General features: G+C 38.1%; 6 protein-coding genes across 6 annotated transcripts; 3 read left to right on the top strand and 3 right to left on the bottom strand.

The window, feature by feature from the left end:
* Nucleotides 1–18,656: 18,656 nt before the first annotated feature.
* LOC129753348 (uncharacterized protein K02A2.6-like) lies at nucleotides 18,657–22,646 on the top strand. The gene has a single exon (XM_055749161.1). The coding sequence runs from the start codon at nucleotides 18,657–18,659 to the stop codon at nucleotides 22,644–22,646; it is 3,990 nt and encodes a 1,329-aa protein (XP_055605136.1).
* Nucleotides 22,647–22,955: 309 nt separating this feature from the next.
* On the bottom strand, nucleotides 22,956–24,125 carry LOC129757905 (uncharacterized). Its single transcript, XM_055755289.1, has 4 exons — nucleotides 23,954–24,125; nucleotides 23,649–23,852; nucleotides 23,336–23,585; nucleotides 22,956–23,187 (listed from the first exon to the last, which is right to left on the bottom strand). The coding sequence occupies exons 1-4, from the start codon at nucleotides 23,966–23,968 to the stop codon at nucleotides 23,114–23,116; spliced, it is 543 nt and encodes a 180-aa protein (XP_055611264.1). The 5' UTR covers nucleotides 23,969–24,125; the 3' UTR covers nucleotides 22,956–23,113.
* A 1,889-nt stretch (nucleotides 24,126–26,014) lies between these two features.
* Nucleotides 26,015–27,153, top strand: LOC129756883 (26S proteasome non-ATPase regulatory subunit 8). The gene is made up of 3 exons (XM_055753928.1): nucleotides 26,015–26,246; nucleotides 26,304–26,479; nucleotides 26,539–27,153. Exons 1-3 carry the CDS (start codon nucleotides 26,148–26,150, stop codon nucleotides 27,050–27,052), a joined length of 789 nt encoding a protein of 262 aa, XP_055609903.1. The 5' UTR covers nucleotides 26,015–26,147; the 3' UTR covers nucleotides 27,053–27,153.
* LOC129751555 (DNA repair protein XRCC1) lies at nucleotides 27,101–30,474 on the bottom strand. The gene is made up of 6 exons (XM_055747133.1): nucleotides 30,070–30,474; nucleotides 29,681–30,010; nucleotides 28,604–29,623; nucleotides 28,462–28,550; nucleotides 27,414–27,977; nucleotides 27,101–27,349 (listed from the first exon to the last, which is right to left on the bottom strand). Exons 1-6 carry the CDS (start codon nucleotides 30,115–30,117, stop codon nucleotides 27,193–27,195), a joined length of 2,208 nt encoding a protein of 735 aa, XP_055603108.1. The 5' UTR covers nucleotides 30,118–30,474; the 3' UTR covers nucleotides 27,101–27,192.
* A 14,302-nt stretch (nucleotides 30,475–44,776) lies between these two features.
* LOC129755253 (splicing factor U2AF 50 kDa subunit) lies at nucleotides 44,777–49,368 on the top strand. The gene is made up of 6 exons (XM_055751641.1): nucleotides 44,777–44,960; nucleotides 45,050–45,664; nucleotides 45,732–45,823; nucleotides 48,500–48,622; nucleotides 48,699–48,812; nucleotides 48,890–49,368. Exons 1-6 carry the CDS (start codon nucleotides 44,957–44,959, stop codon nucleotides 49,229–49,231), a joined length of 1,290 nt encoding a protein of 429 aa, XP_055607616.1. The 5' UTR covers nucleotides 44,777–44,956; the 3' UTR covers nucleotides 49,232–49,368.
* A 1,166-nt stretch (nucleotides 49,369–50,534) lies between these two features.
* LOC129753347 (uncharacterized) lies at nucleotides 50,535–60,765 on the bottom strand. The gene is made up of 4 exons (XM_055749160.1): nucleotides 60,698–60,765; nucleotides 58,336–59,297; nucleotides 57,918–58,028; nucleotides 50,535–53,761 (listed from the first exon to the last, which is right to left on the bottom strand). Exons 1-4 carry the CDS (start codon nucleotides 60,763–60,765, stop codon nucleotides 50,535–50,537), a joined length of 4,368 nt encoding a protein of 1,455 aa, XP_055605135.1.
* Between the last annotated feature and the right edge of the window lie 10,371 nt (nucleotides 60,766–71,136).

Genomic DNA, 71,136 nt, shown 5'->3' with positions numbered 1-71,136 from the left:
GGTAGAAGCAAATGGTCTCCTTTCAGATACTCAATTTGGGTTTCGAAGGGGCAAAGGGACAAACGATTGTCTTGCTTTGCTGTCTTCAGAGATACAAATGGCGTACGCAAAACGTGAGCAAATGGCTTCAGTGTTTCTAGACATAAAGGGAGCTTTTGATGCAGTCTCAATAGAGGTGTTGTCAGACAAATTGCACTCTCGAGGTCTGCCTCCTCTATTGAACAACATCTTATACAGCTTGCTTTGTGAGAAACATCTGAACTTTGCTCACGGAGATATTGCAATTAGAAGAACCTCCTATATGGGCCTTCCGCAGGGTTCATGTTTAAGCCCACTTTTGTACAACTTTTACGTAAGTGACATCGACAGTTGTCTCTCTGAAGGCTGCACTCTCAGACAACTTGCAGATGACGGCGTGGTGTCTGTCACAGGATCTTCCGAGTCTCATCTGCACAGACCTTTACAAGATACTTTAGACAGATTGTCTTCCTGGGCTTTGGGGCTTGGAATCGAGTTCTCTCCAGAGAAAACGGAGTTGGTGGTTTTCTCTAAAAAGCATAGACCAGCTCAACCACAGCTCCAACTTCTTGGCAGGACGATCACTCAATCGAGGTGTTTTAAGTATCTTGGGGTTTGGTTTGATTCCAAATGTACCTGGAGAGCACACATTGAGTATCTGAAAGGAAAATGCCAACAGAGAATCAATTTTCTCCGATCAATCACTGGCACCTGGTGGGGAGCCCATCCAGAAGATCTTTTAAAATTGTATCGAACAACTATCCTTTCAGTGATGGAATATGGTAGCTTCTGTTTCCAGTCAGCTGCTAAAACTCACCTCATAAAACTCGAGCGTATCCAATACCGTTGTCTTCGCATCGCTTTGGGCTGTATGCCCTCAACGCACAACATGAGTCTTGAAGTTTTGGCAGGAATACTCCCTTTGAAAGATCGATTCAATCTACTATCACTTCGGTTCCTCATCAGGTGTGAGGTCATGAACCCATTGGTGATCGTTAATTTTGAAAGGTTACTTGAGCAAAATTTTCACACAAGTTTTATGTCTATATACCATGTCCTCATGTCAATGCAGGTAAACCCTTCTTCGTACTCTCCAACTCGTGTTTTCAGCCCAGACTTCGATAATTCTTCTGTCCAGTTTGATTTGTCTATGCAGCAGGAAATTCGTGGGATCTCTAATCCGCATCGTCCACTTCTGATTCCAAGAATTTTCGAAGCTAAATATAGACACGTCGATGCTGATAAAATGTACTTTACCGATGGATCACTTATAGAGGAATCAACAGGATTTGGAGTGTTCAACGAAATATCTAGCGCCTCTTACAGCCTGCAGTCACCATGTTCTGTTTATGTAGCGGAGTTAGCAGCAATTCATTGGGCTTTGGACAGTATCGCTTCAAGGCCAGTTGGGCACTACTATATTGTAACGGATAGTCGGAGTTCTGTTGAAGCAATCCGCTCAATAAAACCGGGAAAGCACTCGCCATACTTCTTCGAGAAGATACGGAATAGTTTGAGTGCTTTATCAAAACGTCGCTTTTACATCACCTTTGTCTGGGTTCCCTCGCATTGCTCGATAGAGGGTAATGAGAAGGCTGACTCTCTGGCAAAGGTGGGGGCGATGGAAGGCGACACGTATCAGCGTGAAATCGCTTTCAACGAATTTTACTTTTTAGTTCGAAAAAACTCTCTTGTCAACTGGCAGCGCAAATGGGACGAGGATGACAAGGGTCGGTGGTTCCACTCGATTATCCCAAAGGTAAGCCTTAAACCATGGTTCAATAGATTGAACTTGAGTCGGGATTTTATTCGTATATTTTCCCGTCTCATGTCCAATCATTGTTCCTTAGACGCGATACTCTATCGTTTTAATATTGCTGGCAGCAATTTGTGTAGTTGCGGCCAAGGTTACCACGACATCGAGCATATTGTTTGGTCGTGCGAGGTCCATCTTGTCGCCAGAACGAATTTCATAGATTCCCTTAGGGCCCGAGGAAAACCACCCTATGTTCCAGTGAGAGATGTGTTGGCAGTGATAGACTTGGACTACATGTTCGAAATATATCTTTTCCTTAAAGCTATTGATCTTCGTCTATAATTCTTTTTATTTTCATATTTCCCTATCTATTTTCTTATCTTAAAAAAAAAGTGAACTAGAAGTAAGCAAACTACTGTAAACAAACAAAAAGAGTTTGGCTCCTTATAGCCTAAAGGTATGAGCCGTTTCAAATAAAGAATTTATAAAAAAAAAAAAAAAAGTAAGTAGCCGTAATTTTTAATTATTTTTAATGAGAATGGGAAAAAATCTAGCGTAACATTTCATAAGGGCGAAACTAACAGTTAGCCAAATACGAGACAAACGCGTTTAAAATTGCGCAACATCTAATCTCGAATAGAATTGCACCATGAAAAAACCATGAATTCTATGTTCACGGACCATAAATTATACGATTTACACAATGATCGGTATCGTCCGTGTAATTCATAGTTGTTGACCATACATTTTGACTAAAATAACCATGAAAAAAGGGTATTGTTATGCTGTGACCATAAAAAAATGGCGTATTTCAATGCATTCGGAAGCACAAAAGTATAAAGTTCATGGAACAAAAAGTTGACCATTTTATGGCAAATTTTTGTCAAATTTTGCAGGTTCGCAATACCGACGGTAGGTGACGAACCTGCAAAGATTGACAAAAAAATGCGCTGTAGGAAAAATGTATCTGTTTAGCTCGATTTTATCGTATAGAAATTGCCTATTTTTTTAAAGTTGGTTTCACTTTCTAACTGGAATAGCATTTCTCCAAATAGATCGATGCGCACTCTTGAATCGATATTGCGTACTGTTGGAAAAATTATCCAACAAACGAAATCGAGTGTCCAGTCAATATGATCAGTGGTAAAACTATGAAAAACAGAAAATTTGCATTGTTTACCCTCTGAAATAAAAATCTTTCCTCGTGGTGGAACTTTTATTGCTATTTTTGGTTGTCATCATTTTCATAAAATGGTTTAATCAAAAGTTATGTTATTCAATTAATTATTAACACTTGACTTATCCCGTTTCATGATCCGGCGTTAAGACAAATAAAACAAAATATTTAATGCACTGTGATACACTCATTACACTTATTAAATCTCTTTTGCACCTCCTGCCCAACCATTCTGGAAGACAGCTCCGGCGCTTCTTGTCCCATGCAGGCTCCGGATGTGCGAGTATTCTAGCACGGGTTGTGTTGTGGATCTCTATCTGAAGCGGGCCACAGACTACACAACATTTGTACAAATGCGATGAAATTCGATGACATTTTGTCGCTGTAAACACGATTTGCATAGTGTATGGCACTGCTCGAATGAGCGCCCAAACGGTTGGAGTAAAATCGGTCGGGATCGAAATATTTTGTACAAACCATCCTCCCAGCCGGGGTGGAGATGTTTTTTTTTTGCTGTTGCTGTTTTCGCCAGCAATCGTTTGTGTTCGCGTGAAAAATGTTTGTATAGTGTGTGGGCGAGCATAGATCAAACAATCGTCGTGGAATCATCGAATTTGTACAGGCCATTTGTGTAGTCTATGGCCCGCTTGATCCAAGTGTGGCATTGCATGCACCCACATCTGAAGCTGCGGAGCTCTGCCTCTGGAAGAAAATAATTTACAAATTATGTAGATGCTTATATAAAATAAAATTACTTACCGCTACCATCGGATGGAAATTTTTCTCCACACGTAAAAATATGAATGTGTGATATCCATTTATTTATATATAGAGGAAATATTTCTATTGTTCCGAAGTTCCTTTTGAGATTTTTAAGTAATAAAAGAAGAATATGCATCTAAAATTCATTTTTATTCACAAACACTGGTCCACTATAATTTTATCATCCGGTCCTAATTGTTGTTGACAAGGTTTGCCATTACGGCCTAACGGCATTCTTCGTGGGCCGCTCAATAGACTTCTGGAAGCGACTCCTTAGTCACCATCCAACTGGTAAGTACCGCTTAAAATCGGGCCAAAGATAATATCAGGCCGCTGGATTTAGGGTGGAATCGGCCGTCGTCTTATAACAATGCAAGCGATTGAAATAGGCCTTTGTGGGTGTTAATAGTTAGCAGTGGTTGACTATCCTCTTCCACCAACACCTGAAGGCATCGGATAAGTCGATATGACTGTAGAATCTGTAGTGATTAAATACGACAATCAATGTCGTACTTGAAGCTTTAATTTTCGGATAGCTTCCAGAACACAAACACGACATCACTGTTCCTCGTAAAATTCGTTAACAGAATGACGCGCAACACGACCTTCTTTTCTTTCGTGTGCACTTTTTGTTTCCGCTCTCTTTCTTTCAAATGTCTTCCAAATGGAATCGTTAAAGCTCTTTCGTTAAGTTCTCTTAAATGCTACACGTCAAATTATGTCTAACGTTTTTGTCATAGAATATATCCACCAATATCATTTGTGATTTATATATTTTAATTTTTATTTTATATATCTCAATATCTTTCAATATCCACCACAATACCACCCGCCTCTACTCTGAGAGTTTTTCTTAATCATTCTAACAATAATCTTATGAAATAAGATTTTTTTAGCGTTCTTGTTCTTCTTTTTTCAAATATGATACGAATCTTGAATCAATTTCATCCATTTTCTGAGTCTTTCAATGGTATTCATGTTTTTTTAACTATTCTTTCAGTATGTAATAGCTTACTTCATAATTCTTTTTACATAACCAATATGTAATAGCTTGAATTTCAAAATTTTAATCAAACCAAGAATAAATATCATTTAGCTTCTCGTCGAACTTCAGTCTTTCAATCTCGAAATCTTTCATCAAAGTTGATTATTTCATTGAATCATTAAATCTATATGCTTATTAAGTCAGATTCTTGTGTCCCAATATGCAAAATTTTTAAAATCTTCCATCAATGATTTTTTTACCCATTCTAATATCATTATTCGTTAAGATTCTTAATTTTTTTTTATTTGGTAATCAAATTGATTCTCAAATATTAACTAACGACTCTATTTCATATTTATGATTATTTTTTTTTTTCATTTGGTTCTATCTTTTCTTTCTTTTTATCTTTTTTTAAATATGTTTTTTTTTACCTTTTTTTTATCTTTCTTCATTCTCACTCAAGTGTAAGCCAAATTGGTTATCGTTGGTACTAAATAATTGAGGGTCTTTTTTTCGAATCATTCGACTTTCTTTTTCAGGATGACCGGAAGATCCAAATCTTTCATAGGAGTTACAATATTCATCGAAATTTTTCATCTAACCATTCAATTAGTAAATTTATTCTGTATTCATAAGTTGAATATTTTTTCTAATCAATATTAATTTTGTTTTCTCTTCTTTCTATTTATTTTCTCCTTTTGTTTATTTGTTATTTTCTCTTTTTTTTTCATTTATACCTTCTCATTCCTTCAGTATTTTCGTTGATTCTCTTTTCCGATTTTCTTATGTTTCACTATTGTTTCCTTTTTCCATCCTCTACTATAATTCTATTCCCTTTTATGTTCTCCGTCTTTCCTCTTAACTATTAAATCTCATTCGTATCTGATTTTTTTTTTATTTAAACTTTTGTAGCTCAGTTATAAAACTATTATTCTCTGGATCCTAATTTTTTCTATCTCCACTTACTTTTGTTTATATTCCTTTTTTTTATTCTGTCCGCATTTCTGCACCACTTCTCTCTCCATGATTCCGCAAGGCATTTCCTTTTTTGGCAAATTTTTCTTATCTTTCTGTTTTCCATCTAAAACCTACTATCAGGTCTAATTTGATATTTTTAGAATAGTCCTTATCCTCACTTCTCTTGTGACTTTCTCTTTTCCTTTTGTTTTTCCTCTCCTTTTTTATCTGTTGAATTATTTAACTGTTTCTTCTATCTTTTTTCATCCTCTATTATTACATATATTCTCTTATATGATCTCCACCTTTCCTCTAAACTACTTCCACAGAATGAATATCATTTCATGATATGATTTTATGATGATAATCTGTAAGTAACAAACTACCTACTATAATTCAGACTCTTTCATCTGAAAAAAAGTCGTTCGTTGGTTGATCTTAATTCATTCCTGGTCTTTCATAGGATCATCCATGAAACATCATTAGTCTCAGTCCGAGACTTTGATTAATCAAAAAATCCACAGAATCAGAAATCAATTTCCATAAGTCAGTAAATGTTCCGAATCTTTCATCAGACAGCCTCTAAATATCTCCTTAATTAGTTGATCAACTGATCAATTAAAAAAAAATTCTGCCTAACGAGATTGTGAAATTTCCAAGTCTTTCATTGGAAAATTCATTGGAGAAATTTCTTTCGAGTCTTTCATCGAATCATCAGTTTATCAGCCCGAGTCTTTCATCGGAAAAATTCCTTCCGAGTCTTTCATCGGAAAAATTACTTTCGAGTCTTTCATCGAGTCAATAGTTTATCAGCCCGAGTCTTTCATCGGCAGAATTCGTCTGTATTAATTCCGAGTCTTCCATCGGATGGCCGCTTCTTCTTGATTCAATACAACAAATAAATCAAAAGTACTGCCCGAGTCTTTCATCGGTTTAATTCTAATATCCATATAACTATTCCGAGTCTTTCATCGAAATTATCACACGCCATTTAACTCGAGTCTTTCATCGAATCATAAGCAAATTACCCCGAGTCTTTCATCGGTATCATTCATTCAACTAGCGCGAGTCTTTCATCGGCATTCAAATTGCACTCGTTACGATTGTTCCGAATCTGTAATCGAATTGGTGCTGCGGGAAATCTTTTTTTTTTATGCAGGATCTTTGTACAATACATTTACTCAACTAACTTACCAAACGTAGGTTTGACCAGCTGCGCCATTGTCGTACTTGAAGCTTTAATTTTCGGATAGCTTCCAGAACACAAACACGACATCACTGTTCCTCGTAAAATTCGTTAACAGAATGACGCGCAACACGACCTTCTTTTCTTTCGTGTGCACTTTTTGTTTCCGCTCTCTTTCTTTCAAATGTCTTCCAAATGGAATCGTTAAAGCTCTTTCGTTAAGTTCTCTTAAATGCTACACGTCAAATTATGTCTAACGTTTTTGTCATAGAATATATCCACCAATATCATTTGTGATTTATATATTTTAATTTTTATTTTATATATCTCAATATCTTTCAATATCCACCACATCTCTTCATGTTTTCTGTTTTATATTACCAATTCTTATGCCCTATTTTTCTTCATTTTTTCTTTTATTATTTTTCAATCCGAGTTTTCATCAAATCATGCCTTTTATTTTCAAGTTTTTCATCGAAAAACACAAAATTATCCGAGGTTTTCATCGATTCGAATAAGAAGCTGATCGAGCCTTTTATCGAAAACTAATTAATATATAAATTTTTCATCTCGTAGCAGAACTGAGTCTTCACCAAAAACATATAATCTTGCTCTGAATTCAATTCGAGACTTTCGTCGAATCATGTTTATTTTTTTACCAAAAAGAAACATACATATAAAAATCCGAGTCTTTCATCGGAAAATCGATCAAGCAGTTAATCGAGTCTTTCATCGACAACCAATAATTCCGAATCTTTCATCGGGTTTAACACTGAGTCTTTCATCAGTACCTAATTTTGCATAGAGCTCAATTTGAGTCTTTCATCAAAACCTGTAGATTTTATTCATCTGACAGCATTACGCTTGTTCATTTGTAACCATCATCATGTATTCACCACATTATCACCCGCCTCTACTCTATCTTTTCAAATGTTCAGTTTCAACAAAATTCTAATAATTATTTTTATATCTTGTTCTTTAGCCTTTTAAGTTAATAAGTCTTTCTACACTTTCTGTTTTCCGTTTTCCCTTTTTCATTGCTTCTCTCTCTTTCTCATTCTATTCATTACCAGTTATTATTCCTATACAGTTCTTTCACAAGATTGTAAATTTCGTTATCTTTTAAATGACGGCTTAGTAAATCAATTCCAAATTAGTGAAGTGCAATGCACTCCGCAATATGGAGTCTTTCAATCATTAATTAATCAAGTTTTTATTCGAAATATTTTATTTTACACTAATCCCTCATTGATAGTTATCATATAAAATAATTTTTCCATTATTGATCATCTTCTCTTCATAATTTAACTTTATGTCATTCTCTTCATGTTTTCTGTTTTATATTACCAATTCTTATGCCCTATTTTTCTTCATTTTTTCTTTTATTATTTTTCAATCCGAGTTTTCATCAAATCATGCCTTTTATTTTCAAGTTTTTCATCGAAAAACACAAAATTATCCGAGGTTTTCATCGATTCGAATAAGAAGCTGATCGAGCCTTTTATCGAAAACTAATTAATATATAAATTTTTCATCTCGTAGCAGAACTGAGTCTTCACCAAAAACATATAATCTTGCTCTGAATTCAATTCGAGACTTTCGTCGAATCATGTTTATTTTTTTACCAAAAAGAAACATACATATAAAAATCCGAGTCTTTCATCGGAAAATCGATCAAGCAGTTAATCGAGTCTTTCATCGACAACCAATAATTCCGAATCTTTCATCGGGTTTAAGGGCAGAAACACAGTGCACGCGAGCGAGCGAGCGAGCGATTCGCGCGAAGAATCGCGCCTCATTTGAACACGTTGAAAACTGTGAGACCGTTCACAGTGCAAGCGACGCGATTCGTACTACTCGCGCGAAATACCATTCGGAAAATTATCCGTCGCAGCAGTCGCGTGAATACTTTGTTTTGGTTCACCCAAACTTCATATGAACCTGCACTGAGATTATTTATTGGCAGTTTTATTTGAAAATATATCGCGTTATTTTTAAATAATAAAAAAAAAAAAAACGATTTTCCTCGACTAACTTTTTAAATAAATTCGAAGCAGAGGTCAATTTCAATTATGACAAAGTTTTTCCAGCAAATACCTGTCGTTTGTCCAGTATATGGACGAAATGGTGACCAGCAAATTCTGAAGAGAAATTCGTATTATTCTGCGGCACGGTGAATTTGAAATTTTTTTTTGTTTCGATTATAGTCGTTTTACCATCTTTATGGCATTCGCGACTTTATCAACGTTACAGTTGGCGGATCGTTATTGAAAAACTTATCCGGTACAACTGTGTTCGATGTTTACTCTTGGGCTCGAACTCGCGGACATCGGCTCAGGAGACAACAGACTTGCCAACTGAGCTATATCACAAGGCCGTGTAGGTGAATTTGAAATGATGAATGCTATTTGTGCTGTAAAAAACACATGACTTCGGAGGAAAATTTAAACATTGTGAATTTATTTTTTTCGCCAAGCTGCATAAGATGCATATTCCATATACCGGCGCGCGTTTTTTTTTCTCTAATTATTTGAAACCTTTGGAGATTCCGATGACAAATTGCGTGGTCATCAGGTCTCGCACGATCCAAATTTTTTTCATTCCATTTTTAATTGCTTGAATAATTTAAGAACGTTAAGTTTTGATGCCAAAATAAATAAGATGGTTTATAAAAAATAATTTTCTTCGAAAAACAATACTTCTTTTCTTTAAGAACAAATAAAATAACTTCTCCTAGAGAAATTGATATATGGATATTGTTTTAAATTTTTAAAATAAGAGTAGATTAGCTGAAAAATATTTGGAGTACTAGCAGCAAAAATGGTTATTTATCATTTCCCTTCATCTTAAATTACTATTATCATTATTATACAGTTCAAAATATGTCGACTGGAAAAGAAACGCAGCTGCCAGATCAAAATCAGTTGCTTGGACTCACAATGAAAACTCCTAGAAAAATTTGTAGCATCCTAACATCTGTAACCAAAGAAAACACTCAACTGCTGAGCATAGAACGTTTACATATATCCAGAAAAAAGTAAATTTTACTTGTTCAATCTGTAACATGAGCAAGGACAACGATAAAATTAAATAATAAATATGACTCTAGAACATATTTATCTTACATTAAAGTGCTTCTGAAATAAAATCTTTGGTGCTTATTCTGCGAGTCACGTGACGTGGATTTGTCGGGTCAACATGATTTGACGTCAGTGAAAGTCGCCGGCGCTGATAGCGATGAAAACTCCGGTTTGTGGATTCGGCAATAAAAATAATTGAATTGTTTTATGACGCTGTTAAAAATTTTAATTGAATGTCACATACGAATTATTTCATAATGATTTAAACAAAAAATAACCTCTAAAAATTATTCTTTCAATTCCCTATAAATTGATTTACATAAATATTATTTTCTTTTCTATCCATAAAGTTTTTTCTCAGTGTAAATCGCATCCCGTTCGTCGCGTGCACTGTGAACGATCCTGAAAAATGTTCGCGCGAAATTCATTTCAGGTTCATTCAAAAATCGCTCGCTCGCTCGCTCGCGTGCACTGTGTTTCTGCCCTAACACTGAGTCTTTCATCAGTACCTAATTTTGCATAGAGCTCAATTTGAGTCTTTCATCGAATCCTGTTGATTTCTTTGCCAAAAAGAAACATACGTATAAAAATCCGAGTCTTTCGTCGGAAAATCGATCAAGCAGTTAATCGAGTCTTTCATCGACAACCAATAATTCCGAATCTTTCATCGGGTAAAACACTGAGTCTTTCATCAGTACCTTATTTTGCATAGAGCTCAATTCGAGTCTTTCATCGAATCATGCTAAAACATGCTACGAGTCTTTCATCGTGAAAGTTACATAATTATCGGAGTCTTTCATCCGTGAATCGATTAAAAGCCGATCGAGTCTTTCATCGAAATAATAGCTTTTAAAAGCACACATCTGATCCTTTCATCAGAAACACATCAATTTTCACAACACTTTGATAACAACGAAACCATTCACTTTTTTTCTCGCGATTTTCTTCCGTTCCTTTTTCGGTGAGCCTACTGACTGCGCCATTGTCGTACTTGATGTCGAATTTTCGCGTTTTCGCACAATTTCATCCACAGACATGACACACAACTTACTTACGCAAAACTCGTCAAATGAGTGACCGTTTTTTCAATCCACACGCTCAACTTGTTTTGAGTACAAAACCTGTAGATTTTATTCATCTGACAGCATTACGCTTGTTCATTTGTAACCATCATCATGTATTCACCACATTATCACCCGCCTCTACTCTATCTTTTCAAATGTTCAGTTTCAACAAAATTCTAATAATTATTTCTTTCAACCAAATCAGATGTACGTTCATGTATCGATTTAGTTGAGAGAATGAAAAATTTGAAAGAGAAAAGCGTATCACGATGACGAGTTGAGTCAGTCTATTAACTAATCTTGGGATTAACGGTCGTGCATTTAGAAGATAAAAAAAATCGTTAGTTTCAGAAATCAATTGTAATTTTTAGTGACAATTTGATTGCAAGTACGACATGTATGTATGTATGTATTGTATCCACCTTGGGTTTACGGCAGCGCCGCGGTTGTGGCAAAAAAATAACCCACACGTCTATCTTGGCTACCACACAACACAATCATAACCACTCAATGAGACTTCTAAAGGAATGGAATCGTAAGCAGAGGCACTAACGGTATCCAGGGTAAAAATGGGGAAAGTCTCGAGAAGCTATAACCATATTGTTGACTAACCACTAGGTCACTAGGAACCCACACTTTTTTTTATACACCAATTACCGCCCATCACTAAACGCTTCAACAAAATAAACAGTAAACAGAAAGTTCATCATACAGCAGAGAATCGATCCTACGCCATCTATCATGAGAGTGTAGTAGGCTAACCCCTTGACCACTAGTGAGCGTCATGACTCAGAATATGTGTGAACGTACCCGAGAAAATAAATTGAAAGAATGAGAGCGAAAATATTAAATTATGAAAGAAAAAATGAGAAAGCGTATCGCGATAAAGTGTCGAGTCAGTCTATCAACAAAATTTGGATCGCATGGTCGCGTATTGGAAGTTAAACAAAAACGGGAATTCATTGAATGTCCGAATACTTGACTTGTTTGGTGAGACATGAGTTAAAGTACGACAATGGCGCAGAAGGTAGGTTTACCATAAAAAAAAGACAACAAGATAATCAGGAGGTTTAGTGGTTTTTTTTTTTCTTCTAAAGGATAAATGTGGTTCTGGAAAGTTTTCATGTGCAAAACTGTCAATGAAAATTGACACACTTCTGATGAAAGACTCAGATTTTCCGATGAAAGATTCGGCTATGTGTTTCTTCACCGATGAAAGATTCGGCATATTATTTTTTTCTCGATGAAAGACTCGGAAAAAAATGTTTTGTTTGCGTGATTCGATGAAAGACTCGGAATAGCATTCAATGAAAAAGTATTTCTGATGAAAGACTCAGATTTTCCGATGAAAGATTCGGCTATGTGTTTCTTTACCGATGAAAGATTCGGCATATTATTTTTTCTCGATGAAAGACTCGAAAAAAAAAATGTTTTGTTTGCGTGATTCGATGAAAGACTCGGAAAAGCATTCAGTGAAAATTAGTATATTTCTGATGAAAGACTCAGAATTTGGTTTTTCCGATGAATGATGCGGATAAGAATTAGTTATCGATGAAAGACTCGATTGGCTATCTTGATCGAGTTTCCGATGAAAGACTCGGAAACAACACAAGAGAGAGGTAAGATGCAATGAAAGAATGGTAATAATTCTGCTGAAAATCCGATGAAATATTCGAGAGAAAATATTGAATACTATTTCGATGAAAACTCGGATTGGTAGAATTAAAACTGCGAATTTGCTCAGCTAGAAACATCTACGATGAAAGACTCGTACAGGAAGTGTATTGCAAAATCCGATGAAAGACTCGGATGGAATGTTTAGAATGTTCGATGAAAGATTCGAATATATTGAGAAGCTATTTTTCCTCTGATTATAAGATAAGATAAGCTGATGAAAGATTTAGAAAACTGAGTGTAAGTATTAAGATTCGATGAAAAATTCGAAAAATATAAGAAACAAAAAATTCTAATAAAGGCTAGGAGGGATGAAAATTCCTAGTATTATAATTCGATGAAAGACTCGAAATATGGTTCAATATGGTGATAGTCGACGAGGGACTAGATAAGTACAAACGCTTGGACTGGATAGTTTTTCAGATGAAATACTTTTGAGCAAAATCTCAGATACCATAGTCGTCTTTAAGAGAATCGTTATTCGTTATTGATTCGATGATATCGTCAAAATGATAATGGTAATTAATGAACGAAAGGTTCCAAATTGTTATGTGTATACTCCGCCTTCAATTTGGAATATTTACTTGAGTAAATAAATAACAGCATTTTAGATTTACAATCCGGTCAAAGAAATAAATAATATCAAGATCCGGCAATCAAGATAATGAGGAAGAGCGAGGATCAACGAAATGAGGGTCACAGAAAACAAAGAAAAGCGAAGATAAAATGATGGAGAGGGAAGAGCAATGTAAGAAAACCAAATAAAAATGAAGAAATCAGAAGAAAGGTTAAAAAATAGAAAATAAGGAATAGATAATAGCGGATGGAATGAAGTGGAGAAGAGATAAACATTAAAAATAAAGATAATAAGAAAGAAAAAAAAACGGTTGATCAAAACAAGAAAATAACAAAGAAAAACGAAAGACCTTAAAGATCATATGGGGAAGTGATAAAAAGACGGTTGAAGTTATAATAACGTTAAAAAAAAGGCAACTGATGGAAAATTGGATTTCAGATAGAACCAAGACTAGAGGAAAAAGAAAGAGAGAAGAAAAGGATATAGAATGTGATAGACATCAGTTCCGATAATAACGAGAAGAAAGAAAAAGGACGATAATTAAAAAAATGTTTTCAAATATAAAAAGACTGTGAAGAAAAGTAAGCAGAAACAAGTTACAGAGAAAAGATGAGGAAGACGATATTAATAATACTCGTTTTGTTCAACTATCAGATTGCAACGATATTTTGAAATTTGGCTACAAAAATGAGGAGGCTTAATAAAAAGGAAGAGTAAAGACAGAAAAGATAAACAGTACCGAAAAGAGTGGAGCTGAAAAAAAAGAAACAAAGAAAACAAAACGAAGCAAAAAGGAAGCAGATCGATTATTTTTTTTTGCATAAGAGCGAAAATAAAAAAAAAACGATCATTCAGAAGAATTTGAAAACATAAACAGGAGAGGAATGGAAAGAAAGGTAGATCAAGAAATGAAGTACAGTGAACAAGAAAAATTGAAAGACAACTATCCGAAAGAAATTATGAGGATCAATGTCATCAAAGATTCAGTACGTGGATTTCCAATCATCGTGTATATAAAATTTGGCACATATAATTTAGAAAGTGTAGTACAAGAATCGTCTGGAATTGATTTTTTTTTATCCAATAACTAGTCATTTCCGGATATACCTAACCTTGGTTGGTAAGTTTACATAATATTTTATCATGTATTAAGGCAGATAGTGGCAAAGCAGCAATGATAGTGGTCGTATGCATTGCAGTTTAAGTTACTCGAGAATTTTGGTGTGTTACATTTATGTATATGTTACGAATAAAAAAAAACAACCATATACACTGTCAAAGAGTAGAGGCGGGTAGTAATGTAGTGATTAAAGTAGTAAACAGAAAGTTCAAGAATAAAATATGGACTGGATGTAGTGATTAAAGTAGTAAACAGAAAATTCAAGAACAAAATATGAATTTGTTGTAAACTTTATTTATGAGCATATATTATGAAATATGCAATAAACACATTTAAGCGTGTATAACTCAGAATATGTGTGAACGTACCCGAGAAAATAAATTGAAAGAATGAGAGCGAAAATATTAAATTATGAAAGTAAAAATGAGAAAGCGTATCGCGATAAAGTGTCGAGTCAGTCTATCAACAAAATTTGGATCGCATGGTCGCGTATTGGAAGTTAAACAAAAACGGGAATTCATTGAATGTCCGAATACTTGACTTGTTTGGTGAGACATGAGTTAAAGTACGACAGAATCGACATCCGGATATCCGCGCGAAAATAACCTCGGGGAAGGGCAGTGGATATTGGTTTGGCTCAAGAACATCGTACATCGTACAGATCAGTTCGGCTTCCGGGCCGTCACGATAGGAGCGGCCCGATCCAAAAAGTTTACCGGCTTGATGATTTCTAGCTCCTGCAGACGATGGAGCTCGTCTTCCACCAATGTCTCTTTGCTGTACGGAACTGGTCGTTTCGGGCGAAAGATAGGTTTGGATTTGCCTTTGAGTACCAACCGAACAGACGATTTGTTGCAAAGGCCCATTACGGAGGTAAACACTTCGGGGAACCGTGCTTGCAAAGCCGACACACTCGGCGTATATGTAGCGTCATCTTTGTATCATAAGGCAGTGATTGGGCGGTCCCACAAATTAAACGACTCCAACTCCAACTTTAGGATATGCTATAAAGCACTTACCGCTTTTTGTGCAGCCGTTGATGGTGATTTGGCACTGCAGTTCCGCCGTGAGATCTAGTGGTTCGACATCTTGCTGAATTCAGTTTGGGTTTTCTAAGTTTCACCCAAGATCGATGCGATATGACCGGAATATCCCCGGTGTTTAGTTGCAGTCGAAGAGGGACGTTGTTTATATTTACATCCACAAATTTTATTCCTGCCCCAACTTTGTGTGCCAGTGTTTTTGTTGAAATTGTGCGCCTTTTCTCTTTTCTTGTGTTCTTCGCACCGCTGTTGTCTTGAGGTGTTGCGTGGGCTTAGAGAAACAAGCGCAATAGCCTTCACGGTGACCAACTCTGCCGCAAGACTGGCACTTGCTCATGGAACCGACGGTCTTTATTGAAGTGCATCCCACCGCACGACCAACAGGGAGTTTTTGGTTGCGGTGTGGATTGCTGCTTCTGGATTGATGAAACGGTTGCTTAACCTTTAGCGGTCTGGTCACCATATTTACCACCGAGGATGTCGACTTCACCTGTACCGTATCCTGCTTCAGGTTCACCAAACTGTTGCACTGCTCTACGACCTGCTTCAGGGTGAGGTCGGCAGATTCGTTGAGCTTGTTGATCAACCCCATCCTGATTTGATTTTAGACCACAAACGAAGTAAAACATTTGAAATGCTCCTCGGTTAGCTCGGAGTGTTCAAACTCGACGCAAGCCTTGTTGACCCTGCATGAATAGGCCAGGCAATCTTCTCTAGGATCTTTCGTTGTCTGAAAACAGTTGTAACTTCGATGGAAAGTTGAGACAGTAACAGAAAAGTGCTTTGAGTTCGCTTACTGTCTCATCGAACGTCGAGTCCCATATGACGTCCTAGGAAGAATGGAGCTATGGTAGCGTTCGTGGTCTGGTGGGCTCAATTAGGAGGAGCCGCACTTTCGCCGGATCGATCAGCTTTGTTGCGTCGCGTTCTAACATGTCACTGTAGCGGAAAAATCAAGCGTCAAAGGTGTGTCCATTGACCTTATCGTAGGCGAACTCCGCCATGTTGCTCGCCATGTGTCCCGCGAGACCCTTTTGTGCTGCCCGCGAAGCTTTTTTCAAATTTTCATGCCTTTTCAACAATGGATTGTTAGGAAAATTTGAATGACTTGATCAAAATATGCTCTTATTTATCTGCATTTGCCCACAATCATTGAGATTGTTAACTTTTTCTGGCTTTTAAGCATTTATTATGTTCTGCTCAAGGCATAAATGCAATATTTGTTATTAGCATAACCTAATTTAGGGTTTTTTTTTAAATTCAGGATACATTTTTCCTTATAATTTAACCCTTACCACCTTGAAAAGCAAAATCCATTAAAGTGAGGAAGAGCAGCTAAAGCTACACATGATCAAAGGAATTTCGCAATCCGTTAGTGAAGTCATTATTTTCGTCTTAAGCAAAAATAAAGGTGAATGATAAAAATATGCTCAGCAGATAATTTTCTATCTAATTTGGTAAAAAGGCTTGTTTTGTTACCATTCAAATACTGGCAAAAAAATTCAAACCAAAACCTTATTAAATATTATTTGTTTCTGAATATTGACGAAAAAACGAAAGTTTAATAATAAAGTGGGTGAACGATTTTAGATCTTGTATTAACATGAATCAGCCGGCATTAAAGTTACCGACAAAAATTATTATTTTTTGATAAAAACCATAGATATCGGAAATTCTGTGATTTGACCCAAAAGTTATTTGACGATAATCTGTGATGCTTTTTTCAGAAATTTGATAGAAAATTTATAACAAACATCGATAAATTGAGTTGTTTCACTCATAATATAGCTTTTGAAATCCTATCCCAATGATATCTAAATAAGATAAAAAATAATGAAAATCTGGATAAAAATTCTAGAATCAAGCATGTAGTTTTGAAGATAGTTGCTTAAAAATATGTGACATTGAAAATTTTTCTGTGATTTCTATACAACCTTGCTCAACGTCTCAATGCAATGATCCAATATAGAACTTCGATTTTAAAAACGAGGTTCTTTTCGTTAGTTGGAAAAAAATCTAGGCTTTGAGGACAAGTTTTAATTATGGAAAAACAAAATACAGAAAGTCAATTAGCAATTCAACGTCCAACGCTAAGAAGACGGTGATTGACTATTGAAAAATTGAGAGAGAGTTAAAAATGACAAAGATTTAGTGATGTACCTTTTCAATATCGGGTATTTAAAAAGTCGTGTTGAATTTCTGTTATTAAACTCGTGAATTCGGTTTATCTGTCCTATTTAAAATTTGTCTTCGCCAAAAATTTGTAGTTATAAAAACTGACGTGAAGTTCTGCTAATTATAAAAAAAAAAAAGTTATTTTAAGTGCGGCCCGCCGACAAGATTTCAAATTTAAATTGGCCCGTTAGTTCAAAAGGTTGCTCACCCCTGGTCTGGCACGATTTCGTCCCTGGGCAACTCTTGATGGCCTGCTGTTTAGAGGCCAACTGCTCGGACATCCGTGTCTTGAGGGCTGCTGATTGGTCAAGAGTCGCAGAAATGCTTCCGAAAAGTTGCTGCAGCCGCATCTTTGTTGGTGTCCGGCATAACGTGGTTTTTTGCTAACCAAATTTGGCTAACTGTTTTTGATAAAAACGGCCGCTTTATGTACGTACTAGCTCCGGCCTCGTCACCACTGTTGCGTGACCGGTTGTGCGATTCAACGACCCGGAATCACAGTTTAAAATAAGGTTGTATATTGAGTTTAAAATGGACTTGTACAATAACGTGTAAACTGAATCTCACATGAATATAATAAGAATGGTAGTTCTGATAGATTCTGATGACGTTTCCTGGTTGCCGTTCGTCACCGTTACGAAACTGCGGCATCTGTCAGGCTGACGGTTAGGTTGGATTGGATGGGTGATGGGAGGTGTGGGTGGAGATGATAGGTGTTTAATGGGTGGTAATGGGAGGCGTGTTTGAATGTTGGGTGAAGTAGTGTGATAGGTGGTGTTGTAGTATTACGTAGTCTATTACCTCTCTATTTGACGGCCTTTATGGCCACACCTTTGTATGACACACACCATGTAAAAAGAGAAAAAGGTATCAATAAAGTCAGTTGTTCTTTGTATTTCCACCAAGTAAAACATGGTGTCAGAAGCTACGTGAGCTTCATTTGTTTTTTCCGGCGTCATTTTGAAAATCGCGGAAGTTTTGATTCGGGAAGTACCGGTTCCAAATAAACGTTTTTAAGAAAAGTTTTACTTCGGTCGTTTATTATTCCGGAAGAGTTCCCGTGTTGTGATTATTATCACATGATGGAGATGCAGGAGTTTTTTGAAAGCCAGACAGCGATGTTCCGTTCGCTCATTGAACAAATGCAACGGATGAACACTGGCGCTACAGCTGCAGCAGCAGGCGGATCATCTCCAGGATTTGTTCCATTGCCCCCACCGTTATCTGTGGAAGGAGACATGGAACGAAATTTTGACTTTTTCATGTCAAATTGGCAGAACTATGCCAAGAGTATCGGAGTGGATAGATGGCCCCAGCAAGACGAAGAAAGAAAAGTTAGTTTGTTAATGTCTGTCATTGGAGAAGCTGCTCTTAAAAAGTACAGCAACTTTGAGCTTACTCAAGAGGAGAGACATAACCTCGAACTCGCGGTGGCAGCAATCAAAGCGAAGGTAGTGGTTGAACGCAACAAAAACATCGACAGGTTGGATTTTTTCGAAGCCCAACAACACCCATTAGAATGTACCGAGGACTTCCTACTTCGTTTAAAACATCTGAGCCGGCTGGCCAAACTCGGAGATCTCCGTGATGAATTAGTCGTGTTCAAACTAGCTACATCTAACAAGTGGCCCCACCTCCGACAAAAAATGCTGACAAAACCAGACATCACTGAAGCGGACGCAGTAGCTATGTGCCGCAACCAGGAACTCGGAGAAGCGCGCTCACAACAAGCTGAGGTCAACAAACTTAAAAAGTCTGCCAAGTTAATGAAGTGCAAATTTTGTGGCGACCGCCACGAATTTAAAAAAGGAGCTTGTCCAGCGATCGGCAAGAAGTGCACTGCTTGTGGTGGAAAAAACCACTACGAGCGTGTTTGTAAATCGGAAGGAAAGATCCATAAGAAGAAGCGTCGAGTTAACGTGCTTGAAGAAGAACCGAATAGTGATTATTATGCTGAGTCATCCACGGAAAGTGAAAAAGAAACAGAAAATAGTGAAGATGAAGCAGAAATTCGGAAAATTTACGACAACTCCGCTTCCGGAGGGCAAGTTTTGGCAGATTTAGAAGTTAACGTCACCGGCTATTGGAAAACGATCAAATGTGAATTGGACACCGGAGCAAATACAAGTATCATTGGGAAGAATTGGCTGAACAAAATTGTTGGATCAACAGAAACCAAAATCACCCCGTCAAATCTTCGTCTATTTAGTTTCGGTGGAAATCCGATTCCAGTATTGGGCGAAACGAAAATTAGCTGCAGACGAAATGGAAAAAGATATAAATTAGTTTTCCAAGTGGTTGAGGTAGACCATATTCCACTGTTGTCAGCGAACGCCAGCAAGACTTTGGGTTATGTGAAGTTTTGTAACTCAGTGTCTTTTGCGACAGCCACAGATTCCACGAGTTTGCTGAATATCCATCGTTTGGAAGCAATGAAGATAGTCGATCAGTACAAAAGCGTTTTTGAAGGATATGGTCGTTTTGCCGGTGAAGTGTCGTTGGAGGTTGATCAGTCTGTACAACCATGTATCCAACCTCCAAGAAGAATCCCTTTAGCGTTTCGTGGCCCTCTGAAAGAAGAATTGGACAAACTCGAAAGAGATGGCATTGTGATTAAAGAGTTTGCGCACACGGAATGGGTGAGCAATGTGGTTCTCGTGAAACGTGAAAAAGATAAAACCAGCTCGATTCGCATATGTCTCGATCCAGTTCATCTCAATCAAGCTCTGAAAAGACCAAACTTGCAATTCCCGACCATAGATGAAATCCTCCCAGAACTTGGTAGAGCCAAAATATTCACAATGGTAGATGCTCGAAAAGGGTTTTGGCACGTCGTCCTGGATGAAAAGAGCAGTCGCCTGACTACCTTTTGGACACCCTTTGGCAGGTGTGGAGAATCTATGGAGCAAGCACTTGTCGATCACAATCGGAATCTGCGGAACCTGTTGGAGCGCCTCGAGAAAAGTGATGTTAAATTGAATCGTGAAAAATTAAAAGTGTGTGAACGATCTGTGAAGTTTTACGGTCATATATTGAGTGATAGCGGTCTCAGACCGGATGATTCAAAAGTGTCTACTATAAAAAACTATCCAGTGCCTACAAATAAAAAAGAATTACACCGATTCGTTGGATTGGTGACCTACCTGGGAAGATTTTTGCCGAATCTAAGTGCCAACATTACGATGTTAAGAAGATTGATCTCGGAAAAAGAAGAGTGGAATTGGTCCTCAGCACACGAAGAAGAATTCAATCGATTAAAGTTTATGGTGTCTGATGTAAAGACGTTGTGCTACTATGATCAGTCTCAACCTCTAGTGATAGAATGCGATGCTAGTTGTTATGGTTTGGGCGTAGCGGTTTTTCAGCGCAATGGTGTGGTAGGATACGCTTCTAGAACACTCACGACAACCGAAAAAAATTATGCCCAAATTGAAAAAGAACTTTTGGCAATACTTTTTGCGTGTGTTCGGTTCGACCAGTTAGTAGTCGGTAATCGAAAAGTTACGGTGAAAACAGACCACAAACCATTAGTTAACGTATTTAGAAAGCCGTTAATTTCAGCCCCTCGCAGATTACAACGAATGTTGTTGAATCTCCAGCGATATCAGTTGAACATTGAGTATGCTACGGGTAAAGACAATGTGGTCGCGGACGCCTTGTCTCGTGCACCATTACCTGTTTCTTTAGAAGAAGATGATAACAAAAAGTTTACCGTATATCAAGTGTTCAGTGAATTACATAACCTACAACTAGCATCTTTCTTCAAAGTGTCTGAGGACTGCTTGAATGAAGTTGTTGAGGAGACCAAAAAAGATTCCACGATGCAGCAGATCATCTCGTACATACATTGTGGTTGGCCAGCAGCTGTGACCAGTCTACCGGAAGGCGTCAAAGTGTACTTTAAGTACAAACATGAATTGGCTACTCAGGAAGGATTGGTGTATAGAAATGACCGCATACTTGTACCATACGCTTTGAGGAAGCGAATGGTTTCGAAAGCGCATGTGAGTCATAATGGAGTGGAAGCGACATTGAAGTTAGCTCGTGCTAACTTGTTTTGGCCAGGAATGAGTGCACAAATCCGAGATTCAGTTGCAGCGTGTTCTATCTGTGCCAAGTTTGCCTCATCTCAAGTAGCTCCTCCAATGCAAACTCATCCGTTTCAACTTATATCCCTCGACGTATTTTTCGCTGATTATCAAGGACAAAAACGAAAATTCCTTGTGACCGTCGATCACTATTCCGACTTTTTTGAGGTCAACCTTTTGAAAGATTTAACTCCGGGATCGACTATAACTGCCTGTAAATCTAATTTTGCTCGCCATGGTCGTCCTCAGGTCGTACTGTCTGACAATGGTACGAATTTCTACAGTCGAGAGTGGGGGGCTTTCACTAAAGAATGGGACTTTAAGCACACGACATCGGCTCCAAACCATCAGCAGGCAAACGGAAAGGCGGAGGCCGCTGTCAAAATCGCTAAACATCTTTTAAAAAAAGCCGAATCTTCTGGAACGGATTTCTGGTACGCACTCCTTCATTGGCGGAATATCCCCAATAAGATCGGGTCGAGTCCAGTGCAGAGGTTGTTTTCTAGAAACACAAAATGTGGCCTACCAACATCAGCTAGCAAGTTAACACCGAAAGTTGTGGAAAATGTTGCTGAGGCAATCGAGACTAATAGAAAAAAAGCCAAGCAACAGTATGATAAAAAAACGAGAGAGCTGCCGGATTTGGAAGTTGGATCACCGGTCTATGTTCAACTTAATCCAGAATCTTCTAAGCACTGGACCCCAGCGGTAATACACCAACGTCAAAACGAGCGCTCCTTTGTAGTAGATGTTCAAGGGTCAAGCTACAGACGTGATCGCAAACATCTGAAGCCGCGTAAAGAGCCGATTACGCCCTCATCTGTTCAAAACCATCCAAGTTTGCCAACAACGTTCACCAACGAGCAGGTCCTGGTACCCGATCACACATCGTCTGTCAGTCTGAATGATCAAGCTGCAGATACTGCAACACCGGAGAAGAATGACAACACGATGGGCACCCGCATAATCAATTACAATATATAGAGAATATTCTATATTGTCTGTAAACGTTATCGTTTATTGTAAAGTGAACAGTATATGTACAATAACACAGACCATATTAACAATCTGTATTATGATTATCTGTTAAAGTACCATATGGGGAAAGGGCTGTTAAGCATGTTTACCATTCAAAAAGAGCGATTTTTTCGAACAAATATTTCATGCTACATTATTGGATACGGTTAAAATATCATCCACTTTTGGCGAGCAAAACAATCTACCTGAATGTTCTAGCTACGTTGGAATACAAAATCATAGATTTCATCAACTTCAATGGATATAGTTTGCTTATAGTAGTTTGTAGTAAAAATAACGCTCAATCATACGTTCCGCATATTGTAAAATATTTTTAAAAAGAGCTTCCCTGTACCATAACCAATATAGTTCCAATTCTTTCCCACAAAAAATAAAATAAAATTAAAAAATTAAAATGTTGATGTTTTTATTTTTTATTTCTGATATTGCCGAATTGTAAGTACGTTTTGTAAACCAACACGGATGGCAGTACGTTCTGCGATTTTGTCTGAAAATAGAAAGGTTGAATACATGTAAGAACTTTATCTATTGGATTTTAGGTTAGACCCACGAATGCATCGGTTAATCCCCCGGGTACATAAAATGCATCGGTTAATCCCCCGGGTACATAAATTTAATAAAGTAATCAAACTTACTACAGATAAACTGCAACACGTTGGGGTCCAGTTTTTTTGGGGTTGGGTACAAACGAGTTCCGTCTTCTTTTTTCATATTGGCGTACCGATGGCACGCCTGACCGGTTACGCTCATCTTTATCAGGTTATCTGCACCCACCAAGCGAACAGCGAGCAACCCAGCAAACATGCTGTCTGTTGTCGCGCGGCCATTCAGTTCATCCAAATCTGCTACGGTCATCGGAATTCCTTCTTGCTCGGAAAAAGAAGCCTGAAAATAGATTCAAAAATAATGTAAGAAATATGTTTGCAAGGATGTATGAAATTGTTTTACCTCAGTAAACTTATTTTTGTCCTTCATCAATTGGAGTTCTTTCGACAATCGTAGTGCGTGCTCGTCCGAGGACAATTTTTCCCCCTGCACCCTCTGCAGCTTCCGCTTACTGATCTTTAATTGCTCCTTAAGCTTCTTATTTTCAGCCTCCAGAGTGAAACAATTAGTGCAGCTCACTCGATTGGTGTTTCCGACATCTTTAAGCTATAAGGAAACTTTGTCGTACACTGTTAGAGTCCTGGATAAGGTCCAGAGACAATATTCAAAGGTTGCAAATTTTTATTCTCTTATTATACTATACTTACTAAATCATATATCATATTGTCACTGTCACTGATACGATCCTGTCATAATTTATTGAGGTAATAAAATTTTGAACATGTATAATGAAATGATACTTGGAAGATATTTCATACTGGTACTGCTACCAATATATTAAGTTAATAGTTAGTACTATATCCCCAACTGTTTTTAATTATGCGGGCAGTAGAATGGAAACTGCAAACATACATCAGCCGTTAGCCGAAACTCCACGACGTCCGAAGAGAGATATTAAAGTCCCGATAAAATTCAAAGACTATCTTCTTGATTTCGAGTAATCAGTTAAATGCTAGGGAAGGGAAGATGTTGTAGTATTACGTAGTCTATTACCTCTCTATTTGACGGCCTTTATGGCCACACCTTTGTATGACACACACCATGTAAAAAGAGAAAAAGGTATCAATAAAGTCAGTTTGTTCTTTGTATTTCCACCAAGTAAAACAGGTGGGATGTGTTGGATGATGGGTTTTGGCTGGCGAGTGTCGGGTTGTGTGAGACAAGTGGTGCAGGTGCAAAAGGTGACTCTAAAAATCAAGTCATTTTACGTCACTTGGCTCGCAGAATATATGCCCCTATTCAATTCTACAAGTGCTTGCGTTTTTACAGGACCTCGATGATATCGCTCCAAATTCATATTTTTCCAATTGGCGTACACGGAAAACGGTTCGATGAATAAATGCTTTTAAATCTAAATCTTAATTATATTGTAGTAATGTTTTTTCGTCTGTGTTTTTAATAAGTTGGTTTTATTTTTTCAAAAAGTGTGAATATAAATATTGCTGCTTTGGTTATTAGCGATCATATTTTGGATTTTATCTGCAATACTCGCTGGAAACCCTGCTCAACTTGACACATACACGCTAGAAATTATTAAACCATTTAGGTTTCAAAAATAACCATTTTTGACCTTTTCCCGGGAAATGTCATTTTATGAGTTCTGCATGAGAAGTCATAAAATGACTTCTAGGGGAGAAGTTCGAATATGGTTATTTTTCAACCGAATGGGATTCTGGAGGTGAAGTTGAAAAATGGTTATTTTACAACCGAAATTGAAATGAGCTACTTTTTTAGATCCATGAGGATTTCTCATCAAATTTTTAATAAAAATCAGAGTTTTTCAATTAAATATTCTTATTTATTACATGATTCACAAATAAAAATAAGTATAATGGCATTTTTGCAAAGCCTTATACTTCTCCGGTCACGATAGTCATTCTTCCGATGATTAACTGCACCACCTCCTCCTCTTCCTGCCCGATTCGGGTCATTTCGTCATCGATCCCTCAAGAATCCTTCGTCACCTGCGTTACGATTCCCCCGGAATGCTGATGGCCCTGTGACAACAATTGACCTCTCTTCTGATTCAGCTGCAAGCTGCCGTTGTATCATCCGGAAATCTGTAGCTGCTCCTGCTGTTGATTTGGAAATTGATTGTGTTGTTGATGAGGGCCTCGCCCAGACATTTCGAGCTACCGACAGCAAAGAAGCTCCTGCACGGCCGGTGTTTTATGGACAGTTCGATCGGATTCTGCTTTCCGGAGGGTAAGGAAAATGACCCGGAAGACCCGCAATTTCAGCATCCTATTGGGGATCAAATAATTCGCATTAATTTCGAGTATCTCGCATATTATTCATTAAGGACTTACCTTCAGCAAGAAACGTTTGCCGTATAATTTTCACTTCTAGCAATACAAAATGGATTAATTCCTAAATTCGTTTATTTTTTTCTTCCGAAAAACGCACCCGGCTGCAAAAGCAATAATTTCCAAAATGGCGATAAAGAAATACCATTTTTTCAACCATTTTGTGGTTAATGCTTGAGAACTATCAAAATGGTTAAATTTCTTCCCAGAAAAATTCTTAAAAAATAACCATATTGAAAGTTTGTCATCAAAAACAATAAAATGGTTATTCTATAAACATAAATGGTTAGATAAAAATGAGCGTGTAGAAAATTTTCCAAGCGCTCTGTTTATGCGTAGCGGCTGGCCGTCATTTATACAAAATTTTATACCAGCGGCATTACACGAGCGGCAGCGCCGTGACATTTCGTTGAGTTTATTTTGCATTCTCATCACCGTCATCCGCCGTGCTCTGTGCAAATCTGTTTTCTAATTTGTATCCATCGCTAGTCTTTTTCGGAAATTTCAGCCATTCAATTTGAAATATCGGCGCAACATGGATAACGTCGCCAGCCTGTACAAGCAGCTGAAGGCCGAGTGGGCCAAGGGTCCGTCCAACCTGAAGCAATGCGGAACTTTGCTGGATAAACTTAAGGTTCGAGGTTTAGACATATTTGTAAAGATATTCTTATTTTTTATTCAATTTCTGTAGATTGCATTAATCGAATTGTCCTATCTGCCGACGGGAACAGGTCCCACTAACAAACAGGAACTGATCATGACCCGTGATGTTCTGGAGCTTGGAGTCGAATATAGCGTAGCCACCAAGAATATTCCTGCCTTCGAGCGATACATCTCACAACTCAAGTGTTACTACTACGATTACAAGTAAGCTGTTCGGATGTTATTTCAAAATTGAAAATTAACAGTAACGTTATCATTTCCAGAAATGAAATCGGTGAATCAAAGAACAAATACCAATTGTTGGGTTTGAATCTATTGTTCCTTTTGTCTCAAAACCGAGTGGCCGAATTCCACACCGAATTGGAGCTGCTGCCAGCTGACATAATCCAAGAAAACGAGTTCATTCGACACCCGTTAGCGCTGGAACAATATCTCATGGAGGGACGCTATAATAAAATTTTCCAGGCCAAGGGTAACGCTCCGGCTGAAAGTTACAACTTTTTCATCGATATTCTGCTGCAAACGGTCCGCGATGAGATCGGGGCCTGTTTGGAGAGTTCGTACGAAAAAGTTTCTGTTCAGGAAGCAGCTAAACGATTGAATTTAAAGTCTAAGGATGAGGTCAAACAATTTGGAGAGAAAAAAGCCTGGAAACTGAATCCGGACGGATTTTACTACTTCGTTAGCGAGCTGGTGAAGCCAAAGGAACCGATCCCATCTCGGGAACTGGCAGAGCAGGCTATCTTCTATGCACGTGAACTGGAGATGATTGTTTAGAGAAGTAAGATAGAAGGACATTTCTTTCGATTTGTCTACACCACGAGCGGCTCTTGGACGTTACGTGTATAATATTAATAAATAAAACTGTAAACAAAGAACGGAAAGATGGACTTAAAACAGTAATTTGAAGGTTTCTATCAGGGTTTATACCTCTGAGTAGGTATGAGGCATTCCATATCGTGGCATTCGTAGATCCAAAGTGGCTTGATAAGTTCTCCTTTAAAGCTATCGGGCATAGGTTTTTTGTTTCTGGTTACAACATAGTCTGCCTCAGCTATTGTTTTCGTAACAAATCTGGAAATAGTGAGGAAAAAATTTGAACTCTTTTTTTATTCGAATATTTAGTTTTAAAACCAACCCTTTGTAAAGCGAAACATACTGCTCCAGTTTTATCAAATCGACTGCCCCAACTGCATCGTCCAGGTAAAACGTTTTCCCTTGGAAGAATTGCTTCGAATCTCCGTTTTCTGCTTTACCTGAAGAATCTGGCTCTTCCTCGGTGCTTTTATCGTACATGCCATAATTATCTTGCGGTTTGCTAGGATCATGTTTTTGGTTCTGTCTAATCCTTTCGATTTCTTCCTCCGTATCGGAGCCTGACACTTCATACGTTTCCGGTTTATCTCCTTCGATCATAATCACATCGTCCAAATCGTAATGAGCGAGAGCTTCTTCATCGGTTTCCTTCTGAGATGATTGTTTCGGCGATGGCTTAGTTGATTGAACACCGTTGCTTGGTTTGCTATCGATATCCAGGATTTCCTCCTCCGAGTCGGATTTTTCGGCTTCCTTAGAGTCGAGTGCAAACTTGCGCCATGAAATGCGCTTTCGAAGCGCGTGGCACCGTTCTATCCATTCTTTCTTTACAATTTTGCCGTGACCACGAACTTGGTTGTACTTCGGGGTGTTCTTGAAGGCACAACTGAAGGATAACACAGATAAATTATATTCTGTTTAAAATATATCTTAGATGATGATGATATTTATTTAAGACCTTTTAACCTTAGAGGTCATTCGGGTCTGATTCCAAGTACAATATATCTTAGAGTAAATACATATTTTCAATAACATATATTTTGTTAGTGTAAATAAGTAATTATATACATTTAAAATTTCGGTCTGAAAGCATTGAAGAACATTGCGTTTTTTTTTTAATTTCAAGTTTTAAAAAAATCGCTATATTTCTGGATTGGCTGACCTTTTTTCCAGTGCTGCGGAAACAAAACTTAAGATCAGAAAGAAAGGGTTTCCTTAGTTTCAAACCTGAGGTTTAAATTTTAAAAATTTCCATCATTTTAAATGTAAATAAACTTTGACTTTTTTGAGATATTCAAAATATCTCTGCCTGTAGATGTCAGATAAGATATAAAAGTTACTAGTTCTATTGCAAATTCATTGATACCTACATCAAATGGGTGCAACTGGAATCCCAATCCGATTTATATTTTGCCCCTAGTGCAAGAGCTTGGGTCCGCAGGTTTGCTCTATCGGGATTCTAGAATAAAAAAAATCCTAGTCATCAGTTTTTTTTAAACTTGTAAAACTAACCTGAATCCCACTTATGACCAAAATCACGTTTTCCAGCAACTTGTTGAAAGGTTTGTATTGTGCCGGCTTTTTCTGTTTACTACTTTCGTCATCCGATGAAAGTTGTAACCGTTGTTTTTTACTAACACTACTACCTTGAGGGTTCCTCTCCGAGGAGCTCGTGTTGGCACTCGAATGACGTTTCCGAATTTCGGGTGTGGCCTCTAAATTGCTAGTCTTTTTCGTCGAATTAAGTTCTCTGGAAGTTCGTTGTTCAGATTTATTCGACACCACATGCTTATCTTTAAGGGCCTTCTCAGATTGCGCTTCCTTATTCGGCGTCGAAGGAGGAGAATCGTCGAAGAGGAAGTTTTTAAACTTGGAGGAAGACGTGTCGTGTGATTTTTCTTTTTTCTCAGTAAGAGATCGATCTTTGCGGTCCTTATCTTTTCTGGCGTCTTTCTCGCGCTGCAGTCGCATTCGATCTTGAGCCAGCTTCTTCTCCAGTTTTTCGTTCGATTCATCGTCCTCTTTGTTGTAAAGGATACTATCGCTGTTACGATTTTTCGGTTTGATAATTTCTGCGTCATCATCATCATCGAAAAGCCGTGGCTTCGCCTTAGGGGTGTTTATGATCGCTCTTTTGGCCACTGGAGTGGACTGTTTCTGTTTGAGTGCCGCAGGAGTGGACGCATTACGAATGGCCGCAGCAGTCGAAATTGAAGCTCCACTGGTCTTGTTTATCACTGGACTTTGTGCGCTCGGTTCCAGCCCGTTTCGAGATTGCTTCCAGCGAGCAAAAAGTGTTGTGGACGAACTAGCCCCATCAGAATCAGGCGATTCTTCTCTTATTGTGAAACGGCCCAATTGTAAAACTTTTGGTGGTTCCTTTTTAACAGTTTCTTCATCAATCTTTTTTTGAAATTTTTCCGGGACCAAGGATTTGTTGTTGCTTGGTTTGATTTCGGCACTTGGTGAGTGAAGCTTCACAAAAGACACTCCATATTGCACCCGACTGTTGAATGGCTGGGTACAAATTATCTAAAACAAAACATTAATTTTAAAATCTAACATGTAAATTCAAGAAAAACAGCTCACCTTAACTAAATCCCACCGATCTTTGGCCACCGATTCAATAAGAGCGGACATCGAAAAGCATCGGACCCGGTTTGGGTTCTCTGAGTTGCGACTTTCAATCGGGGACATGAAAGAGGAAGTGAGCATAATTTCCCGGAACTCCGGCTGACTGGGTCCACTTCGAGCGACCAGCACTTCGATGAACGCCGAATGTTCGTTACCGATGTCAATCCCATTAATGTTAATGGGTTTCTCCAGCCGCAACACGACGTATGCACTTTTTTCTCCAGGCTCTCGACACTTCCATTTGCGAACGTCTTTGGCCTGCAGCAGATTATTGGCCGGGAAATTCTGGGATTGGAGAAGTTTTAAATGATTGCAAAAAAAAAGTTCTCAAAAAATAAACTTACTGGATCTTCGCTACTGAAGTTTTCCACTGCTTGGATGGCGATAGGCATTTTCACAGTTCGTTATATCGCTGATAGGTTTATTTTAACGATAAACAGTAATGTAGTTGAATTTTTAAATAAACCCACTTTTTTAATTTAAAACGTGATTACAACAAATTTATAGTATTTTTGAGCCAGTTTGATACACGGAGAAAATTCGCACTTTAAAATTTTGTTTTACATACACGCAAAATCATCTGCACGTCGTGGCTTCGTGAAAAACAACATAATTTTTATCCAAATCATTTTCACGTATAGATGCCAATGAGGTTATTTGAAACACGATAGAGGTTCTCCGACTTCCACAGTAAGGAGGCGAGGAGTGAGCGGGAATCTCAATGAGTTTGTTTACAAACATAAAATTATTTGCACAGCTTTTCTGTGGTTTGTAGGTAAACAAACTCCATGAGTTCCGCAGTTGTATAGACTAAACAGCCAAAATGCCGGAATCAGGAATTTGATACACTGAACCTCGAAAATACCCAAACTTGAGAACTTTCCCCGCCAACCCGAATGAAACTCCCTCCCTACAGGTTTGGCTATTGGTGGCATAACCCAAAGCTAAGCTCTCAAAGGAGAACTGATCATCCCCCAAAATCTGATACCGCAATAAAATGGAAATCAAAATAAAAAAAATTACTGCAGGTACGGGAATCACACCCATACCTGCAATGGCTCTGCGATTACCATCTCAGGATTTTTTTTTTTTTTTTAAATCTTTATTTGAAACGGCTCATACCTTTAGGCTTTAAGGAGCCAAACTCGTTTTGTTTGATTACAATTGTGTGCTTATATCTAGTTCACTTTTAAAGAAAAAAGAAGATAGATAGGGAAATATGAAAATAAAAAGAAATTATAGACGAAGATCAATAGCTTTTAGGAAAAGATATATTTCGAACATGTAGTCCAAGTCCATCACACCCAGCACATCTCTCACTGGAACATAGGGTGGTTTTCGTCGGGCCCGAAGGGAGTCTATCAAATTCGTTCTAGCGACAAGATGGACCTCGCACGACCAAACAATATGCTCGATGTCGTGGTAACCTTGGCCGCAACTACACAAATTGCTGCTAGCAATATTCAAACGATAGAGTACCGCGTCTAAGGAATAATGATTAGACATGAGACGGGAAAATATACGAATAAAATCTCGACTCAGGTCCAATCTATTAAACCATGGTTTAAGGCTTACCCTTGGGATAATCGAGTGCAGCCACCGACCCTTGTCATCCTCGTCCCATTTGCGCTGCCAGTTGACAAGAGAGTTTCTTCGAACTAAAAAGTAAAATTCGTTGAAGGCAATTTCACGCTGGTACGTGTCGCCTTCCATCGCCCCCACCTTTGCCAGAGAGTCTGCCTTCTCATTACCCTCTATCGAGCAATGAGAGGGAACCCAAACAAAGGTGATAATAAAGCGACGTTTTGATAAAGCACTCAAACTATCCCGTATCTTCTCGAAGAAGTATGGCGAGTGCTTTCCCGGTTTTATTGAGTGGATTGCTTGAACAGAACTCAGACTATCCGTTACAATAAAGTAGTGCCCAACTGGCCTTGAAGCTATACTGTCCAAAGCACAATGAATAGCTGCTAACTCTGCTATATACACAGAGCATGGTGACTCGAGGCTGTAAGAGGCGCTAGATATTTCGTTGAACACTCCAAATCCTGTTGATTCCTCTATAAGTGATCCATCAGTAAAGTACATTTTATCAGCATCGACGTGTCTATATTTAGCTTCGAAAATTCTTGGAATCAGAAGGGAGCGATGAGGGACCGGGATTCCACAAATTTCCTGCTGCATAGACAAATCAAACTGGACAGAAGAATGATCGTAGTCTGGGCTACAAACACGAGTTGGAGAGAATGAAGAAGGGTTTACCTGCATTGACATGAGGACATGGTATATAGACATAAACCTGGTTTGAAAATTTTGCTCAAGTAGCCTGTCAAAATTTACAATCACCAGTGGGTTCATGACCTCACACCTGATGAGGAACCGAAGTGATAGTAGATTGAATCGATCTTTCAAAGGGAGTATTCCTGCCAAAACTTCAAGACTCATGTTGTGCGTTGAGGGCATACAGCCCAAAGCGATGCGAAGACAACGGTATTGGATACGCTCGAGTTTGAGGAGGTGAGTTTTGGCAGCTGACTGGAAACAGAAGCTACCATATTCCATCACTGAGAGAATAGTTGTTCGATACAATTTTAAAAGATCTTCTGGATGGGCTCCCCACCAGGTGCCAGTGATTGATCGGAGAAAATTCATTCTTTGTTGGCATTTTCCTTTCAGGTACTCAATGTGGGCTCTCCAAGTACACTTGGAATCAAACCAAACCCCAAGATACTTAGGGCATCCGCAGCAATCGCGAGTATAGTAAAAATGCTCACGAGTTTAATCACTTCCATACCGCACCGGGGGTTAGTATGAAGGTGAGCAAAATAGGGCCGTTGCCGTCGGGACCGACCAAATCACCAAATTTGCTCACTAGAAAGGGGCGAGATCAAACATGCACTGAAAAAATTCTACCGTTTTAAGCAGAATTAAACAAACGAACGGAAAGCGGAAACTTTTTTAATTGCGCAAAAACTAATTCCATGAAATATTTCCGAAAAGCCCTTCAAGTTCGACGATTGCTTTCTGAATTTTTTTTTAAAAGACATACACCGTCTTAGCCGATTTAGGCTCACAGACTGAATAAACGTGGACAACATTTTACTGACTCCCACTACCTTGAGTGAAGCTTCGAGGATTTTTCTCGGAGTAATAATAATCGAGACCAGTGTGCTGTGCAGGATTTTTGTATCCAACCGTATGGGTGGCATTCCATAACTGTCCCTACCGAATTCGGCTTTCGAAACGAGATCTCTCAATAAATTTGGAACTAATGGGACCCAGTTTTTCGGAGCAGCAACTATTTCAGTCAGCACGTTGGATAGAAAAAGGAGTTGAAGATTTAAGCAGAATTAAACAAACGACGTCGCAGCGTGTGGATGTTTGTTGATATTCATTTTAAAAAAAAAATCGTATGAGAAAAAAATTGTGGAAGGATTTTTTTTTTTTGAATAACCAGTTGAATTCGCAATTTCGTTACATTTTTCGGGTTTATCCAGGAATTGAACGAGAAAGTGCAATTGCTGGTTCTGATGGTGAGTTATTTATTTTGTATTTTATATTGTTTATGACTTTTTTCTACCTATAAATTTTGATAACATTTTTTCCTTTCTCACTCAATTTCAGATAAACAAACTCGAAGCATCGTATTTTATGACAAAAAATGATCATGTAAAGCCCGGTTTACAGTTCTTGTGAACTCGAACTCGAACGTGAACGTGAACTCACCACAGTGAAAAAATATTCCGCAGTGAAATGTCAAATCGGTCAAATCTTCAAAATTAGTAAGAGGTTTGTTCAACTGCGGGTAAAAATTGGTTTCGATCGGAAAATGACAGATCATTCAACCAATGTTTTGATCGATACTTGTCGAACCAATGCTCAAATTTAAATTCAAATTTCTCAAAAAAACATATTGTTCTTCTTCAAAACATATTCAGCTTTGAAAACGATTGATTTAATCAAATAATCCCAAAGTTCTTATCTTTGAATACAATGAATTTAAATTAAATTTTATGAATTTAAAGTACTCCTAAAAAGTATTTATCGATCAAGGAGTAACGAGCTTTAGCGATTCGTTTCTTTTGAAAAACTTATTGAAAGGACGTTATGAATATAACTTCTACAAGATAGCCATTTTTTGTTCTTGATTAAAAATTGACAAACAAAAATTTCAAAATTACTTTTAATTAGTGAAACAATTGAAAAGGTTTTTATTTGATTAAAATGCATCAGTACTCTTTTGTTTGTTAATTTTTCTGCTTTTCAGTTCTCCTTAAAACACATTATTTTTGAATGATTTCATAAATTTTCATAATTATTTCCATACCTTTTCTGAAACACACATTTGAACAAAGCGGAATCTATTTTTTTATTTCAATGGAATCTGGCCATTCGATGATCTTCATTTACATTTATTCGTTGAGAAGCTCTTCCAACAGGTACATTTATTCGTCGAGACACTCTTCCAACAGGTGCAATTAAATGATGCCCAAGCGGGTTTTAAAGTCAAAAAAAAATATCGTATGCGTTTCATTTCAAACTCGTAGTATTTTAAGCCTTTAATTGCCTTCAAATGTGCTTAAAAATTAAAAAAACTAATTTTTTATGAAGCAAAAATTTTTCCGTCATCGGTGAAATTTTTTTCAGAATGCACATTGCCATTCGGACGTGAAAATGAACGCGGAATTTATATTCACCACTCTTGTTCGTTTTCCGTTTTCACGTTCGCTCAGTGCGTTTACACTTCGAGCGGAATGTCAGTGAACGCGGAAAAAATATTCCGCAGTGAAAATCGGGGGAATTGAAATAAAATTAAGATTAAAGGGCTTTGAACAAGGAAATCAGTTCAAAAATAATCGTTCAACCATTCCGCATCTATTCCACCTAGTTTCGCAGCCATGAAATGCAGCATAGTCGAGTTTTTGAAGAATATAAGTTTTTTCATTTTCACGTTCGAAAGAACTGTAAATGCACCTTAACTAAGAAGGGCCGTTTGGTGGACGACTCCGAAAATTTACTCGGTCCGTATTAATTTAAGATTAAGATTTTCTTCAAAAGTTTTCTCAGTGCAATGCTAAATTTAAAAATAATTATGCTACCGCCCGGTGCGCGAAAGAGTGTGTATCCCAAAACCGGTCCGCTGAAATGAGCAAAACCGGGCCGCGTATACTCACTTATTGGTGCGTTTGCTCTTAAAACACCTCGATTGAGTGATCGTTCGGCCTAGAAGTTGAAGCTTAGGTTGAGCAGGTCTACGTTTCTTAGAGAAAACAACCATCTCCGTTTTCTGAGGAGAAAACTCAATCCCAAGCCCCAAAGCCCAGGAAGACAATCTGTCTAAAGTATCTTGTAAAGGTCTGAGCAGATGAGACTCAGTAGAACCTGTGACAGACACCACGCCGTCATCTGCAAGTTGTCTTAGAGTGCAGCCTTCAGCGAGACAACTATCGATGTCATTTACGTAAAAGTTGTACAAAAGTGGACTCAAACATGAACCCTGTGGGAGGCCCATGTAAGAGGTCCTTTTAATTGCAATATCTCCGTGAGCAAAGTTCAGATGTTTCTCACAAAGCAAGCTGTATAAGATGTTGTTCAAAAGCGGAGGCAGGCCCCGGGAGTGCAATTTGTCTGACAACACCTCTATTGAGACTGCATCAAAAGCTCCCTTTATGTCTAGAAACACTGAAGCCATTTGCTCACGTTTTGCGTACGCCATTTGTATCTCTGAAGACAGCAAAGCAAGACAATTATCGTTTGTCCCTTTGCCCCTTCGAAACCCAAATTGAGTATCTGAAAGGAGACCATTTGCTTCTACCCATTTATCCAAACGAAACAAAATCATTTTCTCCATCAATTTGCGTATACAAGACAACATCGCTATTGGACGGTACGAATTCGCATCGGACGCTGGTTTTCCGGGCTTTTGGATAGCGATAACTCTCACTTGTCTCCACTCTTGGGGAACAACGTTATTCTCCAAGAATTGATTGAATAAATTTATAACAAGCGAAATTTTGCGGCGTCCGGAAGGTTTTTCAACAAGTTAAATTTGATTTTATCAATTCCCGGAGCTGAATTGTTACAAGAGAGGAGCGCAAGAGAAAATTCGACCATCGAAAAGCTGGAATCCAGACCACACCTATCAGAAGGCACGTTCCGGATTATTTTTTGCACAGGTGTAGAATCTGGACAGACTTTCCGTGCGAAGTTGAATATCCATCTATGTGTATATTCTTCACTTTCATTTGTAGATGATCGATTACGCATGTTTCGTGCAACTTTCCATAAGGTACTTGTAGTATCGTAGTTAAAGTTCATATGGCACTTTATACTATATTGCCCATTCTTACTATGCATGATTGAGTTTGTGTGTACAATATTGCCTTACAAACTAATGTAGCATGCCATGGAAAAACATTCGTTACTGGACAACCAGGAGTAGCAGACGACGTGAACTTTAGCTCCGTGGGCGACACTTCATTTGGCGACGAGGATGGGATGGCGAATCATTGGGTGAGTAATTAAGGAAAACGAATTGAAAAACATAAAGAAAAGAGAGTTGAAATGGATCAGTCGCTTAAATGCGGAATATGAAGTCTGATTCCATTCTGCGTAATAGCAGGGAAATAGAACAGTCACTTAAATGTGGACGATAAGAATGTTTTGTTCTATTCTGCGAGCGAGCAGGAACAGTGGAATCGCTTAAATGCGGATAACAGAAGCAACAGTGGAATCGCTTAAATGCGGATGAAAAAAATAGCTTAAATGCTGTAGCTTTGATGCTGAAATGGAAAATGATGTGAGCGACAAAATGATGAGTAGTAAATTACTTAAAAGTATTTTTCAAAATGGTAGAGATTATCAGCTTAAACTCTGAGAGAAGATAATTAAATGAAAAGGAGTATAGTCGCATGAGTGAAATGAAGAATTCATTTCTGGTGGAAAAAATGAACTTTCTGATTTTTAAAAGCATGAAAAACGAATGACTTGGAAGCTAGAAACCGAGGAAAGATAATAAGAAAAATATCAATGGGGTTGTGAAATGGAAGATCTGAGTATGATTTGTACTAGAGCACCAAGTGCGTTGGAAAAAGCAAGAATACAAAAAAATATGGTGAGAGCAGCAAGAATGGCATAATGGTTGAAATCTTAAGAACCAATTTGAATCAGTAGAGTTGACGATATCGCTTATTACATTATTACACTATGCTGAAAAAAGTTATTCAACAGTTGTAGGATTCATGACTGAAATATTCAGAAGAAAGTAGCTACTTGGCTGCCCAAGCAACCAAAAGTCGCGTTTTTACTTAACTCCGAACTAAGAAGTTCACATTTGGCTGAAAAAATGTATTACGGGAACCTCAGGTGACTCTTGTCGCGTAAAAGTTACTCAGGAACTTCCATCGCCCTTTGAAAGGTTAAACTATCGATATCGGAACTTCTAAGCGCTTTTAATGGAACTTCTTTCAAGAAGGTCGATAACGTTCGCGTTACATTCCAAAACGCACCATTAAGATACTTGAAGGCGTTTTAAAGAACCTATATGGGAAATCTAAGCGACATGTCAAAAATGTTTTTCAAGAAGGTCGATAACGTTCGCGTAACATTCTAAAGCGCACCATTAAGATACTTGAAGGCGTTTTAAAGAACCTATATGGGAATTCTAAGCGACATGTCAAAAATGTTTTTCAAGAAGGTCGATAACGTTCGCGTAACATTCTAAAGCGCACCATTAAGATACTTGAAGGTGTTTTAAAGAACCTATATGGAAATTCTAAGCGACATGTCAAAAATGTCTTTCAATTTCTTGTCATGGTATTTGTTTTGTTTATATCTGTACTGATATTTACAAATGGAATTCAAGATTTTTTCGAATTTTTCTTATAAATGTTAAATAAGATATTCGAATAAATTTTTGATGATAAGAATTTTTGTTATGATTCATATTGTGTACTGAAAGTCCTTTGAACGAAATAAGGTACCTTCTATTGACCAACCCACTCAATCAACCTAAATGACATTAAGTTTAAATACTAATCATTGCAGGGGCAATTAGCTTTTGCTGGATTGGTCGAGAGGCAGGTGAGTTTAATTGCAATCTAGAGAGCAGCGGTTCAATTCTCTGGGCGTGTAAGCAGCTTTTGTAATCAAAACAATATAATTAAAATCAATGAGATAGACCATGATAGACCGGCAACCTAGCAATCTGACATGTGGTTGTCAGAGCAATCTGTCAATTGGATTTTTTTTTTCGGCGCGTAGAAGTTTCTTGACATTCTCTTAGAAGCTGAATAGCGTTCTCTACAGCCCCCTAAACGAACTTGAAAGTAGCTTTAAGAACTTAAATTTTGGGCTGATTAGCATTCTCTTCAGACACAAACGAGAGCTGATTAAGCTTCTATGGAACCTTTTTAAGGGAATTCTGGTTGCTTGGGTGGATCTGAGCTGAGGCAAGTGAGTTAAAGATCTGATGAAATTATATATACTTTGAAGAAAAAAGGTACGCGCCCATATGAGAGGTGCGGGTTTGAGAGAAATTGGGAGAATGTATAAAGAATCAGATGATGCAAATATGTGGATCTGAAGTGTTGCGCCGTGATATGCTAAAGCAGAAAGAGGCAGTTAGTCTTTGTTAAAATTGTATGTGTAGTTTTTTCTAAGCCTTTAAGCTCCGATCATGTCGGAGGAGGCAACAAAACTTTAACCGAGTAACGGCTTTGGAATGGACTAATTGTCATGACAGATTTTCGAAAACGGGTGTGTGAATCAGCTATACAAAGACACGGTAATCCGCCACGGGTGTGCAGCCAGTCAGCTGTGAGCTAGAGTAAGGGAGTCGAACGACAGTGCGCAGCTCCCCTGGCAGGTTGTGGTTCAGTGGCACATCGGTGGTGCGTCCAAGCAGCGGACCAGTTCGCATACCGGGATGCTGTTATTGTGGTGAGGGAGGCCTGAGTTGAACCTGGCTATCCAAGGAAAAAAGTAACAAAAGGTTTGTATCGAATGTATCAGATTTTCTTCGTTTGTGCGTGGTAGGAAAAATTTGGTCATATGCAGCGATAGAGCTTTGGAACAATGGAAACACTTGGCTTTCCAATATTTTTGGAAAATGAGGAATACTCAAGTGAGACAAATCAGCAATTGCAGTAAAAAAAAGGGTCAGGGTTTGATTAATTGGATTCTTAAAAGAAGCAGTAGGATAAAGAAATTAACCGACAAAATTGTTCAGTTTGGAAGAGACTCTCCATGATTCAGGTAACTTAAACATACTGGTTCTCGATAACTGAAAGAACTTACACAGACATTACAAGCTAAATGATAGAAATGAAAAAAAAAAGAAAAGAAGTAAAGACGTGTGGAATGTCCCATTATGAACTGATGGGGAACCACCCGCTGCCGACCGACTCGCACGATGCCGTTCCAAGAATGGCCGAATGACCGTTGGATCATGGATGTTGACCGCTATAGTGTGTGACATTTACAGTGCTGCTAGTTTCTCTGTCATCGTTTATTGTATAGTTTCAATGAGTTTGTTCATTGACATTATGACTACTCACAAGACGGAGAGACTACAACTGATAGTATACATAGAAGGAGGTAATGCTATTAGTCTTAGAAAAAAAGATGAGGCTTTGTTGGAGAACAAGCGTATACTATGTTTACCCTAATAAGGTCAAGGTGAACTAGTGGTATTCTAGAGAACAACTGAGATAGAGGTGGTTTAGTCCAAGGTCCAAGCCAACTTGTGAGTAGTGACAGTATTGTAACCTTTGATCGAGATACGGTTAAGAAATCCATGGACAAGAAATCAGTCCATCAGAATTTGTATGCGAGGCCATGTTGAATGAATACTAAATAAGTTGAATGAAAATATAATTTAAAAAAAGGGGAAAGTAAATGTAGTATCGTAGTTAAAGTTCATATGGCACTTTATACTATATTGCCCATTCTTACTATGCATGATTGAGTTTGTGTGTACAATATTGCCTTACAAACTAATGTAGCATGCCATGGAAAAACATTCGTTACTGGACAACCAGGAGTAGCAGACGACGTGAACTTTAGCTCCGTGGGCGACACTTCAGTACTCAAGGAAGTTTCCCGTGATAAACCGCCCACAAAATTCCGCCAATACGCCTTCTTTTTCCCTTTGATTAATTTTTTGAACTGATTTTCAAGGGAAACATAAGCATCAAAAAGGACGAGAGTTCCATATTTCCGAAAATCTTTGAATGCTTTTGATTTGTCCTTATAAAGCTTGGAACACTGCTGATCCCACCATGGGTTTGGAGGCCTTCGAGGAACTGATGAATCTGGGATGGGTTTTGTTTGTGCGCAAAGTGCACTTTCATGTATCAAACGTGAAAGAAAGTGGTACTCCTCTAAAGGAGGTAAAACATTCATAGAATCGATGGCTGTTGTTATTTCGTCCGAGTACTTTTTCCAGTCGATGTGTCTTGTAAGGTCATATGTCATATTAGTAGAATTCAAAGAGCTGACCCCATTGGTGATTGTAATTTTGATAGGCAAATGATCACTACCATTAGGATCAGGGACTACCTTCCACTGGCAATCCAATGATAGTGAATTTGAGCAGAGTGAGAGGTCAATTGCGCTTTGTCTTGCAGGAGGTTTAGGTACCCGTGTTTTTTCACCCGTGTTCAAAATTGTTAAATTGAAACTATCACAAATATCATAGATAAGAGTAGAACGACTGTCGTCAATTTGTTCTCCCCAGACAGTTCCATGTGAATTGAAGTCACCCAGGATCAACCTTGGCTCAGGGAGCACTGAGCACAGGTCCTCTAGGTTACTTCGATCCACTGCAACTCTATGAGGCCAGTACAAACTGACAACACATAAATCCTTGCCTCTTATAGTTGTATGACATGCAACAGCTTCAATTCCTCCTGATAAAGGGAGGTGGATTCTATAAAAAGAGTGGCGCTTATTGATCCCCAAAAGCACCCCTCCATAAGAATCGTTGCGATCCAAACGGATAATGTTAAAATCGTGGAATGAGATGTTTGATTGAGAAGAAAGCCATGTTTCTGAAAGGGCAAAAATATCGCAACTAGTTTCATGAAGAAGAAATTTGAACGGATCCAGTTTAGGGACTAAACTACGACAATTCCACTGTATAACAGTGATATCTCCGACCTCTCGGCGTAAATTAGCCATCGAGAGAGATAAACATTGAAATGAGGGGCCAAGTTTGCATCAATTGCTTCAAAAATGTCTTTAATACAGGAAGCATTGTTTTTACAATGCTTTTGATGGATTCAGAAACGTTGAAAAACGAAAAAATTCCATTCAGAATGTCAGTCAACTTAAACAATCCTGGCTGGGAAGTTGATTCTGGAAAAACTGTATTCGTCATAGGGGCCTTTGAAGTCCCTGCAGGTGTTGAAGCATTCTGTGGTGAAAAAATTGTGCGGAATCCTGGAGGATTTTGTTTTTGTTGTTCTGCAGCATTCGGCTTTTTAGGGACACTGGTTGGAGGGCTCATTGTAGGGATTTTCTTGGGAATTTTGTGTGTCTTCGTAGTTGTTTTTACACGTTTCCGGGAGTTCGCCGCAAAAATAAACGGGTTGTCTTCATCAGTCGTCTCTTCAGTGTCAACTGGCAACACAGAAAAAATGTTACTAGAATGAGGTTGGGCCAGTGGAGAAGCGCTCTTTAAGATAGAGGCATAAGAACGTCTCGATCGTTCTTTTAAAGAGCGCTTCTGTTTATCCCAGCAACTCTTGAATGCCTCGCACGAAGAGATTTCATGGGGTGAGCCCCCGCAATAGACACATTTCTGCTCTATTGCTGAGCATGCTCCAGCCCCATGATTCTCCCCGCATTGGGGACAGCGTGGCTTATTGCAACAGTGCGATGCTGTGTGCCCCAACTTGATGCAATTTTGACAATGCATGGGTCGAGGCACGAAGAGTCGCACAGGAAGCCTTAAAACTCCGTCAATCAAGACGTAGTGAGGGAGGGCGGTACCCGCGAAGGTCACACGAAATGAAGCTGAAGGCGAGTACTTTGTAACTCCATTTACGACGTTGGCAGTATTGAGTTGACGGCAATCCACGATTTCGACAGAAGTCGAATCGAGGCTCTTGAACTTACCAACGCCGTTGGATTTAACGTACTTCGCATCCAGACTCATTTCTGTGATCACGCCCTCAATCTCTACGTCTCGAGACGGTATGTAAACGTGATACTCTAGGTTCAGAAACTTACTGGCTACAATCTCGTTAGCAGCTTTCGAGCTAGCCACAACAACGCGCAGCTTGTTTAGACGCAATTTTGTAACACTGGTTACAGAGGTCCACCTCGCCAGATCTTTGGTGATCTGTACCACATTAAGAGGTTTACCGTTCTTTTTGGGCCGGATGAAAACCACCCATGGCCCAGAGGAAGATGAGCCTTCAGCATATTTTCGGAGCCGGGTGACACTACTCTCCACTGGAGATGATCCAACATTGTCATCCATCAGAGAACGATTTGCATCTGAAGGACCAGCATCAGCTGATTCCTCCAGATGCTCCTCATCTTCATAGGTGAAATTCACATCATCCCCAGTTGGAGGGTATAACCCCCCGCCTTCGCTCATATTTTTCAACGGGAAAACGAATACCCTCCGTGTTGAAAATATAAGCGAAGCACAAAATTATCGAAATATATATATAAAGGGAAATATGATAGAAAAAGAAAAAGTGAAAAAAGAAATAAAAAAGAACTCACTATTTTTTTAAGTAGTTTGTACACAATTTTTTTCTTCAGTGTTCGATATTCTCTCAAACCACGTGGTCCCCTCTTCGTTGGTGGAAGATGGCTGCCGCAACTCGACCCTGATGATGATGAGTCCAATGTGTTTCCGATGATGGTCGTGGCTATTGTTATCACCACACAACAGCAAAAATCAGTGGTCTCGGTAGATTGCACTGCCTGGGATAATCCTTTGGTGATGATAATGGTAGCTATGCAACCAAAATGGAGTCCCAATAATGTCGAACACTTATAGCACTACAATGCACTCCGATTGGGAAAATTAAATCACCCCAAAGTTGATTGTCCGTTTTTGGTTTAATGTACGGATCCGTAACTGCCCTAGCGGTAATAAAATCCGGATATATCGGGTAACTGCACTACAATCACTTCTAACAGTGTCGCGAAACTCTAGCTCAGAAAAAAACGACCGTCTACAGTGAGTGATGAAGCACGAATTCCATACCATCTCAGGATGCTAACCGCTCGACCACCGAAGAGTTGTTGAGAGAGGCAGCTACATCATCGTATATGCGAGACTTTCTGCGAATGAAGCGGGAATAAAAGTTATCCCCCAAAAAAAACAGTTCTTCGCTTTGAACTTACCCCCCAAACCTAAATTTGCCATGATGGAGGTAATAGAATCAGATTCGCTTACAACAAAAACCCCCCAAAAAAACAGTTCTCCGTTTGAAGGACAAGTTTGGCTTATTTTCAAGCTGTGATTTTTTCACAAACCTGAGTTGTCAATATCGAACTCAGGTTTGGCGGGTGGCAGTTCTCAAGTTTGGGCATTTTCGATTTTCAGTGTACTCGGTAACACCGCCCGGATCGAAAAATCGGCCCAAAATCGGTGGGATTTCGAACCGTTCAACCCGTGAATCGGTTAGAATTCTGACGAGAAATCCAACCGATTTCCGACGAATTCAGTGCCCTGGTGAAACAACTTTCCTGACGACGATATGTTTTTGCAAGTGAGCTGTCAAAACAACTGTAGCATCTACCAAGGTGTGTTTATATAGGAGGTGTTATTTCCGTCTTGAAACGACCCAGTTGTTTTTTTTTTACAAAAAAAAAAACAACTGGGTCGTTTCAAGACGGAAATAACACCTCATATATATACACACCTTGGTAGATGCTACGAAATAAATAAGTAAACAATCGCCTAAAAAGTGGACAAAAGACTGCTTAACATTTACACAAATGCGATGAAATTCTGTCGCTGTGAACACTTGTATCGTTTTTGGCACTGTTCAAATGAGCGCACAAACGGTTTGGCTGCAAATTCGATGATCTCACGGCGATTGTTTAATTCTATGCTCTCCCACACGATACAAACATATTTCACGCGAATACAAACGATTGTTGGCGATAACAGCAACAACAAAAACTGTCTCCACCCCGGCTGGGGCTGAGTAAATAACCTGAATGTTGTGCAAACAGCACCATACACAATGCCACAGAGGGATTGTTTGTACAAAATATTTCGATCCCGACCGATTTTACTCAAACCGTTTGCGTGCTCATGCAAATCGTGTTCACAGCACTGTGACTGAATTTCATCGCATTTGTGCAAATGTTGTGTATAGTCTATATAGACTTTAAAACAATAATATTTACAAGGTTATTAGATTATGTATACAGACCTTGATTCTTTAACTCCCAGTTTTTTGTAAAGTATGTTTAGTGTGTAGCTTTCCTTTTTATCGGATGATCTAAGAACCTTGGTCAGGGAAATTTATGGCGTATTTTTTTTTGATTCCGGATTTGGCTCTAGAACCGTCAGAATAAATAAGCAAGTTTCGAGTTTCGAGTTATTCCATACGTAGGTGTGCGTGAGAACGAGCGCAATGTTTACATGCAGCTGTCATTTTGTTCTCCCTTCTGGATTTCTTCATTCGGTTCTTCACATCCGGATTGCCGTTTTTCGTGTCCGGATTGCACTGGACTGCAGATAGTACGATTTTGCTTGGCTGAGAGGTTCAAAATCGCGGCAATAATCATTTGCCCGTTCATTATTTCAACTGTTTTGTTTTCAGCCAAAAACAGCTGTTTAATGTTTTGACAACAACGTTGAGAGTATTGGTGAACTTCTCGCAAAACTGACTTTTTTCTCAGGGCGACTCCGTCCCTTTTTCGAGCGAACCTAGGTTGCCTCTCGAGCAATAAATGAGCACGATGACAGCAGTTAGAGCGAACCTAGGTTGCCTCTAGTTTGCCTCCAGGTGAAAAAAAATACGGTATTAAAATTGTCAAACGCTCTGTTTTATCGGCTTTCTCTGCTGCATCGGCGGTAGAACGTTCTCCTTTATCTTGGCATCAGCATCATCAAGCTTAAAAGTGCGTTTCGATATTAAATTCGGATTATCTTCGGCTAAAAACTGTTATTTCTGGTAGCGCTTTAGTCGCCAGTGTTCCGGAACGTACCAGTGTTCCATAGAAGCTTCAATCATTTCGAATCCGGAGAAAATGGGTATGTAATTTTCAGGTTGAAAAATCATGCAGAAAAATCAATATGTCAGCGGTCTGCGAATTTAATGGTTGTGTGTTCGTTTTCCATAGATCGTGGAGGTGGTGGTGGTGGCGGTGGAAGCGGAGGAGGTGGTGGTGGTCGTCGGCGATCTCGGTCCCGGGAACGTCGCCGAAGCCGTAGCCGAGATAGGAAACAGCGTTCCCGGTCCAGGTCTCCGTATAGGAAGGGCCGTTCGCGGAGGAGGAAGCCGTCTCTGTACTGGGATGTTCCGCCACCAGGCTTCGAACATATTACCCCGCTACAGTATAAGGCCATGCAGGCAGCCGGTCAGATTCCGGCCAATATAGTGGCAGATACTCCTCAGGCAGCTGTCCCGGTAGTCGGTTCCACAATTACCCGACAGGCCCGACGTCTGTACGTGGGTAACATTCCTTTCGGTGTCACCGAGGAAGAGATGATGGAGTTCTTCAACCAACAGATGCACCTTTCCGGACTGGCCCAGGCTGCTGGAAATCCGGTGCTAGCTTGCCAGATCAATTTGGACAAAAATTTCGCCTTCCTGGAGTTTCGGTCTATTGATGAAACAACCCAAGCGATGGCATTCGATGGGATCAATTTCAAGGGTCAGAGTTTGAAGATACGTCGGCCGCATGATTACCAGCCCATGCCTGGTATGACCGATGCACCCGCAGTTGCTGCTCCAGGTTTGCTAGGATACTTTACACTTGCATAGTTGGATTCTCATCTTACTTCTTTAATGTATTTTTACAGAAAAATTCACCGGCGTTATCAGCACCGTCGTTCCGGATTCGCCACATAAGATATTCATTGGTGGTTTGCCAAACTATCTAAACGAGGATCAGGTAAGTGTGTTGGTTGCTTTTCGGAGGGGTAGACTTCACACACCGGGAATATTCTTTTATGCTTTCTTCAGCAGCGCAAAATATTGTTTTCAGTTCTCCGTCGAAAGCATTCCGCAGTTACAGGTGTCTGCAAACGTGTGACAATCCTTCTGCCCCACTTACAGATTTTGGTCAATGCCGTTTATGGTTTTCAGCTTTTATCGAATAGCACACATTTTATCTCAATGTGCTGTAATTTCGTGCAGCCAAATATTCGCATATTTTTCTATTGAAAGTGGGTATGGGGAAAAGTTGTCTATTTTTCAAAGTTTAGAATTTTTAAAAAAAGTTGATATGATTGAGAGGCGACGTTGATTTTTTTTTTGAAAAAAGATCAATCACATGCATAAGATTTTTTTCAAGTTTTGACAATCTAATTCATTGTAGGGCAATTAGGTACCATATTTTTGTTCTAATTATTCATAATGATGAATGAATTTTATAAAAGGAAAAAAACTGTCATATATTCGATTTAGCTAGTAAAACCTCTGTTCAGAATGCGTTGTAAAATTCATGAATGCTGTACAAAACAACAACCTGGATGTGCCTTCAGAAAAGTCGGTATCATGATAGGGACTTTTTCATAGTAGAATTCTCAGTTGCCCTCCTTTGTACTAGTTATTTAGCTTTGAGGATTCATCACAGAATCTGTGTCACAAGCCAAAGAATTTTGAAATTTTTCATAGGTTACGGATTTTCTAAATAGTTTACACTTTTTTTTCTCAAAATAATTGAATTTTTGACTGAAAATCGTTGTAATATTTTGGCATCGATAAAGTAAATTATTTAAATAAAATAAATTTTTAAAAGTGTTAAAGTATGACCAAAATTTTCAATAAAAATTATTTGAATGATTTTTTTTTGTTAAAATCACATTGTTTTAACGAACAAAAATTCATTGTTTGCGACAACCTTGGACGAGTTTCGATTGAATCTCGGAGCTTATTCGGACTCAAGTTTCTTGGCTGAAGCACGTACGGTGTGGCAATCTTTATGAATAATCAATACTTCAAGATGAAATTTAACGAGTCACGTTTCGTTACTCACATAATAAGGCCCAGTATCCTATGAAAACGAATACAGTTTGATGAATTCAAATATATCAAACTGTTATAATTTTGGTCAGTGATTGCCAAGATATAGCACATCGAATTTTGAGATTGCCCTTTTTGAGCTCGTTTACGCTCCTTATTGTGTTACAGTATAAAGTGAAATTAAATAAATTTTCGAACTTCAAATACCGTTAATGGCGTCTACGTATTGCTGAGTTTTTGAAGACAGCCTCCACTTATGCATATGAAATAAGTTTTTTACAGTTGCGATGCATTTGGCTACACGAAAAAAGTTTCATTTTTTCCAGCATGAACGATTCTTCGATGGTGATGAAAAAAATAAAAAATCCGGAATCCCCCTACTTTATAGCAGGAACTGTTTCTTTCTTTACAGTCGTAACATGTTTAAACTTAATTCCAGCGATTTCCAGGTTTCATTTTCCGATTGCGATCTAGCCTTTTTTGCAGGACGTTTTTTTTCTGTTCCTTTCAGCTCTAGGCATTCAACGTTCAATAGGTAAAACATTGAAAGAATCGGCTGATGCTGCTCAGGCCAATCGAATCTGGGTATTTTCTTTGAATTGCGTTTTCCTATTTTAGGCCGGTTGCCGAAATCTCGCGCAACTCTCTCCAAAGAATAGCTCCACGCGATACTTTTCTTTTTGCAGCTCACATTCTTGATTTTTCAGCCAAATCTTGAAATTTTCAGCACGTTAAATAGATTGAATACTGATCAAACTATTTCTTTTTTCTCATTTTTTCCATGTCGACGTCTGTAGATGCCAAAGTCGGTTGAGGCTGGCTAGTTCCGGGTCACCGTCCGGCTCTCGATAGGCACTACAATCTGTTTGGCTTTGAATTAACTGAAACCGAACAAGCGCAAGTAATGTTGTTAACAAACCAGTAAAAGAGCAATCACTCAAACTCAGTTTGTAAAAACTCGTTATAGTATTGGGCATTGAGTGCCGGGTAGATCATTCTCAAACATATACTCGATGCCCCCCTGCTACACGTTGGAGACATTAAAAGGGAACAAAAGAGACCATGCGAAAGGCAAGTTGCCCATTGCTATCAGATTTTTTTCCCCGAATAGATTTATTTCCAGCAAACAGCGGAAGTTAACGCGATTCCTTCAGCTTGAAGAACGGTTAGCTAGTTAGGACTTTTCTGTTAAAAGAAAGTACCCACTGTTAGGGCAAAGTTTGGTTCTCGGGAATATTTTTTTTTCTAAAGGCATTAGTAAAATTATGTCAGGGCAAGTTCAGGGAATTTCAGGGCAGGGGAAGACACCTGGTGAATAGTCGGTGGTGATATTCTGAACTTTGATTTTGCAACCTTCGGGGGTAAGTAGGAGGTGGATGATAAGGATTCTTGTTCCGTACCAACCGTCTCTACACCGAAGGGTGCATAGAAAAGTGATACCATGAACGCATCAAAGTCGTTTGAAATACCTAGTTCGATTTGTTGTAGCTTCTTAGTTATTTTTTGATGCTTTGATGGTATTAAAACTTAACAGATTAGACTTAATCTTCCATTTAATGAATATCTATTTTTTCTATAATTTTTTCACCCCTTTCACGTACAGGTTAAGGAACTGCTGCTTTCGTTTGGTCAGCTGAAAGCCTTCAATTTGGTTAAGGATGCTGCTACCGGTTTAAGTAAAGGATACGCCTTTGCGGAATATGTCGAATACTCTATTACAGATCAGGTCGGTTCTTATGATTTAAATTTTTTAAGAGTGATCATGTGCTAATCGCTGTTTTTTTAAATTTTGTTCATTCCAGGCTATCGCTGGGTTAAACGGAATGCAGCTTGGCGATAAGAAGCTAATTGTACAAAGAGCAAGTGTGGGTGCCAAGAATGCCAATGTCAGCTCGGTGGCACCGGTTCAAATTCAGGTATTTATTTTTAGCTTTATGATTTTTTTTACTAAAAGAATCTAAACCTCAATTACTAATATAACCCCTTCCCACAGGTCCCTGGCTTCTCACTGGTCAGCTCATCTGGTCCTCCGACGGAAGTGCTCTGTCTGTTAAATATGGTCACACCGGACGAGCTGAAGGACGAAGACGAGTACGAAGACATCCAGGAGGACATCAAGGAAGAATGTAACAAGTACGGTGTAGTCCGAAGTCTGGAAATGCCACGCCCGATCGAGGGCGTCGATGTGCCTGGCTGCGGAAAAGTGTTTGTCGAATTCAACTCGATCGTCGACTGCCAGAAGGCACAGCAAGCGCTCACCGGGCGCAAGTTTAGCGACCGTGTCGTCGTTACCTCGTACTTCGACCCAGATAAATACCATCGGCGCGAGTTTTAAGCTGGTTGATTTCGCGTTTTTTAAAGCATCCAATTGACAGTAAAAAAAAACTAAATACCTTATGTCTCTTATCGAAAAATCTGAGGGGTCAATGAAAACAAAACGAACAGCTTATTGCTGCAATGACATAAAAACAATTCCAGAAACGTGTGTAAAGTAGACAATTATTGAAGAGGTTAATTAATTTCAAATTGTGTACACAGCACCTGTAGAGGCGACATGCTAGACAGCGAAAAAGAAACATCAAACAACGTTCACACTAACAATACCCATCCCAAACGCGCTATTTTACCAACTGGCACTTCATTGAATCTGCAGAGTTTTATTGCAAAAGTTTCACGCTCAGTTTGCCTACAACCGTTTTTATGATCATTAATGCTAAGTTTCTCATCAGGAATGTGACGCAAACACCGTCTGACACAGCTTTGTTTTCACCAAAAAGAGCGCCACTATAAAACAAATTTGTGAAGAAAGAAGAAAATTAATATATGATAACCAACAATAAAGCGTTGAATCCAAACAATAATAATTGAAAATCGCGATACCCCTGGCACAAGAGCGCTGTGGGTTTGTGCGAAACTGCACCATCGAGTGCATCGCCGCAGTCGCTTCAACGCAACTTTTCATTTGGTGTGTGAATAAAACTTTTTCAATCAAATGTTTCTTTCCCGGCCATCATTCGTTTGCAGTGGGAGCGAGTAGCAAAAAAAAAAACGTTATTGTCTTTCGGCAGGCGGATGGTGGTGTGGCTGATGGTGACAGTGCGATAAAGATGAAGATGATAAGTTACAGTAGATTGGAAATTCTGCAGGTCGCGCGAGTGGATGTTTCATTAGCATAGTTTGCGAATGAGAAACAATACAAATTTGGAATTTTTTGAAGAAAAATGATGTCGCGAAAAGGAAAGTTTCGAATGTATCAAAACACGGAATACAATTAAAGAACGAGTAATAAATGCACCAATCCACCAGCTGATGTTTCATTGAGTTGTATCACATCGTATCCCATTGTATCATAAGGTTGGCAAAATTTTAACACAGATTTCTTGTTATTAATAACAACGAGAAGTAACTAAACAGTATAAAAAATGCTAATTAAACATCGAATCGAGCTGATTCAAACCGCAAAGCAAAACATAATAATTGTGAAAGGTTTGTAGCCAATGCGCAATGGTAGAATCCAGTGGATGTATCAAACATATGTGAGAAGAGGAAATCAGTTTTATGTTTGTTTGTTTATTTTAAAGGGATTTTAACTCCACAGGAGGCATTCGTCCCTAGACCGAACGTTTCACTTTTAGATTTTACAGTTGATGGAGTAGTTTTGTGTTTCGCAAGAATACTAATATTTTTTTCTCTTCATTGGGGCAGTTACTCAGGATTTCCCGTAGATTATTCGCAAGATGGGACTGTGTTCTTTGAACATTGTACTGTTGACATGTCACCAGGATATGTTTGACGGTGATGGGTACGTTGCAACTACTGCAGTTGGGAGGGTCTTCCTTTTTTAACAGGTGCTGGTGTGTGATGTTGGTGTGTCCGATACGTAGGCGCGTCAGGGCTCTTCTTTCGATGTTATTTTTCCTATCGATCCATTTTTCTGTAGAGTTTTTCACCTCTCTTAGCTTGGACTCGTGGTTTAGGTCCCATTTGATGCTCCATGACAGTTGAAGCAAATTTCGGACGAATTTTGAGGCATCTTGTTGAGGAATGGGAATGTTTGGAGGGTCGAGTTTGGTAGCTGCGGCTGCAAGGCGGTCAGCTGCCTCGTTGCCAGGAATACCGGCGTGCCCCGGTACCCAGCACAATGTGATATTTCTACGAAGTGCTATTTTGGAGATTTGGGGGATCCAGGGGTGTTTAGTGTTACCTGCTGATAAAGCATTTAGCACGCTTGCAGAATCGGAGAATATGATGGAGCTGGGTTCGACGGATTGTGTAGCCTCAAGTATGGCGTATGCTTCACAGCTGAAAACAGAGCATTCAGGTGGAAGAGGGAGGCTTTTGTTTTGAATATTGTTACCGCTGTATATTCCACACCCTGCTTTGCCGCTGTCCGTCTTGGAACCATCAGTATAAACGTGTGGGTGTGTTTTGTATTTTTGGGCTGTCAGTTCCATAAAGTGGGGAAGAATGATGTTGGGATGGTCTCCAGCTTCGTTCCAGGGTCTTGTACAGGGGTTTTGTCTGGGACAAATAGGTGGCAAGTTTTGGTCTGTTAGATCGTACAGAAGGGAATCGGTTCTCATTATCGATGGTGATTCTTTTGGTTCCCCGTTGGCGAGCGCTCGTATGGCTTTTGTGGAGAGCCATCTAGCGACAAGGTAGGTGAAGGGTTCCTGATAACTCTCGGCAATCAGAGAAGTAATTGGACTAGTGTGGTAAGCTGAACTAATAGTTCTTACACCTTGGTTGTAGAGAGGCTCCAGTTTATTGATGAGATCCACCTTGGCTCGGCTGATAAAATGTAGTCCATAAAGAACCGATGGAAGTAACCAGCCGTGTAGAAAGCGGAATAGCGAGTCTCGATGGGCCATGCTTGTATGGTTGGAAAGAATTCGTAGGATGTTCATTTTGTTTGTGGCATTTTTACGAACGTTGTTGAAATGCAATTTGAAATTTAGACGGTCGTCAAGCCAGACTCCCAGGAGGCGGGTGGAGTGTACTAATGGGATTTTTTGACTGTTCATTAAGAGCGGATGTAGTCTGCCGAGTCTCCTTCTGTTGGGTCCAAAATGGAGAAGACTGGACTTCTTGGGAGAAATTTGGAAACCCATACTAGGTGCCCAATCAGCTACTATGTTTACGGCTCGCTGCAGCTTTCTTCTGGTGGTCTTAGGAAAGGAGGATATTGAGAGGAGGAGAATGTCGTCGGCATAGGTCGTTATTTGGATGTCGTTAGGTATGACCTGAAAAATTGAATTCATGGCAACCAGGAACAATGTTGGGACTATGACTGATCCTTGTGGGACTCCGCAGATAACAGGTCGGATGTTAGAGCGGGTGTCATTTATTAGGACTTGGATGTATCTATCAGATAGGAAGTCTTGGACGTACCGCAACATTCGCCCTTGAATTCCCCATTTGGTAAAGGTGTTGAGAATAGCGGTGCGATCAACCCGATCGAAGGCCTTGGAGAGGTCGAGTGATAAGCATTCCACATGTCGGTGATTGCTAAGTGAAGTGTCAAGAGTTCTTTCGAGTAACTCGAAGTAGTCATCGGTGGATCTTCCGGGTCGGAAGCCAAACTGCCGGTTGTCGATAAGGGTTTCTTTTTCAAGGACGCCGTGTAGTCGGCGATTCACCATCCTTTCCAGTATTTTGCCTGCGCAGTCTAGGAGAGTGATGGGCCTGTAATTATCGAGGAGCAAGGGGTTTTGCTTGTGTTTGGCTATTGGAGTGACTAATCCGAGCTTCCAACATTCGGGAATTCCGCCTTCGATCCATATTTTGTTGAATATCTTCAGGAGCGTAAGTTTCCCAAGCAGTGAAAGGTTTTTAAAGAATGGATATCCAAGATCGTCTGGTCCTGCAGAGTACCCGCTCGCTTTTCGGAGGCAAAATTCCAGTTCTGCCAGAGAAAATTCTTTATTGTACTCTTGGTTGTTTGATGTTGTGTCGTTAGAGGCAAGTGTAATCGTTGATTGAGGATGGGGCATGGAGATGGAAGAGAAGTGCTCGCAAAAAGAGTCGGCCAGAGTTGAAGGATTATTTATGTGTCGTTGATTCAGCAGAGGTCGGTAGGAGTCTTTGCGGGGTTCCCCATTCAGTCTTTTCAGTTTCTCCCACAGAACGTTAGAAGAGGTGCTAGGATGGATTTCTTCTGTAAACTTCTGCCAACTATTTGCTTTGGCAGTTCGAACAGTTGATCTGGCCAACGACCGAGCTTTTTTGAATTCTTCTAAGGCAAGTTGTTTTCCGGGATCGTTATTTGGAATTCGTCTGAGAGCGCGGAGCTTTTTTCGACGGTGTTTTACCGCTTCCTGAACTTCAGGGTTCCACCACGGAACGGCAGTTTTCCCCACTGCACCACTGGTTCGAGGTATGAAATTTTTTCCAGCATCTGACGGTATTTTGGCAAACGGTACAAAAAGGACAGGTTCGGTGGTTGCTATAAGATGGTCCACTTCAAGTTGGAAGCCTTGCCAGTCGGCTTCATCATACTTCCAGCGTGGACGTGTCGCAACTTTCGGAGTAGGGTGTTGAAGCTTGATAAGGATCGGGAAGTGATCACTACCGAAAGAATCTTCGAGGACAGCCCAGTCCAGCTTGGGACCAAGTTCCCAGGAGGCCAAAGTAAGATCCAAGGCCGATAAGTTGCCAGTTGCTGGATCGATTCTAGTTGGGTCGGAGTTGTTAAGGACAGTGAGGTTTTTTAGCTGGGCCAGGTTTTCAATAAAGTTGCCTTTTTTGGTGGTATGGGAGCTGCCCCAAGTAGTGGAGTGGGCATTGGGATCTGTCATGATGAACAGGGGTATAGGTAGCTGGGAGAGTAGATCCTCGATTTCGCTTGAGAACGATTGGTATGACACTTGTGGGGGAACATATAGTGAAACAGCTGTTAATTCCAATGGACTGTGGAGTCGGGCGCATACGACAAGTAGATTTGAGTTTATTTTAATTAAGTCGTATGTGTGGTACCTCGGATATATGAAATAAGTTATTTCACTCGGTTAGCACTAAACCATCTTACAGCAGACGCTCTTCTACACTTCATATTATTTGCTTCTAGAACCACGGTGTATCCATCTTGTCAACTCGTGTACACAGTAAAGTATAAACCAATAACCAAGTTCATCAATGTAGATGTGGCCGGTATCACATCCCCTCTTTTCTATAAGATTGTAGAACTATAACTTTCCAATAAATAATTCTATGACTCAAAGTTGTTCACAAGAACTGTCATTAGTAGTTTCCGGAAACTAGCTAATATGATTGAATAAAACATCATCTTTTGAAACATTAAATCCGTTCATCAAGTTCTCTATGATCTATTCTTTGCACTACCATTTCAAGCGTTCATCCGTATACGTAAACATTGAACTTAATGAGAGTTATTAAGCAAACACTAGGACACCATGTCCTCATCTTCTTTTCTTTCTCTTTTTTTTTTTTTTATTTATTATTTTTTTTTTTTTTTTTTTTTTTTTTTTTTACTTTTTAATAAGGTTGTTGAGAACCATTTTATACCGCAGCGGAGCGTCATCTGCTCAAACAAACACTATACTTAAAATTGCAGAAATAACAAAAAAACAGATTTTGTTTACCTTTTTCAATTTGCTAAAACAACGTTTAAAAACAAATACAAAACAGTTCTGCAGTTTTCTAGAAACTCTCCTATTAATAGCTTTAAATTGATATTTTTATTTTTTTTTTTTATTTTTTTTTATATAACAAGTAACGACCTCCAATAACTTTATATTTTCCAATTTTTATTATGATATTAACTTAGTAATTAAGTCATTATATTCTTTGACTGATTACTAATCATGAAACCATTTTATAAATAGCCTTAAAAATCTCACAAACCATGAGAATACCTTCATGAAGATGTTGAATGAAGAATACTTTATTTCTTAAACATCAATACAATATAAATTTTCCTATAATCATTTCATAGACTTCTTCCACAGCAGATTTTTTTTTTTTTTAAGATCTAATAAATTATTTGATTAATATAGAACTAAAACATTAATGATATAAATACTTCCCATCTCTGTGCTAACGACCTTAATTTTTTTTCAAAGCGATGTTATATCAACTATTGTTGAAACAACTGAAGATCAAATAATCTGTTAATTCGGTTAGATCTGATAAACCTGTTTACCTTAATTCAAACTCCATCTCGCAAAGGCAAATTTTTTCCTTGGAATTCTTCAGATTAGGATAAGATAAATTTCCACGCTTTTTACGAAATATGATTTACATGATCAATAATTTGTAAGCTCCAAATAAACACTTTTAACTCTTCGAATCGCGGATCAACGCTGCAGAACGTGTATCGAAACATTGAAATGTTTCGAATTAGACCTTAATCTGAACTCCAACACTACCTTCGAACTCCATAAGATCTTCTTATCAAATTAGATCATTTCAGTGTACTTTCCGCATCGATATTTGAAGATTTCATAAATATAACGAAATCAAGCAACCGACCTGTTTGCGATTGCTTCCTTTTCTTTTTCAAAACAGAAATCAATTGTTCTTAATAAATTTCTTGATGCATGCATGCATACGAAAGTATACAATTTTTTTTTTTGAAATACTTCTAGTCTACTTACATGAAGATTCAACTCTTCAAATCAGTCGTTGAAAGATATCATTTCCAAGTGTCAATTTAACGGTGCAGAGGTCCAACGTGACTATTGTCCTCCCTTCCAAAACACTTCACTAAGCAAACAAACACACAATAAATTCCATTGGAACCTGATATTGACCTGAAGAAATCCTCATCATTGCCCATAAGGCTATCGCATATTTCAAATGTCAATACTTACGATACACTGGCCAAATTTCTATTGAAGCTTGCAAAACTCTTACCGATGTACGCGTTCAATATATTTTTTTTCCAATCACTATGATGTCAGCTCAAAGTTGTGTGCTCAGAGATACAAACTTGATGAATATTATTATTTTTATTTTTATTTTTTTTTTCATTAGTATGAACGTTTGCATTACTGTTTTAATTCTGAAATATTCATCCACGAACTCCATCACAAGTTTAAGTTTGTTATCTTATTATTTTTCCAAGTTTATACCATTTCGCTCAAGTTAAAATAGAACTTTGAGAAAAGCTTTACACATTCGTTCAACTTGTTTATTAAATACATTTTTATTTTACTTCAACATATGCGTATTCGCATGTACCACAACGTATTATAATTTTCAACCATAACATGGTCCGTGTTTCTACGCAACACATAAATATAGCGATTCCTTGAAGAACCCGTGCCTGACAGAAAAGCACATTCAACTCAACCATTAGAATGGTCCGTATTTATTTGAAATACATTAAGCGGTTTTAAACCCGTGTAGCAAACTACACCTTCAACTCAACCAAATAGGTCCGTGTTTAATATATATAACACATTTAGCGGTTTCTTTAAGAACCCGTGCCTGACAGAACAGCACATTCATCCCGACCACAGTGTGGCCCGTGTTTCACTAATGAACACATTAAGCGGACTCCTATGGTCCCGTGCCTGACAAAACAGCACATTCATCCCGACCGATTAGGCCCGTGTTGGTTCTGCATTCGATACTCAGTCATAAAGACCCGTGCCAAGCACATTAAAATCAACCTTCAATAAGGTCCATGTTCATCAACATATACCAACACATTTATAGATTAAGCCAAAGCTATCCATAGCTTCCAATTTCCAGTCACATTGACCCGTGCCAAGCACATTCAAATAAACCTTCAGTGTCAATTTTCTCTACATATTCCAATGCCTGTAATGATCGATTAATAACTTCCATGTGTTTGAAAATTCTAATTTATGAACTTATGCCTTTTCAAATTATAAAATGGAAACCACACTTTTACTGCAGACATTTTTCTTGCCATTTTTGTTTACGAAACGTAGATTGATTGATAGTGAACGTTAATAAGTTATTAAATGCATAAGGATTAAAACTTAGAAATAATCAATTAAACTCCTTTTAATACCTCCGATATTTGAGTCTGTTTTCATTCGATCAATCAACATTCAAGCACATATAAATAATGTATTTATATTCTATTTTGTTTATTTGTAGAGGTCATTTGTCCTCTACACACGTAGTCACTGTAATTTTTTTTTTTTTTTTTTTTTTTAAACTATGTATCTTTAATTGATTTCAGGTGTACATGATCAACTAAGGTATGTTTATGATTGTGATGCTAGAAATTCGCCTGGCTATAATGCATTTCTACTGAATAAGTTCAATAAGCCAGTTTACTAAAAAATATTGACAAAATCTAATTCTTTTAGCAAGAATGCTTTAGTCATTATGATCTTAATAGCACCTCTATACCGGCATTTACCAAACAGTCCCAGTTCCTCTACAGCACTATCAATCTGTCGCTCATCAAAGCCAATACTGATCCACTATCGTGGAAAGTAATAAAAACGCTGAAACTATATTCCGCAGGCATATGAAAACCTTCATGTCATCTACACGCCTTCTCCTTCTTTTTCACCGCTTTTTCTTTCAAATCCTTCCGATTGTAATTTTATTGAGTAACGATAGCACTCTCAATTATCTCTTGTGTGACAAATACATGAACCGTAGAAAGTGTTCATTTTTCTTAACAATATTTTTGTTGTTGTTGTTAAATTTCGAATTATTATTTGAAGGTTAGAATCGCGCATCAAATTAAATTTGATTTTGTGGCGAGTTGGACCATATTGGTCTTAGGCGTCCCATTGCGGACAAGCAAAGAAAAAAAATTGATTTGCATTTCAGAAGAATACATTTTTCTGAACAGCTACGTGGTAACAACATAATCTTCTTTACCTTAAATTTGGATCCCATCCTCGTCGCCAGTTTGTGGTACCTCGGATATATGAAATAAGTTATTTCACTCGGTTAGCACTAAACCATCTTACAGCAGACGCTCTTCTACACTTCATATTATTTGCTTCTAGAACCACGGTGTATCCATCTTGTCAACTCGTGTACACAGTAAAGTATAAACCAATAACCAAGTTCATCAATGTAGATGTGGCCGGTATCACAGTATGGGATGCCGTTTTTGATGGCTAGTCCAGCGCCTTGTCGAGAGTTAGGGTCCGAAGCCGTATGCAGCTGGTATCCTTTAAAAAGATTTTGTTGAATTTTGGAATTGGATAATGTGTCATGAATGGCGAATAGAGTGGGGGAGAATTCGGTTAGCAACATTTGTATGTCGGGAAGCCTGGAGATGAGGCCTCTGGTATTCCACTGAATCGCATAATTTTGGACTTTTTTCATTGAATGTGTTATTTGGGGGTTTTGGATGTTGTTCCGATTGTTGGGAGGGAGCGAGTCAGCTGATGTATTTGCGGTGTCCGGCATATTGGTTGGAGGTCTATGAGTGATTGTCGTGTTGGATCTGTTTTCTTTTTATCAAGGCTGACTTACCGGAGGCTCCAGGATGAATCGGAGAGGGGTTACCTTGTGTGATTATAGGAGGTTGTGTAGCGGTAAAAGGTTGTCTCTTCTTCCGAGGTGATGTTGCGGTTCCAGGTGGACTGCCGTAGGAGCTGTTTTGACGGTTGCGTTTCGGTGTTGATGTGCTTGGAATTGCTTCGATCGTGGATTGGTTATCACTATCTGAATTCGATTCTTCGGAGTCCTGTGACGTGGAGCTGTCCTTTACAAGCGTTATGTCATTGATTTCTTCAGCACGGTCATTGAATTTAGCCAGTTGCTTAGTTAACAAGGCAATCTGGGCTTCTAATTCGCGGATCCTTTGGTCTTTTTTGGCATCGGAGTTTGATTGTTGCAGTGGCCTGGATAATTGTTGATTGGTTACTCGGTTTCGATACTCTCTCGTGGCTTCGGCTTGCGAAATTCCTCGATCGATTCGCAGTCGGATGATGGCTTGTTCGTCTATGTAGAGCGGACAGTTTCGGTCGATAGCGGGATGATTTGAACCACAGTTAATGCAGTGGGGTTGATTTAGGCACTTCTCTTTTCTGTCACAGGAATTACCGCAGTCTAGGCAAATTGTTTCGTTTTTGCACCGATTTTTGGTGTGCCCATAGGTGCCGCAGTTGTAACAAAGAAGTGGGCGGGGGTAGTAAGTGCGTGTGGCTACTCGAATAAAGCCAAAGAAAACATAGGGTGGCGGAGCAGAGCCTCTTATGGTCAAGACCATAGAACTGGTGGGGATGTCCTTTTTACCCTGTTTTCTGATGAATCGGTATACTTTGACAATACCTTGATCGGCCAAGTACGTTTGTAGTTCCTCGTTGCTGAGTTTTTCTACATTATTGCAGGAGACCACACACTGGCAATAGTTGAGCGTTGGATGTAGCTCAACCGTTATCGGCGTACCGTCTATGAGGCGATCTAGTTTGTATAGATCAGGGGTGAGCAACCTTTTGAACCAACGGGCCAATTTAAATTTGAAATCTTGTTGGCGGGCCGCACCGAAAACTTTTTTTTTAATAATTAGGAGAACTTCACGTCAGTTTTTATAACTACAAATTTTTGGCGAAGACAAATCTAAAAAAGGAAAGATAAACCGAGTTCACGAGTTTAAAAACAGAAATTCAACACGACTTTTTAAATACCCGTTGTTGAAAAGGTACATCACTAAATCTTTGTCATTTTTACTATCTCTCAATTCTTCAATAGTCAATCACCGTCTTCTTAGCGTTGGACGTTGGATTGCTAATTGACTTTATGGGTTTTGTTTTTCCATAATTTAAGCTTGTCCTCAAAGCCTAGATTTTTTTTCCAACGAACGATAAGAACCTCGTTTTTTAAATCGAGGTTCTGTATTGGATCATTGCATTGAGATGTTGAGCAAGGTTATGTAGAAATCACAGAAAAATTTTCAATTTCACATATTTTTAAGCAACTATCTTCAAAACTACATGCTTGATTTTAGGATTTTTATCCAGATTTTCATAATTTTTAATCTTATTTAGGTATCATTGGGATAGGATTTCAAAAGCTATGAGTGAAACCACTCAATTTATCGATGTTTGTTATAAATTTTCTATCAAATTTCTGAAAAAAGCGTCACAGATTATCGTCAAATAACTTTTGGGTCAAATCACAGAATTTCCGATATCTATGGTTTTTATCAAGAAATAATAATTTTTGTCGGTAACTTTAATGCCGGCTGATTCATGTTAATACAAAACCTCAAATCGTTCACCCAGGCTTTATAATTAAATTTTCGTTTTTTCGTCAATATTCAGATATAAATAATATTTCACAAGGTTTCACTTTGATTTTTTTGTCAGTATTTGAATGCTAACAGATCAAGCCTTTTTACCGAATTAGATAAAAAATTATCTGCTGAGCATATTTTTTATCATTCAACTTTATTTGAGCTTGAGACAAAAATAATGACTTCACTAACGGACTGCGAAATTCCTTTGATCATGTGTAGCTTAAGCTGCTCCTCACTTTAAAGGAATTTGCTTTTCAATGTGGTAGGAGTTAAATGATTAGGAATAAATTTTCCTAACAATCCATTGTTGAAAAGGCATAAAATTTGAAAAAAGCTTCGCGGGCCGCACAGAAGGGTCTCGCGGGCCACATGCGGCCCGCGGGCCGCGGCTTGCTCACCCCTGGTATAGATGATTGGCTTGGGTCTGGCTGCGAGTTTTCAAGAGGTAATTTTCCCCGCCATTGATGGGATTGCCTCCTTCTATTTTCCCGACAAGTCTTACTATCGAGACCGAAATGATGAAGGGATTTGTAGGTAAAATGTGTCCGTCTGCTGGCTTAAGCAGAAGGAACTGTATGTCGCCGTGTTCCCCACGTGGATCCATCCAGCTTGGGAGAGTTCTTGAATTCCGATTTCCTGGTGGATTGGCATGGCCGATCCATGGTGGGGGAGATTCCCCCATTTCAACTGGTGCAGATTAAATTGCTGCAATCAACAAACCACGCGGCGAGACGGCAGTCCCTTCTGCTGCTGGGTTGGGTGGTAGATTTGGTGAGCGAAAAAAGAGAGCTAAAGGATTTGTCTCTCCCGCGGCTACGTGAGGGGTGCGAGATTTGTACACCAACCTGCTGAAAACGTGGGCCAAACTGGCTGAAATCTGGCAGCATTCAGTAAATTCGAAAAATGTTGCTACAAATTTTCAAAACACCACACAAAAAGTATGTCCATCGAAAGAGGAGATTCTAATGAATCTCTAGGTATATAAAAAGTGACCTATTTGAGTTCAAATTTTAGAGAAATCACGCTATCAAAATCCCGTAAACCCACCGACACGAGAGGGAGTTTGAAAAATGACAAAAAAGATGTGAGTTTCATTAAAATGCGCAGCAATATCTTTTACACGAAGCAGTACACCGATCCAGTTTACGTATTCCCTAAGTGGCGAAAGTATTGCAAGAGTAACCTGTATTAAGGATTTAGGCATCAAATTGGATTCTGGATTAAGTTTCAGGGATCACATCAGCAGTGTAGTAGCAGATGGGCTCGCTTTGTTCGGAGTCGTGAGACGTTTCGCTGGAGAATTCAAGGACCCATACACCATCAAAAGCTTATACGTTAGCTTAGTGCGATCGAGGTTCGATTTTGCGAGTACAGTCTGGAGGCCCATGTACCAAACACACATAAGCCGAATGGAAGCTGTTCAGAAGCGTTTCGTCAAATTTGCAGTGAGGAATCTTGCTTGGGGAGAGAGTTTACCGGAATATGAACATTTATGTTACCTGCTAGATTTGGACCTGTTAGAAAGTCGGCACCGCATAAATGATTTAGGGGGAAGTCGTCTACTACCGGACACTTAAGGTTTTCAAACAATAACTTCAAAAATAGATTTTTGTAAATATTGGTTCCTCTACTGATTTGAAGAGTATCAATATTATGATCAGTTAACTATATTAGAAAAAAATTAATTTACAACATATTCATGTGGTAAGAGAAATCATTTCATGTTAGTTTTCGCTCATTTACAAAAGTGTTGTCTATGGCCGGACATTACGAATTACTTCACTAAAGTTGTCACCAACGGCACAAAAACGTAGAAAAATGACTGAAATCACTTGCGCAGATCTTGTGAGTATAGGCAGAAACACAATACAGCGTCGGACGTCGCGTCGCGTCAGCGTCGCGTTGACATTTCATTTTGGGGATACCATTTTCCGTTTGAGCCACCACAATGGTGCGTCGCGTCAATGAAGGCATTGTACTAAAATGCAAAACTTGTTCTAAACAGCAGCGTTCTACAACGTCGACGCTCTGTTTTTGAAAAAATTTAAAATCAGCAGCGTTATAAATATTCCGACTTTGTGTTTTATACAAAGTTTGAAACTAATAAACTCGAATCTCTTATAATCACCCATATTTTCTACTCGATTTAACAAATTTTCGAGTTTTATCATTAAGAATGAACATTTCATTGTGCTTTGACACGTTGAAGAAATCAATTTTTTTTTCGGAGATTTCCATCGATGAAAAATTATAATGTTGTGGAGTTGTAAATGTATACAAATGGATTTTCGGATTGATAGCTTTTCTAAAAACACTCAATGAAATAGTTACATTTATTACTAATCTAATCAACATATTTTTATACATTTTTTCTCAATCTTCCACTTTTTTCGTGTAAAATTAACACCGTGCAATTGAGGAGTTGGGGAGCCTCATAAACATACTCTTCCGTTGAGGTTGGTTGGTTTTGATCCTCACTAACTCACCTAAACACAAGGCTGGCTTAAATTATTCGGTTCGTGCAACAGCTCTATCTTTTGATCGATTCAGATCCTTCCCGCAACTGATCGGCTACATAAGATGCTTGAATTCGACGGACGATTTTATGGAAACCTAAAAGAAACCATATATTTGTAATTTAAAAAACAAATCTGTATTTCAGCACTATTTGAAATACCTTACCTGCTGTATCTCTTATTTTGAATAAATTTCACAAGGCCTCCCTTCCGTGGGGCAGCAGCCGTCCTTCAACCAGCGAAAACTTTGATGAAATTGATTTGGGGTTGTTTCGCGACAACAAATCAGAAAGTTGGGCGAAAGCAGCTAACCAAAACAAACTTCCGGTTGCTATGTCTTTCGACGCTGCATTGTGATGCAAAAATCTTCGGTTGCGTCGCGTCAGCGTTTTAGTACTCGACGACGGCGTTGACAGCTGACGCGACGCGACGTTCGACGCTGTATTGTGTTTCTGCCTTATGTGTTTTCCAATACTGAACGTTCTATGCAGCCAGTCATAAAAGTTTTTTTGACAAACCAGAATGGAACATTTGTTTCGAAAAAACTAAAGAAAAATTCTCTATGACCGGACAGCAAAATCTTAAATTTCTCAGAGGACCAAAATAGTTTCGTTATTGAATCCTTATCTTCTGCTAACCATTTGAGGGTGCTATAGAGATGAAAAAATGAAAGTTTCAAGTTGAAATCATCTATAAATTTTAATATTTACTTGTCCGGTCATAGCAACAACTTGGTGTCCGGTCATAGACAAATCGCATTTTTTAAAATTTTCCTAATATTTCGTTTGAACTTCCGTTTTCTTATCTTATATCTACTGTAGTCGAAAGATAACCAATCAACGATGTCGTTCATGAGCAGTTCAAATTTTACAAGCCAAAAATACTTACCACAATACAAATGCAAAGTTTAGGCGATCCTCTCCGTACTACTAGGCAAAAGCTTTAGATGTCTATCATTGGTTTACCTTTTCAGATTTGATTACCATATTTCTAACACCATATCAGGCTACAATTTACTTTATTTTCATGGCGTTAAAACATTATTAGGATATTGTGTTTTCGAAAAATCTATGTTGTCCGCGGCCATAGGCGATGTCCGGCCATAGACGACTTCCCACTAACCTTTTTTCTTAAGGTAGATAGAGGCAAGGTGGACTCAACGTTTTTATGTTCCCGCTTGACAGCGAACACAAGCTCTTTGACATTAAGGCGACGCAGGCGTTATGCGCTTGACCATCGCAGGACGAATTACAGCCGCAACGAACCAGCTTTCCGTTTTATAAGGGAGGTGAATAATATTAACAGTGTAATAGATCTCAATTTAAGCATCCCGACAATCAAGAAGCTCTATGTGTTATATTTAAGAAATCAACTCTATGTAAGATAATTTTAAGTAGTTCGGATGACGGGCTTGGCCCATATATCCTTAATGGCCGGAACAAATTTCAAATCCTTCTTTAGTCAGTTAGAGTTGGAACATCGCGAGGGGGGGGGGGGGGGGGGCAATAAAAAATAACGCGCAAAACAAATAAATTGGAATAAATTGCACAAAATCTTGCTTGCAAAAAATTGCATGCTATATCATTGCACAAAACCTGTAAAATAATGAAATTTTTTATTGAAAAATTCAATAAAATCAAGAATACACATGGTGAAATTACTTCCACCTTCCAAAATTTCTTTTTTGATCTTGTAATCTTTCGGATACTTGAATTTTTTATCAAAATTTCCATGAAATACTAAAAACTTTATTTATTTCCCCCTTCGGTTTTTGGAAATTTTGAAGGGGGGGGAGACGAAAGAAGAAATTGATATTTGTTCCAGCCTAAATAAATAAAAAAAAATTACAATATACTGAACAACTGAGATTTTTGAGGAACCAACTAGGGTAAATGATCTTGAGCGGAACTAATTGGCTCAATTCGACGCAACTCGGAACATTTGATCAAGCGGTATGGGTTTGGGTTATAACCGAACAAAATTTTTTCCAGTTCAGCGGATAGATCTTGGTTTCTTCTTTCTAATGATGATTTTTAGAATATTTTAGAGTAAATCCTAATAACTCTAGAGCTGTTTTACTGAAGTAAGAATTCTGATCTTGAGCGGAAGCACGCTGATCTTGAGCGGAACTAAAATATGATCTTGAGCGGAACCAATTTCTTCTGTCAACATCTTTAATAGCTCTTATCCCTAATACATGTGTAACTGTGAAAACTTCAATTAAATTTCATCTTAGAAGATTTTAAAGTTCAATAATTTATGTTTTTACGTAAAAAAAAGAAACTTAGCGTTTCCAAAGTTGTTCTCAAAATATCTGTTCATATTTATTTCTTGCTTTAAAAAAATCAAATTTTCACTTTGATTCACTGTATCTTATTTCGAAAGAATCGATACTCTAAACTCAAATTTTAGTGTTTTTTTATCTCACAAATTAAATTCGTTAGTATATTTGATTAATTTTTGAATGTGCATGTTTAGGGTCATATTGCCCCGAAAAGTTTTTGAAGGTAACGACAAAGTGAGTAATGCAAAAGAAGATGCCTTTAATTACATATTTTGCATAACAAAATGTAGAGCAATGTTTTTTAGAAAAAAAAAACTGATTTTTATTATTTCTTCCTTTAATTTAGGGTCATATTTTCATGATAAATTGGGTCAATTTTATATTTTAGTTGGGAAAAATCAGTTTACGTTGAAAATCTTTTCATAATTTTTCTTTTATATTTTAGTCGGGAAAAATCAGTTAACCTAATCAGTAAGAAACCTAAATTTTATATTTTCAAAAAAAAAAATGGAAATCCATTCGAAACTCTAAAATTCTGTGAACTCTGTAAATATTTCAAAATCTCGTGTTCTGTGACACAGATGCTGTGATAAAAGTTTCCTAATTTTCGAAGGTTATGGAAAGTATTAGAGAAACATGAGGTATCAAAGAATGAAAGAACACAAGCCGTAAATATCATGAAATCATGGCAATGGAGATTGATTCTTATTCTGAAATAATGACTCAACTTTATTGGCTTCATTAGTTCTCGAATTATGCCAAAAAATATGTATGAAAGCTTTCCTCCTTCTTCCCGTCGTCACTCTGAAAGAAAGACATTTCTTGTACCCCAAGAAATTAAACTTTTTGTGTGCTTATTTTGGTACACTGTTACACCAATTAATTAGTTTTTGTTCTATTCGAGCTTAATTTTACATCTTTTCTGCCCCAAAAGCTGATGTTATAAGAACAATACAAAGGTGCTGCATACATTCAGGGGTAAAAAAACCGCGTGTGAGACATAAGGCATAAGGCAGCGCACCTTGCGGTATATTTCGGAAGCTAGTAGTTCCGCTCAAGATCAAAGATGGTTCCACTCAAGATCATATTTTACTTTTAAAAACTACGCCTTTATTTGATATTTTGATGGAAAACTTGTAACAAAAACCCGAATAATGCTTTTTTATGAGTTTTTCTACCATTTTATTTATTGAGAATCAGTTTTCAACGGTCAAGGATGACATAAATTGACGTTCAAAGTCAGCGTAGATTGATGGAAATTGCAGCAGAAATGGGTATGTTTTTAAATCTTCTAATATCATTATTTCAGTTAATAAATTTAAGCAAAAATGTCAATGCTTGTATGAAAAGATCTTGAAAAAGTCTTTTTTCAACAATTGGATAAGATTCATAAACAATCATTGCCTAGATCTTAGGAAAAGTAAATGGTTCCGCTCAAGATCAGATTTTGACTAGTTCCGCTCAAGATCATTTACCCTATGTTCTACGAAAATAATAATCAAGTTAACGAAAAAAACTAAAATTTGAATTTAGAGAATCGGTCCATTGGTAAGCGAGATACAGCAATGCAAAGCCAAAATTGGGTGACTTTTTTGGAGTAAGATTTTTTTCTACCGGAAGTTCCGGGATAGCGGCCAAAACTTCCTTTGGACCACCATAAAATTATACATCTTTGGATAGATTTATTCTTGACAATTCCAAATATTACAAAATCAGCGCAATATTTGGAACCTGTCACAAGTTATAAGCATTCTAAAAAGAGCTCTTTTTCGAGACTTTTTCATTCGGAATCAGCTACTGGTGATCTTGTAAAATATTTCGAATTTTCTTTTCGATATTAAGAAACTAGAATAAATTATGAAATGAATTTGCGGCTTTATCGGTGAGGGTTAAAGAGTTGAAATGAAAGACGGATAGAAATTCAGAAGATGTGGGACAAAGAATTTAGCATGTGGTCAAGCTTCTATTTCAAATGCTCTTCGCTCTTTTAACCACCTTAGAATTTTCTTCTGAATTTCTATCCGTCTTTCATTTCAACTCTTTAACCCTCACCGATAAAGACGCAAATTCATTTCATAAACAAAGTCACGGTGATTTCTTCTCTTAAATAATAAAAGAATAAATTATCTATACAATGAATTAAAATTCATCGAACTCGGTCAATATTTGCGGCCAGGAGAACTTACGTTAACAACAGGTCAAATTTATCTAAAATGGATTTGTACGGAAATTTTGCGAACAGCTTTGGAAGATTAAGGAAATCACTGTCTTGACTTTCTGTGATTTTTTTCTACAATTAAAATTTGTCCTCAAAGCCTTGATTTTTTTTCCTACAAACGGTAAAAAACTCGTTTTTCAAATTGAAGTTCAGTATTGGATCATTGCATTGAGATTTTGAGCAAGGTTGTCAAAATCACAGAAAAATGTTCAATTTCACATATTTTTAAGCATTCTGATTCTAGAATTTTTTTTCCAGATTTTTATAATTTTAAAACTTATTTATCATTGGGATACGATTTCTAAAGCTATATTATAACTTTTGTAATGTGGAATGCGAATTGAAAGTGAAATACACAATTTATCGATGTTTATTAAAATTTTCTTACAAATTTCTGAAAAAAGCATCACAGATAAACGTCGAAGACCTTTTGAGTCAAATCACAGAATTTTAGATATCTATCGTTTTTATCAAAAACTTATAATTTTTGTCAACAACTTTGATGTCATCTGATTCATGTTGATAAAAAATTTAAAATCGTTCACCCAGGCTTTTTTTTATTAAAGTTTCGTTATTTTCGTCAATATATATAAAAAAATAATATATTTCACAAGGTTTTGGTTGAAATTTTTTTGCCAGTATTTGAATGCTAACAGAACGAGCCATTTTTCCGAATTGTATAGAAAAATTAGGAAAAAAATTATCATACAACTTTAGTTTTGTTTGAAACCAAAATAATGACTTCACTGACGGACTTCGGAAATTTCTTTGATCATGTGCTGCTATCGATTTTTGGCTGCTCTTCCAACTCACCTTAATTTATCTTGCTTTTCAAAGTGGTAGGAGTTAAATATTTAGGAGAAATGTATCGTGAAAAAAACTCCAATATTACGCTATGCCAATAAACAATATTGCATTGATGCCTTTAACAGAACATAATAAATGCTTAAACGGCCAGAAAAGAGTTAACAATCTGACTGATGGTGTGGCAAATACAGATACGTGCATATTTGACAATCCATTGCAGAAAAAAGTTCAGGCATAAAAATTTGAAAAAAGCTTCACGGGCCGCACAAATGTGTTTTGCGGGCCATATGCGGCCCGCGGGCCGCAGGTTGCTCATCCCTACTCTATAGCATAGCATAGCATAGCATAGGGTGACTACACACATCTTGCTTTGGCTTATACACGAGGTACAACTGAGAATCAAGAGCAACGCAAGATGCCAAAATGAGTATCTGGATTCAATATTCATTCCAAGTGCTGCTCTTGAAGATCAGTGTGGTACCATGATGTACACCGTGACAAGTCAATGTAATCATAGAAGGGACTATCTGAAACAGCAAATATCACTATTTAGGTGCAGAGAACTCATACGACCCATAAAGCTGTTTCAGAAAGGTTTTGAAAGGGATTTTTAATTGGGAAATCCTACATGGCAAATAGGATTGAAGAAATATGTATAAATATAATTAAAATTAAATGAAACAATCTCACCAAAGTCAATTGATAGGCGATGAGGGAAGGAGGCAGCCTGGATTGATTTGAATTTAATGGTCATGTTGTACTAATAGTGATCACCCCTGCACCTGCCAGTCAGGGTTGCTTGATAATCATGCAAGTGCTTTTGAATCTCTTTTCGGAATTTGTGTTCTTCTTTTCTTCTGCACATATTTTGTTTCACACAATCGTTACTCCTATCCTTATATATATATTTCGAAAAAGAAGCTCCAAAACAGATAAAAATCATTGTATTTCACGAAAAAAAAAAAACAAATGAAAAAATTGTGACGTCGGAAAAAAATACGTCCGTTCTCTAAGACTTGCTGTAACCTCCACTTTTTTCGGTTTTGATTCGAAATTGCTGGTTATTTCCTGGTTTTCCCGGTCCCATTTTCAATTGTCGATTTTTACCGGTTTTCCCGGTAAGCACTGGCCATCCTGTTATTTTTCCCATGAAGGTATTTCGGGAAGAAAATTGGTGTTCGAGAAAACACCTTCAGGTTGTTCCGGCACTAATCCACCTCAGAAAACGGCAAACAATGCAGAAAATCCCACAACTCTGGACCCGTCGCAAACCTCAAACATAAACAATTCCTGTCGTCCACTGCATTTTAAGCCTCGCACTAAATTTCATATAAAAGCTTTTAATATGTTTGAATTTTCCAAAAACAAAATTTTTCAGCTTTGAAAAAATGCGTCTGACACTTTCAACCGCCGCCTACTCTCATAAAAATAAATACGTTAGTCTATAAAACTTTTAATATCGAATTTTAATTTACATGTAAAATATTATAGGAAATATGCATAAAAATAGCTTAAATCAAAGTAATTGCCAAAACAATTTAAAAAAAGTTGTGTTTTAAAAGGTTAAGACATTGTTTTCCAAAAAAAAAAAAATCAAATTGCTTGATATTTTTTTCGGTATCTTTTGATTCAGTAATGTCAATTGGAAAAGACTCTTTTTTATATTAGGGTGATTTTTATTATTTACTCATATTTTCTTCAAAGATTTATAATTTTAACTTTTAAATCAGGATTCAGAACACAAATTAAAAAAAAATATCTTCAATACATGATGAATAATCTATGATTCAAACTTCAGAAATTAATCTTATGGATTCATAACGCTATGTTTGTTCTCAATTTTCAGTTTATAAGAGTCAGAAGAAGAAAATTCCATAACTTTGTCTCAACCCTAGTGACATTGCATACTTAAAGGCGCTATTTCCTACAATTAAGGGCAATATTTTTTTAAGCCCTTTTTTCGGACAATTTTTGGATAATTATCTATATATATAAAAAGCAATTTCTGTATGTTTGTTTGTTTGTTTGTTTGTTTGTTTGTTTGTTTGTTTGTTTGTTTGTTTGTCCTCTATAGACTCAGCCGTCTTAAGGGCTAGAGAGCTGAAATTTGGCATGGATGCTCATTAGGACCAGGAAGGATGAAAAATGTTTTTAGAATTTCGGATGACCCTTCTGAAGGGGGTCGTCCATAGAAGACAAATATTGTTTTTGCGATATTGACGTTACTTTTTGTCGGATCGTGTTGAAAATTTGCACATGAATGTTTTGAGGGACGAGCAATCGATTTCAGGTGTCAAATTTTGTGTAAGGGGTCAGCCAAAGGGGTAGTCCATATTAACTGTTCGCTGTTTTTGGGATATTGACGTTATTATACATCGTATTCAGATGAAAATTGGTACACGATAGTTTTGGGTGACGTGCAATAGATTTGAGGTATCATATTTAGTGTAAGGGGCCGGCAAAAGGGGTCGTCCATATTTAATTTTCAGTATCTTAGTGATATTGACGTTTTAATAGATCGGATTGGGGTGAAAATTTGCACATATGAGTTATTAGAGACAAACAACTGATTTCACTTATCCAAACGAAAATCAGGGGTCGGCCAAAGGGGTCGTCCATATTAACTATTCACTGTTGATGCGATATTGTCGTTATTATACATCGGATTCAGACGAAAATTGGTACACGAGAGTTTTGAGAGATGAGCAATGGATTTCAGGTATTAAATTCTGTGTAAGGGGCCGGCAAAAGGGGTCGTCCATATAAACCTTTCAATATTTTTGCAATATCGTCGTTATTTTACATCGGATTGGGATGAAAATTTGCACACGGTAGTTTTCAGGGACGAGCAACCGATTTCACATGTCAAATGTTTTGCCAGGGGTCGTCCATATAAATTAATTTTTCGCTGTTTTTAGCAATATTGATGTTATTATACAATGGATTGCTTTGAAAATTTGCACACGGGAGTTTTGAGGGAAGGCCAATCGATTTCAGTCATCAAAGATTGTATAAGAGCCCTCGAAAGGGGCTTAGCCTTTTGGAAATAATTGCGTTGTTATGCAATGATCGAGTCGAAATTTTCGGCACGGTCAAAGGATTTCTGATTTCAAATTTAGTAGCAGACGACAGACAAAGTGATCGTCCAATATTTTTGCAATTTTTACTTTACAATGAATTCAGAAGTGCATCTGGAAAATCCTTGGCA

This window comes from Uranotaenia lowii, chromosome 3 (genome assembly GCF_029784155.1).
Source record: "Uranotaenia lowii strain MFRU-FL chromosome 3, ASM2978415v1, whole genome shotgun sequence".
In the NCBI taxonomy this organism is placed as follows: domain Eukaryota; kingdom Metazoa; phylum Arthropoda; class Insecta; order Diptera; family Culicidae; genus Uranotaenia; species Uranotaenia lowii.
Note: the sequence above shows the minus strand (reverse complement) of the source record. Positions and strands in the feature narration are given on the sequence as shown.

Coding starts and splice junctions, on each gene's coding strand:
- LOC129753348 (XM_055749161.1), top strand. CDS start 18,657: ATGGAGATGCAGGAGTTTTTTGAAAGCCAGACAGCGATGTTCCGTTCG.
- LOC129757905 (XM_055755289.1), bottom strand. Junction 23,586..23,648: donor ACAAAAATAAGTTTACTGAG/GTAAAACAATTT, acceptor ATCTATTTTCAG/GCTTCTTTTTCCGAGCAAGA. Junction 23,188..23,335: donor CGTGTTGCAGTTTATCTGTA/GTAAGTTTGATT, acceptor TTCTATTTTCAG/ACAAAATCGCAGAACGTACT.
- LOC129756883 (XM_055753928.1), top strand. CDS start 26,148: ATGGATAACGTCGCCAGCCTGTACAAGCAGCTGAAGGCCGAGTGGGCC. Junction 26,247..26,303: donor CTTTGCTGGATAAACTTAAG/GTTCGAGGTTTA, acceptor CAATTTCTGTAG/ATTGCATTAATCGAATTGTC. Junction 26,480..26,538: donor TGTTACTACTACGATTACAA/GTAAGCTGTTCG, acceptor TATCATTTCCAG/AAATGAAATCGGTGAATCAA.
- LOC129751555 (XM_055747133.1), bottom strand. CDS start 30,117: ATGCCTATCGCCATCCAAGCAGTGGAAAACTTCAGTAGCGAAGATCCA. Junction 29,624..29,680: donor ATCGGTGGGATTTAGTTAAG/GTGAGCTGTTTT, acceptor GTTTTGTTTTAG/ATAATTTGTACCCAGCCATT. Junction 27,978..28,461: donor TCCAGTTGCACCCATTTGAT/GTAGGTATCAAT, acceptor GTTATCCTTCAG/TTGTGCCTTCAAGAACACCC.
- LOC129755253 (XM_055751641.1), top strand. Junction 45,824..48,499: donor ACTATCTAAACGAGGATCAG/GTAAGTGTGTTG, acceptor TTTCACGTACAG/GTTAAGGAACTGCTGCTTTC. Junction 48,623..48,698: donor AATACTCTATTACAGATCAG/GTCGGTTCTTAT, acceptor TGTTCATTCCAG/GCTATCGCTGGGTTAAACGG.
- LOC129753347 (XM_055749160.1), bottom strand. CDS start 60,765: ATGGATCGGCCATGCCAATCCACCAGGAAATCGGAATTCAAGAACTCT. Junction 59,298..60,697: donor CCCAAGCTGGATGGATCCAC/GTGGGGAACACG, acceptor TTGGTTCAAAAG/GTTGCTCACCCCTGATCTAT. Junction 58,029..58,335: donor GATTCATCCTGGAGCCTCCG/GTAAGTCAGCCT, acceptor ATCTTTTTAAAG/GATACCAGCTGCATACGGCT.